Source organism: Capsicum annuum, chromosome 7 (genome assembly GCF_002878395.1).
Source record: "Capsicum annuum cultivar UCD-10X-F1 chromosome 7, UCD10Xv1.1, whole genome shotgun sequence".
Lineage (NCBI taxonomy): Eukaryota > Viridiplantae > Streptophyta > Magnoliopsida > Solanales > Solanaceae > Capsicum > Capsicum annuum.
Window position 1 is genome coordinate 127028196 of NC_061117.1, and position 72089 is coordinate 127100284.

At 33.8% G+C, this 72089-nt stretch overlaps 1 non-coding gene across 1 annotated transcript; it reads left to right on the forward strand.

Annotated features, from left to right (window-relative positions):
* Positions 1–25121: 25121 nt before the first annotated feature.
* Positions 25122–25228, forward strand: LOC124886182. The gene has a single exon (XR_007043268.1). It is a non-coding gene; the product is annotated as a small nucleolar RNA R71 (small nucleolar RNA).
* The last annotated feature ends 46861 nt before the right edge of the window (positions 25229–72089 follow it).

Here is a 72089-nt window from a genome sequence, read left to right on the forward strand (position 1 = left end):
CTTTAGTGATCAACCCGCGCTTAAGCGGTCATTTGACTGCTTTTAGCGATCAGTATCGGGAGGATACAAAAATCCTTCTTCTCATTTTTTCTTTCATTTTTGAGACTTTAAGCTTTGGGTTGAGAGATTTTTCAGTGATTTCTTCTATCTTCGAGCTTGGGTAAGCTCCAAATCACTATTTTAAATATTTTACTTTGATAATTGCCGTCTAAAACTTGTTAAATTATGATTTCAAAAAATAAAATTCTAGGACTTTAGCTCAGAAGACCTAAAATCATTTTTCTTTAATTTAAGCGCCATTTTTACTTGAATTTTATTCTATATTGTCCTTTAATCATGCGTAATATTTTTATAAAAAAAATCTGGTTTTACTTTTCTTTTCGAAAACTCATTTTCACTGTTATTTTTGAGCCCGACTCAAAAATAAGCAATATGGATATCATTGACTTTCTTTTAACACATAGATCCTATATTTATATGTTTTAGTTGATTTTGAAGCTTTTTTAGAGGGAAAATCTCTGCGTTAAAGGGTTTTAGGTTTGGATTTTATTGTCGTAAGGTAAATTATGGCTTAACTTTCTTCAGATTGGGTTGGGTAGTAATATTTATATAAAATCATGCTATGGGTATGGGTAATCAATTATGAAAATAATACTTTTAATGTGTGTGCTTGTGTTGGGGCTTATATTATAGTTGTTGGTGAATTAAGATGATAATTGCTATGTGTTGCCCGTATAGGGCTTTATCTGATATTATTGGCCTTATATATGCACTGGTTTCTTTCTTCATGATAGAAATTCCAAGTTGGGGTTAATGTGATATTAAGGATGTCTTACACGCATAATTATTCCTGTGGTACATTGATTATATCCGAAATCATGGATGGTTGACATATTGAGTAGATTATGAGCTCACGTGTGCATTAATTGAATAGATTCAAGATCTTCATACTAATTTTGTTGTGATCATTACATCTTGATATCATACATACATTCATGAGATATTGATATCATTGTAGAAATACTGATTTTGACTGAAATGAGATATTTTATAAAATGCTCTATCGTAGCCCACAAGTTGGAAAGGAGATATGAATATTGAGATAGGGATTAAGTAGTGAGATAGTACATGTGTTGTGAACCTTCCATGGTTTCTATCTGAAAGGTCTAAGGCTCGATAGGTGTATACGGAGGTTATGCGATAACCTCAGTCATATCACATCATCATTATTATCACCATTGCATCTCTTACATTATGCATCTTCATTATTATGCCTTATGTTTAATTCGATGCATGTCTATTTTGTTTCTTTTACATATATATTAATTGCTTATGTGTTATATTTAGAACTATTAATGGAAATGGTATGAGTTGCCGTTTGGGACATTTTTTTAATTGCGGTGACATGCTCACAGTATGTAGTTGTATATCTTATTTTCTACTCTGCTCAATCAACCTATGGTACCTACTGAGTACAAATGGACCATACTCATCCCTACTATGCCCTTTCAGCGCAGATGCTGATACGAGTGTGTTGTGCGGCAGCTGAGCTTATGCATTGGTTGCTGATACTTTCGAGGTAATGGTTGCTCTATGCTTTCTGAGCCGACCTCAGGCCTCCTTCTATCTAGTTGTTGTCTTTATTTCGTATTCAGAAATTGACTTGTAGTTTTTGAATACTTTCATTTTTAGTTGTATTTGGATTGTTTTTATATTGTGACACTAGATTTTGGGATGGTTAGTGGTATCTATTATTATTCAGACATCTGCTACAATTGAAAATATATGGTCTGACTTCACTCTAGAAGTCTCGCCTTGGGATTGTGTTATGATTTCTTATCACATATCGATATAGGTGATTGTTTTACTTGTCAAGGCTTAATCGTGATACGTGTCGTCATGATCTTAGTTTTTGGGTCGTAACAGTTGGGTTATGTATCTGATAGTTAGAGAGAGAAAGTGTGAAAGGGGTTTAGGTAATTAGTTTTGGGGGTTGGGATTTTAAGTAATATAAGTAACTTAAGGGGTAATTTTAAGTAACTGGAAAGGTGTTTGTAGTCTTCAAGAATAATTACTACTCCCTCTATTCACTTTTTACTTGTCTATTATTTCAAAAGTTATTTTTTTACTTTTACTTGTCAGTTTTAACATATCAAGAAAAGACTATAGTATTTTTTTCATTTCATGTTTTATCCTTAGCATTAATTACTTATTCTTCAAATTATTTTTAAGACCTAATAATAAACATCAACTAATAGGGTGAGTGTGGTAGTATAGGCATATCAATAATTATTCTTTTATAGGCGTTTAAATTCAAATATGACAAGTAACAATGAACGAACTAAAAATGAAATAGGAAAAATGATTTTATTTTAAACTTTTAAAATTATGAATAAGTTAAAATAACTATTTATAATAATCATAAAAAATAATTTGAGACTTAACAAATACAACAAATTTCTTTAAATAAATATGTTAGGCATTTACATTTCTCATTAGGTAATCAATCTGCAATGATTGTCAATAAAGCAGACTGAGTGATTCACGCGCCCTTCTACTCCCTTATCTCCAAGGAGGAGGCCCCCTTTTTTCCCCTTTCTATCACACATTGAAGCTTACCTCTTACCCTACAAACTTCTATCTATTGACCTAAATGTACATTACCAAATCAAGAAGAGGCTTGTTTGGTTGAAACTTGAAAGTTAGGGTGTGTTTGGTTTGGGCACTATATTTTTTTATTCTTTTTTTACATTTGATTGTTTTGAAATTTCAAAAAAATATTTTGTTTAAGACAAAAAAAAAAAGTTGAAACTGAAAAGAATGTATTCTTCAATAGAGATAGATTAAACAAGTTATACAAGTCTTATGAATTATCTCGTACTAAGTATCTTTTTGTCATCTTTTAACGCGCCTCCCTTCATATTCAGATGCATATATAGAGTATCTGTATTGAAATTATTTGAACACAATGTTTTTCATGCGAAATATATGTTTATGTATAAAAATTCACAAAAAAATACCAGGAAATAAGGAGAATTCCTAAAGTTTTAAATCATAAATTTGTCTCTGCTTACCCCCATTGTATCCCGTAAATATTTTTGAAATAATATTGTCTACACATTTATCAATCATCAGAAAATAAATAAGAATGCCAATTAATTTTCAAAACTACAATATTTTCCTTCAATTCAACTTCTGACACTTGAATAAATAATAATTGGACTATAATTATTTTTTTTGGTGAACTGTTTTCTTTGACTAGTAATTGATTATTCAAACGTGACACCTATTTGAAAATACTGACGAGATTGATAATGCGAAGGTTATTGCTTTGAATTTTTACATAAGTTTAGATATGTATTAATTATTTTTACAAAGTATGTACATATTGATAATATAATTTGATGTAAAAGTACTACGATTCATAATTTATATAATCAAACTCTATTTTAAATGTTAAAAGAATATGTTCTCAAATAATAATAGTGGCATTATATTTAGATGTACGAATCAAAGCGAATTAGCTCAACTAAATAGTGGTGATTTTATGTGAGAAAAAATAGTTTTTGATATGCTTTCTAAACAAAAGGTTTTGATTATAATTAAAGTTTCGATAGGTAAAATAATAGCTTAAACAAAGAAACCTAATTCAAAGAATTTAAAACCAATGTACCGGGATTATACTCCCTCTATTTCATTTTACCACGTTGGATTATTTATTAGAGGTTTATTTTAGTAAATTAATTTTATTAATTATATTTTAAAATTTTGAATTTAACTACTACTTTATGTTAGAGCTGTCAAAATAGGTTGGCCCAACCCAACCCAATCCCAACAGGCTAAAGGATTAAATGGGCTAGGACGGGCCAGCCCTTTTAACTAAAGTACCTTCAAAATAGAAGCCCAACCCAACCTTAAGTGGGTCGTGGGTTGGGACAGGTTGACTCTTCAGAAAAAATAAAAGTAACTCGAAAGATGATAAACAAAAATATTGTAAGTGCTAGACAATCACCAACTTTCATGTCTTCACTTTAATATGTCTCCCACAAGTTTTTAACATGTTATAATCAACTTACTAATACCTTTAGGAGTCGTTTGGTTGGAAAGAGTTATCCTGGGATAATTAATTTCGGAATCAGTTATCTCGACATGTATATGGAATAATTTATCTCATTACAATAATGTAAATGGTTTCATAAATAAGGTCGGTACTAACTAATATCTCACACCAAATATGTGATAAAATAATATTTTATTTTATCTTAGACTATTTATCTCTTATACCTCAGACCAAATGACCCCTTAGTTGTAATTAGCTAATGACATTTACTTTAATAAGCAGAGAAATAACGATTAGCTATAAATATCATGAAAAAATTCTAATACGGTTAAAATAATAAATACAGATATACACAAAGTATCTACACAAAAGCAGCAAAATTATAACAGCAGAAAGTCAAAATTTAAAGAACAGAATGTTACATTAAACAAAGGCAACAACTACTAAATCATCATGACTAAAAGCAACTTTTTGAAGTTCACAACTAAAAACAGCTTACTAGATATTTCAAACACACACTAAGAACTTTCAAAAAATTAGTTAATATCAATCAAAGGATGGATAAAAAAAATAAGTAGCTAGTTCGAAAAGATTGATAAAATTTTAATTCCTAATAAATAAATGACCAACTTAAAAATATTTAATAATTATTTTTAATGTTCTAGTCCACGAGTTGGCCTCTGAGGCTGACGGATTAGGCCTATGAGGTCGGTGGGGGCCAAGTGAGGCTGTACTTATAAGCCTCATTCTTAAATAGGCTGAAAAAAATTAGTCCAATCCTACTTAATTAAAGGGTTGGATTGGGTGGGTCTCATGGGCCAGCTCATTTTGACAACTCCACTTTATGAAGTTATATAATGATAAGGATAGAATTGAATGAAATAAACTTCTCTTGATTTACTAAATGAATAAATAGATAATAATAAGGGATAAATTACACAAAAACACAAACCTAAAAGACCTTATAACCCAAAATCCCTTATCTTTTAAATAATTACTTAAAATCTTGGACTTTATATTTTACTCTTGATACATATGAATAAAACCTCCACCCCAATTTTACTCCACAATCTCGGACTTTATCTTTGAAGATTTTTTTTTTCAAATATTTCATCGTCTAAAATCTCTCCCAAATTATCATCAATTGATACAACTTTCATCTCCTTTACTGCAACTTCTTCAATAATTTCATTGTATACATATGTATCAAATAAATGTATTTAATACATCTATAAATATATACCAAGAACTTGTACATTCTTTTTATAATTTTAAGGATGATGCATATTCTTTTGTTCATTTAATGATTTCACCACCCTCATTCAGGTTGGATCAATTGATACATATGGTGTTTTATTTAATTCCGTGATACATTTTATACGTGCACCATTGATACATTTTATTCTGTGAGAAACGACATGTGTAACACTAATATAATAATATGAAAAATATATATTGATGTTGTTAATCAGTTATCAAAATATATACATTATCAGTATGACATTTGTTGTTGAAATAACGGTGATACATATGACATATACTTTGTGATAGTGACTCATATTTTTAATTTCTTTATAAATGTTTAATACAGTTAACATATGTTTGACATATGTAAATTATTTATTTTGGTGTAAGATTGAATTTTTAATTGTTTGTGAGTAATTTTACGAAATGTATCATTGTGATACATCTGAAACTAGATGTATCATTTCTACGATTTGTGCCTAATTTTACTCCCCATAATAATTAAAAATTAGTTACTTTCTTATTTAACTAACCACTAAATTATAAATGTATCACAATGCATATGTATCAAGGCTAAAAATATGTATCATAAATATTAAAATCTGAGATATCTTGTAATTACACAAAATTATGGAAAAAAGTGTTAGAATCCATTAAAAAATTTTGGATTTATGTAATAACCCTTTTATTAAAAATAGATTTATTATAGGGTAACATACATAAATCTCGGATTTTTAATGGGTTCTAACACTCTTTTCCGTTATTTTAGTTAATTATATCATATTCCGAATTTTAATATTTATGATACATATTTTTTGCCTTGATACATATGTATTATGATACATTTGCCATTTAGTGGTTAGTTATATAAGAAAGTAACTAATTTTCAATTATTACGAGATTAAAATTAGGCACAAATCGTGGAAACGATAAATCTGATTCCAGATGTATCATAATGATACATCTAGTTCCAGATGTATCACAATGATACAACTGGTTTCAGATGTACCGCAATGATACATTTTGTAAAATTACTCACTAATCATTAAAAATTCAATCTCACACCAAAATAAACAATTTACATATGTCAAACATATGTTAAATATATCAAATATTTATAAATAAATTAAAAATATGAATCACTATCACAAAGTATATGTCATGTGTATCATCAGTATTTCAACAACAAATATATCATACTGATAATATATATATATATATATATATATATATATATATATATATATATATATATATATATGTTGATAACTGATTAAAAACACCAATACATATTTTTCATACTATTATATCAGTGTTACATATGTCTTTTCTCATAGAATAAAATGTATCAATGGTGCACGTATAAAATTTGTCACAAAATTAAATAAAATACCATATGTATCAATTGAGAAATATTCATACTGAATGAGGGTGGCGAAACCACTAAATGAATAAAAAACATATGCATCATCCTTAAAATTATGAAAAGAACATACAAGTTCTTGATATATATTTATAGTTGTATTAAATACATTTATTTGATACATATGTATATGTCTTGATACATATGATTGATACATATATATATGACTTGATACTTACAATTGATACATATAATCCTCCCCTATCCGTCATTTGTCTGTACCATCAATGCCACCTTGGCTACCCTCCCAACCCCCAACCCCACCCCCTTCCCTCGTCGTTCGTCCACATCACCACCGCCACTTTAGTCGTTATCGACGAAAATATAACAACTGATTGTTCAATTTACTTATTATTGATACATATAATCCACCACCACCACCCTCCGTCGTTCATCTGCACCATCACCGTCGCTTGGCTACCCCATCTCTCTGTCGTTCGTCATTACCACCACCGTCACTTTGATCGTTCTCATAAAAAATCTAACAACTGATTGTTCAATTTCTCCTCTTTTTCTCAATGGGTACTGACTTAAAATTTAAAAAAAGAATTCAAAATTGATAAAAGAAAAGTAAATAAAAAGATTTAAAAAAATAGTGAAGAAGTTGCAGTAAAGGAGATGAAAGTTGTATCAATTGATGATGATTTGAGAGAAATTTTAGGGGATGAAATATTTGAAAAAATCTTCAAAGATAAATAGATTGCTTGCTTTAATTGTGAAGTAAAAGTAGGATGGGGGTTTTATTCATGTGTATCAAGAGTAAAATATAAAATTTGAGATTTTAAGTAATTGTTTAAAATGTAAGGGATTTTGGGTAATAAGGTCTCTTATCTCTTAGGTTTGTGATTTTGTATTATTTGTTCTTTATTAACTAACATAAATTCCGAATTTTTATCGGGTTCTAACACTTTTTCCCATAATTTTTTTTAATTACATGGTATCCCGAATATTAATAGTTATGGTACATATTTTTAACCTTGATACATATGTATTGTGATACATTTGTAATTTAGTGGTTAGTTAAATGAGGAAGTAAGTAATTTTCAATTATTACGGAGAGTAAAATTAGGCATAGATCGTGGAAATGATACATCTGGTTCCATATGCATCACAATGATATATTTCGTAAAATTACTCACTAACCATTAAAAAATCAATCTCACACCAAAATAAATAATTTACATATGTCAGACATATGTTAAATGTATCAAACATTTATAAATAAATTAAAAATATGAATCACTATCACAAAATATATGTCATATGTATCACCAGTATTTCAACAATAAATGTATCATATTGATAATGTATATATTTTGATAGTTGATTAACAACACCAATACATATTTTTCATACCATCATATCAGTGTTACACATGTCGTTTCTCACAGAATAAAATGTATCAATGGTGTACGTATAAATTTTATCACGAAGTTAAATAAAATATCATATGTGTCAATTAAGAAATATCCAACCTAAATGAGGGTGGTGAAACCATTAAATGAATAAAAACATATGCGTCATCCTTAAAATTATGAAAAAAATATACAAGTTCGTGATATATATATTTATTGATGTATTAAATACATTTATTTGATACATATGATTGATACATATGTATATGTCTTGATACATATGTATATATCTTGATACTTATGATTGATACATATAATCCTCTTCCCTCTGTCATTCCTCGGCACAATCACTACCACCTTGGCTACCCTCTCCACTCCTCCGTCGTTCGTCCTCACCACCCCCATTACTTTGGTCGTTATCGTTGAAAATCTAACAACTAATTGTTTAATTTACTTATGATTGATAAATATAATCCACCACCATCACCACCCTCCGTCGTTCGTCCGCACTATCACCGCCGCTTGGCTACCATCCCTCTGCCATTTGTCCTCACCACCACCATCACTTTGATCCTTCTCGTCTAAAATTTAACAACTGATTGTTCAATTTCTCCTTTTTTTTTTAATGGGTACTGACTTAAAAGTTGAAAAAAAATATTGATAAAAGAAAAGTTGAAAAAAAGATTTAAAAAATAATGAAATTAGTGAAGAAGTTGTAGTAAAAGAAATGAAAGTTTTATCAATTGATGATAATTTGAGAGAAATTTTAGGGATGAAATATTTGAAAAAAAGAATCTTCCAAGATAAATAGATTGCATACTTTAATTGGGGAGTAAAAGTAGGGTGGAGTTTTTATTCATATGTATCAAGAGTAACATATAAAATTCGAGATTTTAAGTAATTGTTTAAAGGAAAAAAGACACTCTATAACACTTTTTAAAACAAATAGCCCAAGTTCGATATCTTTTCAAAAAGTGTCCAGTCGGGTATACTATTTCCGCTTTATAACCATTTTCTAATTTGGGTCATTTTGGCCCACGTAGTCCAGATACAGACCATATACAATAATGATACAGTCCATATACAATACTGATACAGTTTTCAACTTGGGTCATTCGGCCCTTAAAAAATATTTCAGTTTTGTTTTCGCTATAAATTTTTTAATTGAAAAAATGTTCTTTTCTTTATTGTTTATAAATAATAATTAAATATAATTATATAAAAATGATATAATTATTTTATAGAATATGTCTCTATATAAGATATATGTATAGAAATTGTATAGTTCTATCAAATATGTATATGTATAAAATATATATAAAAATATATCAAAAGTGTTTAAAATTATATAATTGTTGCATAAAATGTGTAAAAAAAAAAGTACAATTTTGTCTAAATTGTGTATCAAAACTGTACAATTTTCATATAGAATATTATATGTATCAGATATGTATAAAAACGGTATCGAACAAGCCAGCAAATTGAAATGGCTAGAAAGTGAAATTTAAATTCCATGGTCATTTTCATGGAAATAGTTTAATTTGAAGTGCCGTTTGTGTCCTTTCCCCTTGTTTAAAAGGTAAGGGATTTTGGATAAGGAAAAAAGATACTCTATAGCACTTTTCAAAATAAATAACCCAAGTTTGAAAACTTTTCAAAAAATGGCTAGTTGGATATACTATTTCCGCTTTATAGCCTTTCCTAATTTGGGTCATTTTGGCCTACGTAGTCCATATACAATCCATATACATTACTGATACAGTCTATATACAATATTGATACAGTATTCAACTTGGGCAATAAGACCCTTTTAAAAATATTTCAATTTTTTTTTTACTATAAATTTTTTAATTGATCAAATATTCTGTTTTTTATTGTTTAGAAATAATAATTAAATTATATAAAAATGATATATTTGTTAAATAGAATATATATGTATATAAGATATATGTATAGAAATTGTATAGTTCTATCAAATATGTATATGTATAAAATATATATAAAAAATATATAGAAAGTGTATGAAAATTATATAATTGTTATATAAATTGTGTATCAAAATTGTATAATTTTCGTATAGAATATTTATTTGTATAAGATATGTATAGAAACTGTATAGAAGGTGTGTAGAAACGGTATAGAATAAGCCAGTAAATTGAAAAAGGCTAGAAAGTGGAATTTAAATTTCATAGTCATTTCCATGGAAATAATTTAATTTGAAGTGTCGTTTTTGTTCTTTTCCCTTTGAATAATAAAGTCTCTTAGATTTGTGGTTTTGTGTAATTTATCCTTAATAAAATAAGATGAAGGGAGCACTTCTTAGAGCCGTTTGTCATGAATAATTTAGGAAGGAATTTTTAAGTCAAAGATTGTTATGCTATGAATAATAACTCCAAAATGTTGTTCTCCACGCATAATTAATTTATGTGACATTCGTTTTTCTTAGTTTGTTGGAAAAAGTGAATTATATTTTTTTAATATTTAATGTTTTTAAAGATTTTAAAATTCTTATCCCAGACTTAACAATACTTCTTATTATATATAAATGTCATCACATGTTTAAGAATCTATTCTAATGATCCTTGTAGTAGTATGCGTCAAATATTCTTTTCTCTCTCAAACTTAGCATTTGTCGTGTAAAATTGAACAATGGGAGCATATTCTTTTCTCTCTCAAACTTGGCATTTGAGTGTGATAGAAATGGCAAAATCACCTTTACTAGTTAGCATATTTGACAAGAGAGTGTCAGAGATTTAAATGTTATGAATTTACTTAATGGCTTCAAGTTAATATATAATAATAACTTCATCTCTATTAAAATAATTTTAAATATCGAATAAATATTTTAATTTAGATAAAGTTATTGAGTTTTAATTATACTCTAAGAGATTTTTTGATTGGAAAACAAGTTATGTTGGGATTAGTTATACTGAGATTAGTTGTTCTAGGATAAGTTATTCTGATATTATTTTTTAGTGATTGTTTGGTTTGTGGTACTAAAAACGATAGACATTACATCCTTTCTAAGAATAGATAGTTTGTTACAAAAATACTCTTCTCCTTATTTAGCTTAATATTTCATGTTAAATTACTTATTTTGTCCGTAATACTACAAAATGTTGATAATCCTTTTTTTTAAAGGATTCATCATCAAAAAATGTGAAAAAGAATTACTCTCATCTTACATTATTTAGTATCATTAATATTTGGAAAGTTGAATTGTATTTTTTTAAAAAATAAATTTTCAAACATGTTTAACTATATATAAAAAGTAATTTTTTATTTAATAATTAAGCATGTACTAAGTTAGAAAGGAAATGTTAAGATACTTTAATTACTTGTCTATGATAAATTTGTAAGAAAAAATAAAAAATTAAAGTTAGATTAATAATTACAAAATACAAAGACAATAAACCCTTGGATCATTTTTGAATTTGATTGTTTAAATAGTTAAGTTCATATAATTGTTTAAATTTACCAAAATGAACAAAAATTTGTAGAGCAATTAAAATTTAAATTAGGAATAAAATTATCAAACAAATTTAATTAACGACTATCAAAATTCCACGTTCTCTCTGATATATAGTAGTAGAGTAATATGTATATATATATATATATATATATATAGGAAAAGTGATAATTAAAGGATTTGGAGGGTAATTTTGTCATTTTATGACTTTATCCTAAGTTAAAATATGGTGGAATTATTTATACCACCCCTTAGGTGGGATAACTTATCTGGGTACTATTTATTAATCCCGAAATAAGTTCTTCCGAATTTGGCAACCAAACATAGCATCAAAAAATTTATCCGGAACTATATGTTTTAATTCCTCACACAAAACAACCCCTAAAGAAAAAATTACATGCATAGAAAACATGGGCTCATATGTAATGACTTGAAGAGTGAAATTGTGCTTTTATGTGTTTTGACTATTTTACCCTTCTCCGTAGTTGCTACAAATTAATTTTGGGATGCGGGGATGGTTGGCACGACTCCACTGCGATTGGGGGCGATTTGAGAGAGTTTGTGATTTTTAGAGTCTTCAAAAGTTCCATGGTTGACTTCAGTCAATATTTGATGTTCTGAGTGTTGGATGATGATTTGGATTGTTTCATTAGGTTTGGAATGTTGAATTTGGGTAGGCAGCAAGGTCGGTTTGATTCAAAGCCTTTAGTTTGTATTTCGACTCTCTGTTTGAAAAAATAACGAATTATGTCTTAAAGGGGTCCCAGGGGTTAATTTCTTGAAAACAGTTTTTTTTCATAAATTCGACGTCATCATTGAGTCTAAAACATTGAAATTATTCTGGTATCATATATGGTTTGTCTCTATGGAGTCCTGATCAAATTTTGAGGGTCCACTCTGAGCTTGGTAGACTTGCACCAAAATAAACAATTATTGATATCTGGTGTAGCTGTTTAAGCGATCAGTGTTCGCTTAAGCGGCAGCTGCGCTAGCCGCCAAAGCGCGCTTAAGTGGTTGCCGCTTTAGCGGTCAGGCCTCGCTTAAGCGGTAGCTGCGTTCGGCCTAGTACCACTTTAATCATGACCGCTTAAGCGGCAACCACTATATATAAACCCTTTTTCTCAACTCTTTTAATTATTTTAGGGCTTTGAGCTTCTACTTGGGCAATTTTTAGGGTTTTCCTCACCATTTGAGGTTGGGTAAGCTCCAAAACCTTAAGTCCATTTCTTTTTATCGATTTATATCATTAAAACACTCTTTAATCTTAGTTTTAACATGTGATTTTAAATTTTTTTCTGAAAATATTTAAAAATGAGTTTTCTTCAACTTGAATCTCATTTTTAATTTTTTTTTTGTGGGTTTTCAACTGAAGATTTCTTTAACCTTGGGGGTGTATTTTTAAAACAAAATTTTGATTCTACCCTTTTTATTTTTGATCTTGTTTTTTGAACCCATTTAGGACTTAGCTCAAATATGAAAAATATAAGTATCATTAGCTTTCTTTTAATGCAAAAATGCTATATTTGAATGTTGTATTTGATTCTGAGGTCGTTCGAAAGGAAAAAGCTCTGTGTTGAAGTACTTTAGGTTTAGATTTCATCATTTCGGGGTAGGTTATAGCTTAATTTCTCTTAGATTAAACTGGGTAGTTAATAAATATGTAAAGCATGCTATGGGTTGTAGAAAATAACAATGAGGTTTATATTTTGAGATTATTATTACTGATGTATGCCCGAGTAGGTGCTTATATTTTGTTGTTGTTGACTTGTGATATCTGATATTGTGCGTTGCCCTTGTGAGGGTTTTATTTGACATCATTGACCTTATCTATTCATTTAAATTACTTTATTCCACATATAATACTTGTGCGAGGGCTTGAATTATTATTATAGGCCTTATTGAGTTTTGGCTACCTTTATTAGGCTAGAAATGCCCATGTTAGGAGTTGATATGATATTTATGACGTCTTACATGCATTTTTATTTCGATGGCACCTATTAGAGTTGATAATCATGAATTGTGGACATATTGAGTTGATTTCTAGGATCACTTATATACGTAATGAATGAATTAGTTATCTTTATACTGATTTGATTATGAGCATTACATCCTCATTCCATATGTATATATATATATATATATACACATTCATTAGATGTCGGTACGGTTAAAAAATACTATTTTTGAAAGAAAATGAGATATTTTTATAAAAATCCTCACTATGAACATGAGCATGGGAGGTGGGTTGAGATTTGGAATATGAGTTATAGTATATGAGTTGTGAACCCCCATGGGTCCTATCTTAGGAGTTTTGTACTCAGTAGATGTATATAGAAAGTCATATGATGACTTTCACTATTCATCCCTTTATCATCGTGTTGCATTTCATATGCATCTTTCACGATTCTTTTACTTTTCTTGATTTATGTTTAACCTTTGTACGTTTTTCATGTATATTTGTGTTGTTCTCATTTTAGTGTTTGTATTAGAACTATTAGCGGAGATGGTTTGAGCTACCATTTGGGAACTATTCTGTTTGCAGGTGACATGCTCATAGTTTACTTTACTTATGTTATTTTATTCTTTTCTCAGTCGGCCTATGATATCTACTGAGTACAAGTGAACCATACTCACTCCTACTGCGCTCTCTCGGTGCAGATTCTAGCTCGAGCACCACACGTAGAGGTTGAGTTTGTGCTACTGAGTTAGTGACTTTCTGAGGTATTGGAACGCTTTAAAGTTCAGAGTGGATTTTTTTGGACCTTATCCTATCTTGATTTATGTCTTTATGTCATTTCTATATACAGGCCATATATTTTTAAATTTAGCTAAGCATTAGATGCTTTCTTATTTGTGACGCCAGATTTTGGGAGTTTTATATTACTTCTTCAGACTTTTGCTTTATTTATGTTATATGTTGGTCTAACTATGTTGTAGAAGTCTCGCGTTGCTTCATTTCTTATTATGTTGATATTTTCTTTCAATTTTGGGGGATGGGCTTACTTGTCAAGGTTGGGATATGAAAAGTGCCATCATGACGTTATTTTCGGGTCGTGACAAATTGATATCAAAGTCAAGCTTCACCAGTCCCATATGTGTAAGACCGGAATGTCTAGTAGTGTCTCATAGATCGATACTTAGATGCCTGTATCTATATTTGTGAGGCTATAATATATCTTTTGGAAAAACTTCTCTAATTTGATTTCTTGCTGTGTGGGTTATTCATAACTAATGTATTAACTTGTATCCCATTTTTTTCTACATCGATGGTGAGGACTAGGTACGGAGAGGTTAGAGATGCTGAGCTGACACCCGATATGGGAGCCTCAATTTAAGGATGAGGTAGAGGTAATAGTTAAACTAGAGGTAGAGGACAGGCACAGGAAGCTGCCTCGGATAGAGGACATACTAGGGAGGCCTCTTACGAGCCTAAGGTTGTGTATTCCAGGAATGATTATCAGATAAGAGATGCAAGGCCAACTTAAGTTCCATAGATTTCAGCTGACACCCCAGTGCTTCAGGGTTTTTTGGTTTGTTTTTTGAGTGATTTAAAAGGTTTTCCCTAGAGTATATCCGGTATTCCTCAGACTTTGAGTGATATTCCACTTTTAGTGTCGGCATATACATATGGTATTCGTACTTCTAAGGTACAAGCTTCATCTATAGTACCCCATGTATGGACTCTTTGCCTGTAAGACTTACTATTCCTCCAGCTGCTTTAGGTGTAGCCATGTCTTCAGAGATTAGAATAAATTTGAGAGATTTATTTGTTTGGGTCCGCCCAAGTTTAGTGGAAATATTGGAAAGGATGCCTATGAGTTTTTGATTGATTGTCAGGAGAAGTTACATAATCTTGGTTCCCTTAAGTCTCATGGAGTTTCTTATACTACTTACAGTTGACGGATGTGGCTAGGGATTGGTAGAGGTTGCTTGCCAGTTGTAGGCCATTAGGTTTCTCCTGTTGTTGCAACTCAAATGCATACGCAAGTGCACGCGATCGTACAAGTAATATAGTGACTTAGACAGTCAGATATCGTTCCCACGAGGATTAAGCAACTAGAAATTCAACCAACTTTTAGTATTATACAATGAGTTATTAAGTGTTGCAACGTATTAAGATTATTTGGAATTTAAGAATAAAAATGTAAATTAATAAATAAGAAATAAAAATTTGTGACAATCGCAAAACAAGCATGATTTTAAACAGTAATGATAAGAATTCCAGGGTTGAGACATCTCGAACAATCATACAAGACTCTATTCTTATCGCAGTCTAATTGGTTATCGGGTTGTTGATTCACAGGGGTTGTTGATTCGATCTTCGCTCCCGATCTCAAATCTTCTATCTATGGAATATTGCAACTACCACTCCCGCAGAGATGCAACCATTCATCTAGATTCATAAAGTTATCTTCTTGCAATTGAACCAAGCAAGACTTCTAGGTATATCCCTATCCTAGATGCTAATCCAAACCCCTTATTTCATAAAAGGATAAAAAACTTGCTTCTTAATTTCTTCATTATATCCTACGATTCTCCTCCCGGATTCACACAAAAATATAGATTTATTTCAATGGTGGCCACTTATCAAAATAGTAAGCTCAAGAAATTAAGAACAATCCAGATGATAATCCAAAGAGAAACTACGATAAAGAATAGCAAAGAGTAATCATGTTCTTGGCGTCAACCCCAGAACAAGGGTGTTTATCCACTCATGTTTGAATTCAACATCCAAAATAAATAATTAATCATACCAAGATGAAATGTTGAAGTAAAGAAGTTCAAAAGAATGTCTAAGAACCCTAAAAGAGAGAATTTTTTGCTTTTCCGCCGCTGCTATGCTTACCAAGAGTGGTTGAAATTTTATTCACATTTTTCTTTTATACTGGGCAAAAATTTTCCTTAGGGTGGACTCTACCATGAATCGCATACTTCATCTCGGAGCACTAGAGCGTGCATCGTACGGTGTATTCTATAGCATTAGAGCGTGCGTCTCTTGCTAAACGCATGCACGCACACAATGGAATTTAGTACTTCAAATATTTCTAAGGCATTGGACCACTGAAGTGGAGCATGCGACTCACGCAAATCGCATGCTCCCACTGGAATTTTTCTCTAAAAATTTAGTTAAGGCACACAACCCCTGAACTGGAGCATACGACGCACGCAAATCGCATTCCCCCATTGGAAATTGTCTTCACAGATTTATCTAAGGCAAAAATTCCATTCCTTTCAACTCGTGGCTCTGCTACCAAATCCAACTCTCCGAACATGCTTGTCGACTCCTTTCAGTGTCTGCAATACTCCAATTAATCAACTCACAACGTCAATTATCACGTGCTTCCTATTGTGCATCCAATTTAGCAAAAACACATCAATAATTCATCCTGCGTCACTATCATGTCCATTAGCTCATATCATGCAATTGTACACTAAACACAACAAAAATACACATTTTAGCTCATAAAACTAGGACTATTATGGATGAATATTGGTGCTCGGACATATAAATACTCCCAAGATCACTACCCCACACTTAGAATCTTCTTCATCCTCGAACAATCACAAACATAATACCTAATTAAGCTTCACATCACAACATTAAAGTTATGCTTGCGTTGGGCACTTACAACTTATAACAATGACTCATCTTAAAACATGTCAAAAATACTTTCGTGCACATGAACACAGTGTTTCAAATCACATCATCTCAATAGTGGCATCTGAATCATCGGCAAACTTAACCAAACAACTCAATCAAATAACAATAAGTAATACGAACTTTCATCCGCATACACCCTCATTACAAGAAAGTTCCCCATACCACTCACAATTTTTCAACATTTCTCATGATGGGAGTATTAATATTCAATCACTTACTCTCAACAAAGAATTTCTATATGGTAGACAATGAACTATAGGCTTGTCCTTAGTGTACTACTCCACTAATAGTCGGATGTTGAAATATAGGATCAATTGGGTCTTTCATGGTTGTAATGTAAGATAAGGGATGGGTAGGAACTATTTAGGAAATAGTGACTAATCTCCCTAAGCACTTTAATACATGTCAATCTTTAATCGAACTCACATTCCATCAACCCAATTTTCGCTTCATTACCTTCACACATCTTTCGTTTTACCCCAACTTTATTAAGCATATTAACAAAAACTTATGGTAGGAGTATTTTTATTTTACATCACGATTCAATTCTCAGCTCTTCTTCACACCCATTTACTATTACGCACCCCTATCATAGCCACCCTTAACAAAAGCTATTTGCCTTGGTTAAGGTGCACAATGTCTGAAATAGACCAGGGCCAAGATAGGTTCATTGTACCAAAAACTAGGCTACCAAAAATTGAAATTCCTTTCAAATTTTCTATAACTCCTAACCATCACAATTAAACACACAAATAACAACTTCTTTAGGGCTTCACTTTCACCTTTCTCCTACTTCAATTCCACACTCCCTACTCATTTTATCATTTATACTAAAGCGCTTAGGAGATATGGATCGAATCAAGTTCTATCAAAGAAAGGATTTAGGCTACATATAAGGCTACCAAGGAAATTAGGCTATAAGCTCAACGGGGCTAACTAGGGATACGCATAAGGGTAGGTAAATAAAGTCTTAACAATTTGGCTACAAAGAAATGCCTAAATCACTTCCTACACCTAACACCCTTTATTTCGCTTTGTAAACACACCGGGAAAGTTCTATATATGTAGAATATAAACTAGTACTCACTCTCACAGTGCATGCAAGGAATCAAGTAGAATCCTTATTGTTCCCGATCTTGTTCTTTGTCAAATTCAACATGAAGCCAATCAAATCGCATTACACCTATTGAAATTTAACATCTAAAAATAACTCATTCTTTTCTTTTTGTTCCCAAAAACCTCTGTTTAAAGTCACAAAAAAAAAAATCTGGCCCAACACAAAGCTCAAAAATCATAATCAAGTTCTTATTGATTCTCAGATTCTAAAGAATACTCCCCTTAAGACAGTTATCATCCATCTATCATAGGGGAGGACAACTAACTATGAATGAATTGCCAAGGAGGGCAAAAATAAATACGTTAAACTAAAATTACCAAAGAGGGTGAAAATAAGGCAAAAATAAATACTTTAAACTGAAACAATACATGAAAAATGCCTTTAGGGCAAATTGCATCATACTTTTAACTTATCAACTTACAAACTATTACAGACATTACATTTTGAAAAGCTAGAAAATCGTCTAAACTAATCAAAACGAAAACATAGAATAAAGATAAAATTGTCCTAAAAGCATAAAACAAAGGAAAGCAGAAGGAATGAGAAAATTCCACCACCCCACACTAAAAAAGGAAGCACTGTCCCAATGCTTTCAAAATAAGCATAGTGTGAAGTAGGGAGGGACTCCTTCATCATATGTCATCATTAGCATCATCACTCGAGTCCCAATCATCACCAGAATTATCTCCGGAGTCAAACTCATTCTCAGAATACTGCAACCATTGCTCCTCATTATAGGAACGTCATTATCACAAGGATCCATCAAATTAGTACCTATCAGTAGCATGGTCCTCGCATGATGACCAAGTGGATAGTCCAACTCCACTGCTCTAATATCTTACAAAGTAGCAGGGCACCCCTAATCTAGAACTACAGTATCTATAGCCCATACATTCGAGCAATGATCTCATCTATCCGAGTTTGACTCTCGGGAATAGTCAATTCAAACATAGACATCGCTCCCCTTTGTACGAGATACATCAATGGGCTTCGTGCTTACTGGAGGCAAATAGTCCAGGGCCTTTTATTCAATGCCTTTATTTCATAGAAATCTAGTCAATAGGCCCCCAAAACTATACCTATTCTCCGGACGAAGTCATGCCTTCTTCATACTCCAAAAAATAACATTCTCGATATTTACCTGAATATCACCCCGCATCAAAGCATAGATCAAGCTAACCCTATCACATGTCACATTGGTCATATAAGTCACCTGATATAGATATGCATAGACAATCTTAGCCCATATTCAGGCCTCACTGTTCATGTGACTGAACGGTAGTTTGAGGTGAATACTGCTTCCCATTTTTGTGTCCACCTTACAGTTGAACGAGTGCCATATAACAAATGGTGAATGTGAGCATATGGTGGTTCAACGTACATCAGATTAAGTGGCTTAGGATCCATTTCTGGCATCCCAAGGAGTGCATTTAATGTATGAGCATTAAAGGTAATGACCTGGCCGCCGATTTTTACTTTAAAATCCCTGTCGTACGGGTCCCAGTTAGTATAAAACTCACTAACTAGGCTCAAGTTACACTCAGCAGGGTTGGTCAAACAAGAACTACAGATGTAACCCTTCTATTTTGTGCACCATGCTAGAGAATTCCTTCAGTAAATTTTCCCTGTTGATGTACTGAGCTGCAATGTACTTCGTTTCATCATGAGTTGTGTACAATTTGTGTCCCGACTCCAATACCCCTCTAATACCATATATTCTTGGTACATTATATGGAATCATCTAAGGTTGAGATGTACTTGTACCTTGTTTATTTCTTTGTCGAGCTTGCTTAGAAGATCCAACCTTAGTTTTTCCTTTCTGTTGGCGATTTGACATGAGACCTCTCGTTTATTTCCTTGCTCCCGTGTTTCTTATTCCTAAAAGCTTAACCAAAAACAACAACTAACGTAAGAAAAAGTAGGTTGCCTCTCACTTAGCCCCTTAGTTTTGGTCGTGGCACGATATATTTTTTTGTATTTTTGTTATCTTTTTTCTTTCCTATAACTAAAACAAACATTAATTATGCTATTACATTACATTCGTGGGTTGCCTCCCACGCAGCGCCTTATTTCATATCATGGCACAACTCAGCTCAGCCTCACTCATCCGCAAAGGTGATAGACACATTGTGCTTATCTTCATGATTTTCCTAATAATGCTTCACACGTTGTCCATTCACCAAGAACTTCTTAGTCTTCTTTTTATTCCATAGCTCTACTACTCCATGAGGCATCATCTGCACCACCTCAAAAGGCCCAGACCATTTAGATTGTAATTTTCCCAGAAACAACTTTAACCTTGAATTGAATAGCAAAATAAGTTATCCAGGTTCAAATACTCTGTCCTGAATTTGCCTGTCACACCATCTCTTGGTTTTCTCCTTGTACAACTTGGCATTTTATAAGTGTGGAGACGAAACTCATTAAGTTCAACAAGGTGCAACAATCTCTTCTCTCTCATGGCCTTCATCATAATATTCAACTTTTTAACGGCTCAATAATCTTGATGTTCGAGCTCTATAGGAAAATGACATGCTTTCCCGTAATTCAAATGATATGGAGAGGTTCCAATGGGCATCTTATAAGCTATCTGGTATGCCCATAATGCATCATCTAGATTCTCAGCCCAATCCTTTCATTGCCCATTAATAGTCTTCTATTATATCTGCTTTATCTCTCAGTTGGACACCTCAACTTGACCACTTATTTGTGGATGATACGCAGTGGCCACCTTATGCCAAACACCATATTTAGCTAAAAGATTTTTAAACCAAGTGTTAATAAAATGTGTACCTCCATCACTGATTATAGCTCAAGGAGTGCTAAATTGGGAAAATATGTGTTTTTTCACAAATATTAATACCACTCTCACATCATTAGTCGGACAATCTGTAGCTTCTACCCATTTAGATATGTAATCAACTACCACTAAGATTGATAAGTTATCATTTGATGGTGGGAATGGTCCTATAAAATCAATCCACCAAACATCAAACACTTCAAATTCAAATATGTTGTTTAGGGGCATCTCATGACGCATTGAGATTGTTCCTAACCTCTAGCATTGATCATAACTTTTTACGAAAGCTACTACATCTCAAAATAATGTTGGTCAAAAGAAATCAAATTGCAGTACTTTTTAGGCTGTTCTTTCACCTCAATGATGTCCACCATATGGTGATGAATGACACTTTTGTAACACTTGTGTGAATTCAGCTTTCAGAACACATCTGTGTATAATTCCATCAGGACCCTTCTTGAAAAGATACGGCCTATCCCATATGTAAGCATAAGAATCATGAAGCAATTTCTTCCTTTGTTGAATTGTAACTTCAAGAGGATAAAAGTCACTCACCAATAAATTCACAATGTTTGCATACCAAGGAACTTCACACTCCTTTATAGATAATAAATTTTTATTCAAAAACTCCTCCCAAATGTAGAGAAAGTTATTACCAACATAGTAATGAGTCTCTAACCTTGACAAATGGTCTGTAACTTAATTTTCTGCTCCTTTTTTATCACGAACCTCTAAGTCAAACGCTTGCAGTAATACAATTCACCAGATCAATCTAGGCTTTATATCCTTTTTATTAAAGAGATACTTAATGGTTGCATGGTCTGCGTGAACAATAACTTTTGTGCCCACCAAGTACGCTCTAAATTTATCAAATGCATAAACCACCGCTAACATCTCCTTTCCAGTGACTGTATAATTCATTTGAGCATCATTCAAGACTTTACTAGCATAGTAAATAGAGCGAAATACCTTGTCTTTTCTTTGCCCAAAAATAGCTCCTACAGCCACATCACTAGTATTATATATCAATTCAAATGGCAACTCCCAATATAGAGAAATCAAAATAGGAGCTTCTATCAGCTTCTGTTTCATCTTCTCAAAGGCTTCTTGATAATCTGCCCTAAAATTAAACTTGGCCTCTTTTTCTAACAATTTACACATCGGGCTTGCAATCTTCAAAAAGTCCTAAATAAAATGCCTGTATAAACCTGCATGTCCCGAGAAACTTTACACTCCCTTGACTGTTACTAGATGTGGAAGCTTTTTTATCACTTTAATTTTCGCTCTATCTACTTCCAGTCCTTTACATGACACTTTATGGCTAAGGACTATTCCCTACTTTACCAAAAAGTGGCATTTTTCCCAGTTCAGCACCAAATTTATCTCTTCACATTGAGCTAGGACTCGATCAAGATTCTGCAAGCATTTATCAAAAGAATCACCGTAAATAGAGAAATCATCCATTAATACCTTAACAAATTCTTCAACCATGTCATAGAATATTGCCATTATGCATCTCTGAAATATTGTAGGTGCACTGTAGAGGCCAAAAGGCATGTATTTGAACGCATATGTGCTATATGAATAAGTAAAAATAGTCTTCTCTTGATCCTCGGGTGCAATGGTGATCTGATTATATCTCGAGTAACTATCAAGAAAACAATAATACTCCTGCCCTGCCAACCTATCCAATATCTAATCTATGAATGGGATAGGATAGTGGTCCTTTCTTATGGCTTCATTTAGTATTCGGTAATCAGTATAGATTCTCAATCTAGTCACCATGCAAGTGGGGTTTAGCTCATTTGCTTCATTAGTAACCACGGTCATCCCACCTTTCTTTGGGACACAATATATTGGGCTTACCTATTTACTGTCTGAAATTGGATAAACAATTCTATTATCGAGCTACTTGATGACCTCTTTTTGCACCATGTCTTTTAGAACTGGATTCAACCTACGTTGTTGCTGCACCTTGGTTTGAAAACTTCTTTCATATGTATCTTGTGCATGTAAAAAGCTGGATTTATTCCTGTAATGATAAATATTTGCCACCCAATCATCTTCTTGCTTCTTTACAGGACTGTTATTGCTTTCTTTACCTACATATCAGATAAACCTTCAGACAAAATAACAAGCAAGGTATCATTTTCACCAAGGTAAATATATTTCAAGTGAGGAGAAAGAACCTTAAGCTCTAATTTTGGATCTTCATAAATTGAGGCTTTGGGGGATGGCGCAATTGGCTATTCAATGGCTCAAATGAAAATTTTCTTGTTTCAATGACCACTTAATTCATAACTTGAATTAACGCCAATGGCTCCACATCTCCATAAAGATCACGACCCATCAAGGCTCACTCTAATCGATCATCTGACAATATCAGCCTCCAATCAGACTCAAGATCTATAACGGATATAAGGGACAACTCCTCTTATATAGCTGGCAATTTTAGCTCCTTATACACATCAAAAACCTTTTGTCATGCACTCTCATTTTTATCTTCCCTACTTCTACATTAATTAATAACTGTCCTGTTGCTAAGAAGGCCCATCCTAAAATAAATGGGATAATCGAATCATCTTCAAAGTCTAGAATTACAATGTCCACTGAAAAAAATTAATGATCCCACATGCATTAAAACATCTTCAATAATACCATCCGACCTAGCAAGGGACCTATCTGCCAACTGCAAAATAATAGTAGTGGGTTTGGGACTCCCAAAAACCATCTTTCGGTACCATGATGTAGGCATAAGATTTATGCTAGCTCCCAAATCATAGAATCAATGAGTACTAATGGTTTGCCCAATGGTGATCTACAATGTGAAACTTCCTAGATCCTTCAGCTTCGTGGGCAGTTTGTTTTAAATCTTGGATGCGCACTCCTCAGTAAGTGCAACTGTAGCATACTCTGTCAACCGGTTCTTATTTGCCACAGTGTCCTTTAGATATTTTGCATATTTTGGAACACTCTGCATAATATCAACAAGAGGAAGATTTACATAAACGTGCTTTAAAAGATCCAAGAACTTCTTGTAACTTGCCTCCTCTTGATGATTCCTATGTCTTTGAGGGAAGGGTAAAGGTAAAGTCTTCTTCTTCACTTGAATTTTATCACTTACAACTTTTTCTTTAACGTCTTTAGAATCATCATCATTAGTTGTAGGACTAACCTGCTTATGAACCGCCTCCTTTAACTGCAACCCAATCCTTGTTGTAACTGCATTTACCTTCTTAATATTTGCCTCTGTATCTCTAGGTAAGCCTCTTTGCGGTCTTGTATTTTGAGCTCCTACAATCTGACTGAGTTGCAACTCCAAATTTTTAGTAAGCAACTGCTGACTCTTCAACTCTACTGCAAATTGTGCTTGTTGACCAAAAATTTGCTTTATTATATCCTCCATACTACTTGATTGATTAGCAGCTTGATTATTCTGAACTAGCTGTTGATTTTGTTGAAATGGCCCCTTATACTAATTAGTGTTTTGTGCTAGATTTTCACCCCATGAGAAACTGGGATGGTTTCTCTAGTTGGTATTATATGTATTGCCAAAATTCTGTTGTCCCTGATGATTTGCATTCCCCACATAGTTGATAGAATCTAGATTAGCCATACAAGCATCTGCTACTTGCTCACTACTTCCACAAACCTCACACCAAGAATTTTCCCGTTGGACTGCATTAGCTATAGCTACTGCTTGTGGAACCCCTAACTTTATGTTATTAAGCTGAGTAATCATATGATTTTGTATTATTTTAATATGCACTTGTAATACAGTAAACTGGTTTACCTCCAATATCCCTGCAACCTTCTTAGGAAATCGAGTCATCATGCCAATCAGGATTCCCTTGTGAAATCTGACTCAACAGTGTGTATAATTCATCATAAGTCTTTTCAAGAGCCTGCTCACCTGTTGCTGAATCCAAGAGAATCTTGGTATTTGGCTCTAGTCCCTCAATAATGGTATGAACAAGAACATCATTAGACTGATGATAGTGAGGGCAATTTCTGAGCATAGCCTTAAATCTCTCCCAAGCTTGGTAGAGATTCTCTCTTTCTTTTTGTTTGAAACTCAGAATCTCACTTCTCAATTGTGCAGTCTTCCCTTATGGAAAGAATTGAATAAGTAATTTCTAAGCTAAATCTTTCCATGAAGTGATGGAGAGTGGTGGTTCAGCATGTAACCAGCTCTTCGCTTCCCCAATTAAAGAGAAAGGGAAGAGTATCAATCTGACCTAATCAGTATTCATCCCTTCAGGAATGTAAGTATCGCTTATTCCTAGGAAGGTCTGTATGTGCTGCTGCGGGTCTTCATGTGAAAGGCCAGAGAATTTCCCTACAAAATTCAACAATTGCACTATATTCTGCTTCAATACAAATCAACCACCTGGCTCGGGCTTGCAAATACTGTTAGTCATATGGTTCGTGAGTGGGATTGCTACCTCACAAATAGGTCTAGCAGCTGGTTTAACAGGAACAACAGGGATAACCAAAGCTGGGAAATTTTTGGCATTTGGATCGATAGGGCCATTTGGATCAATTTGATGAGCCATTTGAACACGTTGATTTGGATATTAAGCTCTTAGTCTTTGTTGAAATATCAGTTCTGGTTCTGCAAAAAGGCTCTACCAATTCTTTATCTCTCGCCAGTCCTGTAATCAGCTAATCCTGCAAAAATTCAGCCGCTAAGATCAAGCCGTTAACACTTAAACTTATAATCAAAAAACCAAAAATTTAGCAATTTACTAATTATACTAGTCCCCGGCAACGGAGCCAAAGACTTGTTGCTACTCAAATGCATACGCAAGTGCATGCGATTATTCAAGTAATATAGTGACTTAGACAATCAAATATCATTCCCACGAGGACTAAGCAACTAGAAATTCAACCAAATTTTAGTTTTAGACAATAAGTTATTAAGTGTTGCAAAGTATCAAGATTATATGGAATTTAACAATAAAAATGTATAATTAATAAATAAGTAATAACAATTTATGACAATAAAAAAACAAGCACAGTTGTAAATAGTAATGATGAGAATTCTAGGGTTGAGGCATCTCGAACAATCATACAAGACTCTATTCTTATCGCAGTCTAATTGGTTATCGAGTTGTTGATTTGTAAGGGTTATGCTACGATCTTAGCTCCCGATCTCAAATCTTCTATCTATGGAATATTGCAACTACCACTCACACAGAGATGCAACCATTCATATAGAATCATAAAGTTATCTTTTTGCAATTGAACCAAGCAAGGCTTCTAGGTATATCCCTATCCTAAATGGTAATTCAAACCCCTTAGTTCATAAAAGGATAAGAACCTAACTTCTTAATTTCTTCATTCTATCCTACGATTCTCCTCCCAGATTCATATAGAAATATAGATTTATTTCAATGGTGGCCACTCATCAAAATAGTAAGCTCAAGAAATTAAGAACAACCCAGATGATAAAAATACATATTTTTGCTCATAAAACTAGGACTATTGTGGATGAATATTTGTGCTCAGACATATAAATATGCCCAAGAGCACCTGATGTGACTTGGACTTAGTTTTTTTAGGTCTTCTTTGATAATTTTGTACCGTATAGCTTAAGAGATCATATGAGTGATGAGTTTGATAACTTGGAGTAGATATCCATATCTATTGCTGAGTATGAGACGCGTTCTTATACCTTATCTAGATATTCAGTTGTTAGCATCTCCATCTGGTCTGATAGGATTCAAAAGCTTGTAAACAGGTTAGATGGTTCATATCAGTTGTCTACCACCCACATAATAGTTTTAAAAGTTTCTTTCCAAATTATTATTGAGTATTCCAAGATGACTGAGTCTATTATTCAGGCTACTCTGGGAGGCACCAAGAGGTACATCATCAGGGTAAGTATAATAGACATGCCTCTTGAGGTAGAGATTTCTGTTGTAGAGATTCCCATGGTAATCATGGTAGGATATTTTAGGCTACATTATAGATATCAGGTAGTAGGCCTTCAGGTTTGGCGAATTCTAGTTGTTAGGTACCAGGTCCTGCGGATGAAGGCTCTAGGATCGATTCTTTAGGCCACAGAAGATGTTATGTATGTGATGAGTATGGCCATGTGGGTAAGGATTACCCTTGAAATATGTATGGACCCATGTAATGCCCCGAGAGTACACCCTAGGAATCACACAGTGCTGACAGTCCCAAGGAATCACAAGCTAACCCATAAGCTGGTACTTGCTATGAGTTCTAAGTAAAACTGATAATGATATAACATATGTAGAATTTAACTGAGGAATGCCATAAGGTTTTAAATCATAAATTTGATAAAATCTGTAAGGCATAACTGATAATAATGATAAAACATTTGATAATGACCACTGAAATCTGAGAAATTGACTAACCGTCTGAAAAGCCTCTACTGACTGACTGAGGAGCTGATGGGACAAACCCCCAAGTAACTCCGACTGAATGGAAATGACTAAAACTGAGAAAGTAATCTGAACTAAATAAATCATATTCTCGAAATATGAGGACTCACCACTACTATAGCAGATAGTCTAGAAAATCTATGCGTGATTCGGGAACTGAGCGTCCGAACCTATGATATGATTCATCATAGCGAAAGAAAAGAGTATGCAATTAGTACTTTAAATGTACTAGTATGCTAAATGAGGTAGCCTGATATGCTTGGTTTTGTAAACATGAACAATAACTGTCTGAATATATATATATATATATATACTGAATAGAGTGCATAAAATCTATAGATACTGAGGATACATAAAATTTGTAAATACTGAGGATGCATAAAATCTATAAGTACTAAGGATGCATGAACTCTATAATTACTGAGGATGCATGACCAAGCATAAAACATGTTCTGAATAAAATTTGTAAATACTAAAATACTAAAATTTGATTACTAAATCACTGATATCTGTATGCTATGTTCAACTATCTGAAACTGAATTACTGAACTGATTATTGGATTGAGACTGTGAGAGGTATCATCTAACCGACATGCCCCAATCTGAGCTAATCGGGGTCCAACCTATAAATCCAGTTGGAAAGGTGTTAGTACCATGCCACGGGTACTAATGTTAGCTGTGTAGATCCACTATACTGATGTACTGTTACGAAGGACTAAGGGTGTCAAGCCTAAACTGACTGGTGACCCCTACGAGGTAGTCAAGCCTAATCTGATGGGAGACTCCTTATATCCTACACTGGCTACATAGTTATGGTGTACAGGGACTGCTACTAATGACTCTGCCTATCTGATAGGGAAGCTGCCATTCCTGCACTTGCTCGGTGCTAAATCCTACTCCCAACCGAATTGACTCGAAATGCTGAACTGTTCTAAGTTTAACTGATTCTGATGACTAACTGAACTGATAATGCTCATAACATTTTCTGAAACAATTTTAAAGATACTGATATTAGGTAAACAACTAATTTTTTGGGTATTTATAACCCCCAGAACTCAATAGCTATAATAGTAAAATAGTACTTAAGCTTAGAGGACATAACATGATAGCTTTTATCAAATATTCATTCTTATTGGCATTTCATCAAACACTTGATATTCATAGTTAAACTAATCATAGGAATAGTATGAAACTTAGTGTAATAGCATGTTTTTGACATCAATAACACTTAATCATGATTTATATTAGTGAATAACAACATTAGAAAATGTGGGGTCTGATAAACAACAACAATGTCATGTAAACATGGTGTAGAATTTTAATTCATGAGAGTTCACGGTTAAAATCACAATTTAAAATCATAATAACTTGTAAAGATCACAACTTTAGATTTAAAAGAGGATACTTGGACTCCATGGGTGGAAGGAACCCATGGGTGAACACTTAACATACCTAGGTTGATGAATTTGTGAGAATTAATGATGAGTTCTTGAGATTTGATCTTGAATTTTGAAGGATAGGATTTTCTATTTGATAGAGAATGCTCTTGATTTGAGAGTAATTGAATAAAATAATGACTAAGTAGGCTTTTTGGGCATTAATTTTATGTTTTGGACTGATTAAGGTCATAGAAAAAGACCCAACTGCCCTTGAAATAATTAAACATTTTCGTCACTAAAATCCCATTTTTGGGCTTCACTGCGATGCGGTACCATCGCGGAGAGCCACTGGAATTTGGCTGAAACTATATTCCATGGACAAGTGCAAAAATGTACTTTGACACGATGCAGTGGAATCACGTTGCGTCACTGGAAATGGATGAGTACGAATTGGCACTCTGGCACTACGTGGTGCTATCGCATTGGAATACTAAAAAAAGACAATTCTATACTAGCATTTCAGTGTGACACGGTGCCAATCACGGAGCCTCACTGGAAAGCAACCTTGCAAAATGGAACATCGATGTGATGCGGCTCGTATTGAGCTACTGCTTTCCCTAAAAGTGCCATAACTTCTCCCTCTAGTATCGGAGCAAAATTGGTATTGTTGGAAAGCTAATTTAATTTTCTACAACTTGGTAGGTCGTGAGCTAGAAAATTCTGAGTAGATCAAAAGATATGCTCGTTTGAAGTTGACTAAGGCAACATTCTTATGAGAATTTCAATCGGTCAGGGTTATTTTGATTCGTCTAATAGCTGGGAGTTATTTGAGACCATAATAGATATCAAACTAACTCATATAACTATCAAAGAATAATAATATACTATGCATGAGCTTGAAACATGACTCTAGCATTGGTTTGGATTTTGGTGGTATTACAATATCTCTCTCTTGGGAATATTCATCCTCGAATGAGGCTAGTTAAGCTACACATACTGAGGAATTGAGATTACATGTTGAATATACCTGATGAAAATGTTAGTACGTGACTGAGTCTGAAACATGATTCATGACTGAACTGGTTCTGTGAATGCATTACTGACATGAGATTGATATGTAGCTGAAACTGCGCATAGAAAAGAGAAATTCTATAAAGGTTATTACCTTAAGCTGAGTCTGAGCTTGTAGATAAAAGATAAGGGTACTTGGTCTGCATATCTGTTTCTGCTTCCCAAGTGGATCCCTCAATGTACTAATTCCGTCAAAGAACTTTGACAAGGGGAACTTCATTGTTACTTAGTCTACGAATTTGTCGATCAAGAATTCAGACTGGAATTTCCTCGTAGGAAAGACTGTTCTGAACATCTATGCTTTGTAAGGGAACAACTATAGCTGGGTCACTAATACACTTCTTCAATAAGAAGATATGGAATACTGGGTGCACTGATGCTAAGTTTGTAGGCAACTCAAGCTCATAAGCCACCTTTTTGAAATGACTTAAAATTCTGAAAGGGACAACATATCGGGGACTAAGCTTTCCCTTCTTACCAAACCTCTTTACCCCTTTCATGGGAGATATCTTCAGATATATAAAATCAATAATCTCAAACTCAAGATCTTTCCTCCTCATGTCTACATATGATTTCTGTCGGCTTTGGGCTGCCTTAAGTTTCTCCCTGATCATCTGAACTTTCTCTAAAGCATTAAACACCAAGTTCGGCCCTACTAGCGCAGTTTATCCTATTTCAAACCAACCAATCGTAGATATACATCTCCTTCCATATAGAGCCTCAAACAGATCCATCTGAATAATGGAATGATAGCTATTATTATACACGAACTCAATCAAAGGGAAGTAATTATTCCAACTGCCCTTAAAGTTGACTACACACGCTCTCAACATATCCTCAAGGGTCTGAATGGTCCTTTCTGCTTGACCATCTGTCTGAGGGTTAAAGGCTGTACTGAGGTAAACTTGGGTACCAAGACCCTTTTAAAAAGATTTCCAAAAGTGAGAAGTAAACTGAGTACCTCTATCTAAGATGATAGATAACAGAACACCGTGCAACCAAACTAACTTTCTGAGATAGAGCTTGGCATAGTCCTCAGCAGAATAAGAAGTATAGGCTGGTAAAAAATGAGCTGATTTGGTCATTCTGTCCACAATGACCCAAATTGAATCATGCAGTTACGAGTACGAGGAAAACCTATCACAAAATCCATGTTCACTTCCTCCCACATCCAAGTGGGAATACTGAACTCCTTTATGGACCCATTAGGCTTCTAATGTTCAAACTTAACCTACTGACATGTGGAGTACTTAGCTATAAACTCTGCGATATCTCTCTTCATCCCACTCCACTAATAGATTTCCCACAGATTATGGTAAATATTTGTGGCCCCTGGATGAATAGAGTAACACGCACCATTCGCTTCTGCAAGAATTTATTGTCTTAACTCATCAGCACACGACATAACAGTCTACCCTGGCAATGCAATAAACCATCTCCCCCTTGGGAGAAAACCTCCACTTTTTTATCTCTAACTGACTCCTTCATCTTCACTAGACTAGGATCCCTATCTTGCTTTTCTTTCACTTTGACAACCAAAGAAGATTTGGAACTATTCTGAACCCATACGCTACCCTCAGCTGAACCAACCAAACAAACACCTAATTTGGCAAGATGATTAACTTCCAACACTAACTTTTTCTTATCACCCTCAACATGATCAACACTACCCATAGACAATTTACGTAGGGCATCTGCCACTACATTGGCCTTGCTTGGGTGGTATAAAATACTTATGTCATAATCTTTCAGCAATTCTAACCATCACAATGACAAAAATTCAAATCCTTCTACAAAAACACATATTGAAAGCTTTTGTGATCTATGAACACATCAACATGCACTCCATACAGATAATGTCTCCAAATCTTTAAGGTAAACACAATAGCTGCTAACTCAAGATCATGGCTAGGGTAATTCTTTTCATGGGACTTAAGTTGTCAAGAGGCATAGGCCACAACCTTACCCTTCTATATCAAAATATATCCCAACCCAACTCTTGTAGCATCACAGTACACAACAAACCCATCTGAACCATCTGACAATGTCAAAATCGGGGCTGTAGTGAGTCAAGTCTTGAACTCCTGAAAACTCTTATCATAAGAATTTGACCACTAAAAATTAACCTTCTTCTGAGTCAATCTAGACATGGGGGATACAATAGATGAAAATCCCTCAACAAACTATCGGTAATATCCAGCCAAATCGAAGAAACTCTTGATATCTGACAGAAAGATGGGCCTAGGCCAGTTTCTCACCGCCTTGGTATTTTGAGATTCAACTTTAATGTCATCACCAGAATAATATGGCACTGATCTTAGACAAAGTTCATACTTACTGAATTTAGCGAACAACTGATGGGCTCGAAGAGTCTGCAATACTATTCTGAGGTGGTCTGCATGATCATTTTTGTTATGGGAGTAGACAAGGATGTCATCAATAAAGACTATGATGATCATGTCCATGTACTGCTTGAACACTCGGTTTATCAAGTCTATAAAGGCTGATGGGGCATTCGTGAGACCGAAGGACATGACTAGAAACTCAAAGTGACCATACGAAGTTTTGAAACCTATTTTAGAAATGTCACATTCCCTGACTCTGAGCTGATGATAGATGGATCTGAGGTCTGTCTTAGAAAAATAACTGGAACCCTGAAGTTGGTTGAATAATTCATCAATTCTGGGATGTGGATACTTGTTTTTGATTGTGACTTTGTTCAACTGACGGTAGTCGATACATATTCTAAGAGAACCATCTTTCTTATACACGAATAGGACTGGTGTACCCCATGGGGAAATTCTAGGCCTAATAAATCACTTATCTGAGATCTTTCAACTGTTATTTCAATTCTTTAAGTTCGACTGGAGCCATTCTATATGACAGAATAGAGATAGGATGAGTATCTAGAAGAAGGTCTATTTCGAAGTCAATTTCCCTCTCGGTAAGAACTCCAGGAAGATCTTCAAGGAACACATCTAGAAATTTCCTTATTACTGAAATTGACTCAAGATTAGGAGTCTCAAAATTAGAGTCTTTGACTCAGACAAGATGATAAATACACCCCTGTGATATCATCTTTCTCGCTCTAAGGTAGGAAACAAGCTGACCCCTAAGAGCTGTAGTACTACCCTTCCATTCAAGGACTGGTTTATTTGGAAACTAAAAATAAACTATTCTATTTCTATAATCAACTGAATCATAACATGAATAAAGCTAATCCATGCTGATAATAACGTCAAAATCCATCATCTCTAACTCCACAAGATCCGCTGAAGTGACTTTCTGAGATATTGTGATTAGACAGTTCTTGTATACCTGCCTAGCGACAATAGAGATACCTAATAGGGTAGACACTAAAAAAAACTCTGCAAGGATTTTGAGACTGACTCCAAAGTTGATGGCTATACAAGGGGTTACAAAAGAAAGAGAAGCCCTAGGGTCTATAAAGCATAACATGTAAATAAACGACCTGTAACATACCACTAACTAGGTTAGGAGAATTTTACTAATCCTATTGGGACTGAAGGGCATACAATGTATTTGGATGTTGATCACTGTTAGCGCTGGAAGAGCCACCCTACTGAGTCGGGCGGTCGATTAAAACTGATGACTGATGGGACTGTCCCTATTGGCGTAAATCCATACCTTTTTTAGCAACTACCCGACACTCTCGAGTTTGATAGTCTAGTTTGCCATACCCAAAGCATATATCACTGCCATCTTTACACTCACCCTGATGGTTTTTACCATATTTCTAGAAAAGAGGATTTGTATGAGCACTATTAACACTACTCTATGACTTAGAGCCTGGCGCCCTATCCCGATTGTTATTTCTGAACTTGGGTACTGGGGCACTAGCTGAAGATGGATCTGGGACTGAAGGTTTTTTATGGAGCTGGGATTGAAGATTTTTAATAGAACTAAGGACGATTACCATCTTCTAACCTTGTTTGATTGAAACTAAAACTACCCGTTCTAACTCTCTTATTCTCCTTCTCTCTCTCTCCTTAGTTTTTTTCTCCTCAATCTATTGAGCATAGAACATCAATCTAGAAAAGTCCATCTCCTTAATTAGCATTACAGTCCTACACTCCTTGACCATACTGTTAGATACACCAGACACATACTTTCTTATCTTAGATCCGCTATCAGCTACCACATGAGAAACATACCTAGCTAACTGAGTAAACTTGAGGGAATACTCCTTTAAACTTATGTTGTCCTACCTTAAGTTAATAAACTCTAACACCTTGGCTTCCCTCAGCTCCAATGGGAAGAATCTATCTAAGAAAGTTGTAGCAAACTTTTCCCATTTTATAGGCCCTGCATCTGTGCCTCTATCTACTTTCTACTACTTAAACAATGTATGAGCCACATCTTGCAACTGATAGGTAGCTAAATCAACACTCGCAATATCAGTTACCCCTATAATATCTATTACCTTTTGCACCATGTCTAAGAACTCCTATGGATTCTCTTCAGATTTGGATCCTGAAAATAGAGAAGGATTCATTCGGGTGAAGTCCTAAATCCTAGCTACGATAGTATTGGCCACTGGGTTTGCCAAAACAATGACTATTTAAGCATTCTGAGCCACTACAGAATGGGCTAGAGGAGTGAATTCAACCTTGAACTCTACATGAGAAATATGCTCATTCAGGGGATCTTCCTGAATGGGTAGAGGGGCTGACTGGTTTAGGTTTTTTCTTTCGTTTGTAGTTTTGGAAGGCATATTCCGTAAACAAAAGAAAGAACATATTGGATAAGAGTTTAAATTGAGCTCATGCTTAGTCACACGACTTGAACACTAAAATAAGGCAAACTTTTCATAAATGCCTTGTAGCCTCTGGCCCATAAGTATGGGGCACTTCACACCCATGCACAAGACTCTACTTGTTGCAACTTTTAGACTTCCTAAGATATTTTAAAATCTTAGGCTTTGATACCAAGTTTGTAATGCCCTGAGAGTACACCTTTGGCATCATAAGATGCTTACTATCCCGAGGAACCATAAGCTAACCCGTTAGATGGTACCTATTGTGAGCACTGAGTAAAATTGATAATGATATAACATATGCAAAATTTAACTGAGGAATTCCAAAAGGTTTTAAGTCATAAATATGTAAAATCTATAAGGCATAATTGAGAATACTGATAAAACGTCTGACAATGACCACAAAAATTTAAGAAACTGACTAACTACCTGAAATAGTCTAAAAATCCTCTACAGACTGACTGAGAAGCTAATGGGACAAACCCTCCACTAACTCCGACTGAATGGAAATGACTAAAATTGATAAAGTAATTTGAACTAAATAAATCATGTCCTCAACATATGAGGACTCACCACTGCTATGGCGGATAGTTTGGAAACTCTATGCGTAATCTAGGAACTGAGCATCTGAACCTATGATAAGATACATCATAGCACAAGAAAAGAGTATGGGATCAGTACTTTGAATGTACTAGTATGCTAAATAAGGTAGGTGGATATACATGGTTTTATGAACATGACTAATAACTGTCTAAATATATATAATTATATATATATATATAATATAAAGTATTAAATAGAGTGCATGAAATCTGTAGATACTGAGGATACATGAAATTTGTAAATATTGAGGATGTATGAAATCTGTAAGTATTAAAAATGCATAAAATCTGTAAATACTGAGGATGCATGACCAAGCATATATTATGTTCTAAATAAAATTTGTAAATACTAAAATACTAAAATCTGATAACTGAACCACTAATATCTGTATGCTATGGACAAGCATCTGAAATTAAATTGCTGAACTGATTACTGGACTGAGACTGTGGTAGGTATCATCTAATCGACATGCCCCAATTTAAGCTAATCAGGGTCCAACCTATAACCTAGTTAGAAGGGTGTTAGTATTATGCCATGAGTACTAATGTTGGTTGTGTGGATCCACTATACAAATGTACTGTCCTAAAGGACTAAGAGTGTCAAGCCTAAACTAATGGGTGACCCCTGCGGAGTAGTCAAGCCTAATCTGATGGGAGACTCCTCATATACTATGCTGGCTATGTAGTTTTGGAGTACAGGGACTTCTACTAACGACTCTGCTTATCTGACGGGGAAGCCACCATCCCTGCACTCGGTGCTAAATCCTACTCCCAACTGAACTGACTCAAAATGCTGAACTGTTGTAAGTTTAACTAATTTTGATGACTGACTGAACTGATAATGCTTATAACATATTCTAGAACTATTCTAAAGATACTGAAACTAGGTAAACAACTAAGTTTTTGGATATTCATAACCCCCAGGACTCAATAGCTATAATAGTAAAATAGTATTTTAGCAAATATTTATTCTTATAGGCATTTTATCAAACATTTGATATTCATAGTTTAAACTAATCATGGTAATAGTATGAAACTTGGAGTAATAGTATGTTTTCGACATCAATAACACTTAATCAAGATTTAAATTAGTGATAACAATATTAGAACATGTGGGGTCTGATAAACAAAAATAATTTCATGTAAACATGGTATAGAATTTCAATTCATGGAGTTCACAATTAAAATCATAATTTAAAATCATAATAACTTGTAAAGATCACAACTTTAGATTTAAAAGAGAATACTTGGACCCCATGGGCGGAAGGAACCTATGGATGAACACTTAACAAACCTGGGTTGATGAATTTGTGAGAATTGATGGTGAATTCTTTAGATTTGATCTTGAATTTTAAAGGCTAGGGTTTTCTATTTGAGAGAGAATGCTCTTGATTTAACAAAAATTGAATAAAATAATGACTAAGCAGGATTTTAGGGCATTAATTTTGTGTTTTGGACTGATTAAGGTCATAGAAAAAGACCCAACTGCCCTTGAAATAATTACATATTTTCGTCATTGGAATCCCATTTTTGGGCTTCACCACGAAGTGGTAACATCGCGGTGAGCCACCAAAATTTGACTGAAACTGTATTCCACGGACAAGTGGAAAAATGTACTTTGACGCGACATAGTCGAATCGTGTTGCATCACTGGAAATTGATGAGTGTGAACTAGCACTCTAGTGTGATATAGTTCTATTACATTGCATCTTAAGAAAAAGAAAATTCTAAACTGGTTTTTCAGTGTGATACGGTGCCAGTCATGGAGCTTCACTGGAAAGCAACCATTGCGAAATGGCACATCGACGCGATGCGGTGCTGCTCGTATTGAGCTACTGCTTTCACTAAAAGTGCCATAACTTCTCACCCAAGTATAAAATTTGGGAGAAATAGGCATCGTTGGAAATATAATTCAATTTCCTACTACTTCATGGGTTGTGAGATGGAAAATTCTTTGTATAGCAAAAGATATGCTCATTTGAAGTTGACTAAGGCAATATTCTTATCAAAATTTCAATCGGTAAGGGTTATTTCAATTCGTCTAATAACTGGGAGTTATTTGAGACCCCAATATACATCAAAATAACTCATAAAACTATCAAAGAACAATAATGTACTATGCATGAGCTTGAAATATGACTCAAGCATTGTTTTGGATTTTTGGGGTATTACAACCCACTCAACAGGGTTCTTAACTTTAGCTTTTCCCTACTTTGATATCTGCAGTGAGAGGTGGACCATATAGTGGGAGGGTTGGTGCTAGTGATGCTAAACTTAAAGGTAGGAGAGCTCATGGAGGTGATCGTGGGGATACTTAGTTTGAGAGCGAACGTGGTTAGTGCTATGCTTAACCTGGGAAACTAGAGGTAGAGGCTTTTGATGTAGTTATTACAAGTATCATCCCAGTTTTCTACAGATTTTCTTTCATATTATTTGATTCTAAGTCTATATTCTCATATGTAAGTGCATATTTTGCTTGTAGATTTGATATTGCATGAGATCCCCTTGCTATGCCTCTTAATTTTTCTACCCTCATAGGAGATTCTTTAGTGGTGGATCAGGTGTACTTATCCTTATAGTTACCATTGCAGGCTATGAGAAATGGTTAAACTTGATTATAATAGATATGATTATTTTTTATGTTATTTTGGGTATGGATTGGTTAGCTTTGTATCATGCTATTTTGGATTGCTATGCTAAGTTCATTGCCTTAGCTACGCCAAGTATGCTAAGGTAATCTTGGAAGGATACACTTAATTTGGGTCCAAAGGGTGTTATATATTTTTTACGTGCTCATATCATGGTAGACAGAGGGTGTTTATCTTATTTTGCTTATGTCTACGATACTAATGTTGTATCACCACCTCCTTTGGATTCTATTCAGGTTGCCTGTAAGTTCATATATATGTTTTTTTATGGATTTGTTAGGTATGCCTCAGGATTGTGATATTGATTTCACTTTTGATATGGAGCCAGGAATCAAGCCCATTTCCATCCCTTCTATAGGATGGACCCAGTTTAGTTGAATGAATCAAAATAATAGTTCTAGGATTTATTGAGTAAAGGTTTCTTAGTCCTAGTGTATCCACGCAGCGTGCTCCTATCTTGTTCGTGAAGAAATAGGATAGTTTTATGCATATGTGTATTGATTATAGGTAGTGGAACAAAGTGACGGTAAGAACAAGTATCCTCTTCTATGCATTAATGATTTTTTTTCTAGCTTCAGGGTGCTTCAGTGTTTTCCAAGATTGATTTGAGATTTGGGTATCACCACTTGAAGATTAGAGCTTTAAATAATTTGAAGATAACTTTTTAGACTCAATATGGACATTTTAAGTTCATGGTTATGTTTTTTTGGTTGACCAATGTTTTTCCAGGATTCATGAGTTTATAAATCAGATGTTTTTGCTGTATCGTGACTCTTTTGTGATTATATTTATAGATGTCATCTTAGTTTATTTCAAGAATAAGGTCGATTATGTGAAGCATTTGAGAATTGTACTTTAGATATTGTGTGCTAAGAAGTTGTATTCCAAGTTATCCAAGTGTGAGTTTTTATTGGATTCTATCTCTTTCTTGGATCATATGGAGACCAAGAATGGTATTTTGGTTGACTCATCCAAGATAGTAGTGATTCGTGATTGGGCTAGATTATTTCTCCTATTGAGATTTGGAGTGTTATTAGTTTGGTGAGTTATTATCTGTGTTTTGTAGAGGGTTTCTTGTCTATTATAGTTCCTTTAATCAAGTTGACTCAGAAATAAAAGGTATTTCAGTAACCATATACATGTGAGAATAGCTTCTGAAAGCTCAAAGAGTTGTTGACTTTGGTTCCTATTTGACCTTGACCAGGAAGGGTATGGGTTTTATCGTGTTTTGTGATGATTCTTATGTTGGTTTATGTGTGGTGTCGATGTAGGACAATAAGGTTATTACTTATGTCTCCCATCAGTTAAAGCCTTATAAGAGAAATTACCCAACTTATGATTTAGAGTTGGCAACACTGGTGTTTGTGTTAAAGTTGTGGAGACATTACTTGTATAGAGTTCCTTGTGAGATTTTCTCAGATATTCATAGACTTCAGTACTTTTCTAATCAGTGGGATATATATATGAGACAGTGGCATTGGCTTGAGTTGCTTAAGGATTATGACCTCACTAGTTTTCATCATCTGAGCAAGGCTAATATGGTTACAGATGCCTTAAGCCTAAAATTGACTAGTATGGCGAGTTTAGCTCATCTCTTGACCTAGGAGTAGACTTTAGCCTTATAGGTTCAGTCTTAACCAAATGGTTAGACTTGATATTTCTTTACCCCAATGTATTTTAGCCTTTATTAATGCTAAATCTTTTTTGATGTGGTAGATTTAGGCTCACCAGCTTGATGATAATATTTTAATGGTGACTCGAGATAAGGTGATGAGTGATAAGGCTAAGGCGCCATCTCTTGATTTTGATGGTTTTTTGAGGATTGGAAGTTTAGTTTGTATACTGAAAGTTGGTGGATGGGTAATATTTATTTTGGAAAAGGTACATTGTTCTAAGTATTCCATCCACCTAGCGATGACTAACATGTATCATGATTTGAAGCCAAATTACTGGTTGGTTTGTATGAAGAAGGATATGGCAGACTTTGTAGCTCATTGCTTGTGTATTCAATATGTAAAAGTCAAGCATCACAAACCTAGTTGTTTCCTTTAGAGATTACCCATTCCTAAATAGAAGCGGGAGCGGATCACTATGGACTTCGTGAGTGGGTTTCATTGTACTTCTCATGTTTCTAAAAGCATTTGGGTCATTATGGATCAGTTGATCAATTAGCCCATCTAGTACATATTTAGATCTCTTTCAGTACCAAGAGGTTGGCCCGTATCTATGTTTGAGAGATAGTTCATTTTTATGGGGTACCCATGTCTCTTATCCATTATTGTAGATAGAGGCTCAGTGTTCATTCTAGCTTATGGTAGATATTTTAGGGGGAGTTGGGTACTCGGGATGACCTTATCAAATCTTTCCACCCCCAAACCGACGGTCAGTAGGAGGAGACTATTTAGGTTTTGGAGGATATTCTCCATGCATGTGTTACAAACTTTGGAGGTCAGTGGGAGCAACATTTATCCTTAGCAAAGTTTGCTTATAATAATAGATATTATTTGAGTATTGAGATGGCACTTTTTGAGGCGTTGTATGGTAGGCATTATCGATATCCTATTGGTTGGTTTGAGAGTTTAGAGGTTAGACCCCGAGGTACCGACTTGCTTCGCTAGTTTTGGCAAGATTCAAATGATTTAGGATATGCTTCGAGTAGCCTAGATTAGTCAAAAGAGTTATGCGGACCATATGCTTCGTCCATTAAAGTTTGAAATTGGTGATCGATTCTTCCTTTGTATGTCCTATGAAGGGCATGATAAGGTTTGAAAGAGAGGACGACTTAGACCTAGATATATCAGACTTATTGATATTGTTTGGATAGTTGGGGAGGTTACTTATAAGTTGGACTTACCCTTAGACTTTTCAGCCATTCATCTATTTTTTCATGTATCTATGCTTTGACGTTATATTTTGGATTAGTCTGCGTGCTTTGATTGGGACTCGATTCAATTAGATGAGAGGGTGACCTTCGTAGAGAAGCTAGTGTCCAGTTTAGCTAGGGATGTTAGACGATTGCATTCTAGAGATAATCATGTGGTTATATTTTAGTAGAGACACTGTCATGTTGAGGAGGCTACTTAGGAGGTTGGGTTCGATATGTGTAGAAGTTATCTGATATGGGTATGGTTGGCATGTTTCTCAATGTGATCGAGAGCGATTTGGGAGAGTTTGTGATTTTTATAGGCTTTAAAAGTTCTATAGTTGAATTTGTTAAATATTTGATTTTTTGAGTGTCGGATGGCGATTTTAAAAGTTTCATTAGGTTTGAAATGTCGAATATAGTTTAGTAGTCAGGTCAGTTTGGGTTTGGAGTCTTTTGTTTGCGTTTCGATCATTCAATTGAAAACTAGTCAATTATGCCTTAAGGGGTCCCGAGGGTTAATTTATTGAAAATTATCTTTTTTTTTAAATCATACGATTTGATTCTGTGGGGTCCCGATCAAATTTTGAGGGACTGTTTGGATCTTGGTGGATTTGTTCCAAAATCAGATATTGTTGATATTTAGTGAAACCTCTTAACCAGCCAAGTTTTGCTTAAGCGGTAGCCAATTTAGCATCCCAAGACTGCTTACGCGGTTGCCTCTTTAGCATCCAAGCCTCGATTAAGTTGTAGCCATTTTAGCGGCAACAACTGTACTTTTCTCATTTTTCACAATTTTTGAATGTTGAACTTTGGGTTTCGGGTACTTTCAGGGTTTACTTCACCAATTGATCTTGGATAAGCTCAAAGCCTTAATTTCATTACTTTTCACTAATTTATATCATCAAAACACTCTTTAATCTTGGATTTAACATGGGATAGCGAGAATTTTTCAGAAAAACTTTAAAATGGTCTACTTTGATTTGGACCTCATTTTAAACTCATTTTGCGTGAGTTTTCAATTGGAGATTCCTTTAACCTTGGGGAATGTATTTCTAAAATAAAATTTCAATTTTACCTCTTTCATTTTTGAACTTGTTCTTTGAACCCGTTTTAGACCCGACTTTAATATGGGCAATATGAGAATCATTAGATTTCTTTTAATGTGTAAATGCTACATTGGATGGTTGTAGTTGATTTTTAGTCCGTTCAAAAGGGGAAAGCTCCGTATTGAAGCACTTTAGAGTTGGATTTCATCGTTTTGAGGTAGGTTATGACTTAACTTCTTTCAGATTGAGCTATGTAGTTAATAAATAAGTAAAGCATACTATGGGATGGGAAAAATAACTAAGAGTTATATTTCAAGATCATTATTACTATTGCATGCCAGAGTTGGGGATTATATTTTGTTGTTGAATTGTGATATATGATATTGTGTATTGCCTGTGTGGGGACTTTATTTGACATCATTAGACTTATCTATACATTTAATTGCCTTTATTCCAGATATAATGCTCATGAGGGGGCTTGAATTGTTATTATAGACCTTATTGAGCATTGATTGTCTTTATCATGATAGAAATACCCAAGTTAGGAGTTGATATGATATTAATAATGTCTAACATGCATATTTATTGATGTGTGAGCAGATGCTAACATATTTGAGTCTTTTAACTGAGAATAATTGCAAAGTCTTAAGCAACTTTTATCGTTTTTGATCGTTTTATCTTTGATTTTGCAGTAGAAGCCAAAATGCAAGAGAACCAATAAGGATGGAAGCAAAAGATTTGAAATCTGAAGTAAATAGAAGAGAAGTGTGGCTGACGACAATCCTGATAAGTCGTCAGCACTCTGATAAGTTATCAGCTTCATCGTTAGCCTTAAACAGAGATTGGTTTTCGGCTGGAGTTCATGGTGATATTCCTGATAAGTCATCAGCCCTGTGATAAGTTATCAAAGACACCGTCAACCTTAGATAGAGAATGGACCTCAGCTGAAAATTGTGACGACATTTCCTGATAAGTCATCAAAGAGTTGATAAGTCGTCAGGTTTCATTGTCAACCTTAAGCAGGACGTGCTAAAATTGAAGAAGGAGCTGACGACATTTGTGATAAGTCGTCAGACTCCTGATAAGGTGTTACGCATGTCGTCATCTAATCCGAGAAATTGCTGAACTCTGTGATTTTGTTTCCATAATTAGGGTGAACTATTTAAAGTATAGTTTAGGGTTTTCTAAGGAGGCTAAACCTGTTTTGGGACACACGTATTTTGTTATTTTTCTCTCTAGTTTCTTGGCTTGAAAAACAATTAACTTTGAAGAGATTTTCATCAATATTTTTAGGATTTCTATTGTGATCTAATCTGAGAATCACTAGTTATTATTCATCTTGTGGTAAGTTCATCTTTCAAATTATGAAGACATCTAGTTGTTTCGCTTATTACATTATGAGTGGCTAAATCTCTTTAACCTGAATTATGGGATCTATGGGTTAAGTCTTGGTAAGATGCTATGTGTTTAAGATTCTAAAAGTAATAAGACTCCTTGATAATTCAGAGATTTTAATTATTGTCTATTGGTTGCAAACGATAGATAGCACCTGTTTTGATTTGCTTGAGATAAGAAATCAAATATAGTAGGAAATGAATTATTGACAGGGACTTGGAAATACTAAAATTCCATTTAATAATTGACGTTGTAACAACGTTGATTAACCTGAGGTGAAGTCTGGTTAGTAAATATAAATTTCCTAAGTCCGAGAGATTAGGTAATTAAATGCTTAAGTAGGTCAAGAGACATTTAGGCATAACTTCGATAAAGATAATTTGTTGTCCTACCTACTGTGAGAATCTTGAATCACTGTTAGCATCTTTCAAGTACTAAAACCCATAGTGAACATAATTCTGGTTTTCCATAAACTCTTGATTACAAACACTAAAACTAAAGTGACCAACATTTATTGGATAATCTCCAAAACTCACATTTTAGGAAACATCCAACTATCAGTTGATTAAATCGCAAACAACTTAAGTTCACACCATATTCCTTGTGGGATTCTACCCCAACCTAGTTGGATTATGTATTGACAACGATCGCTTACATTCTCATTAAAGAGGTGTAGTTTGAGCGTTATCATTTATTTTGATGGTGCCTAATTAGAGTTGATAATCATGAATAATGGACATGTTGAGTTGATTTCTGGGTTTAGTTATATAATATCTTCATGATTATTTAATTGTGACTATTACATCCTCATAACATACATATACATTCATGAGATACCGGTACCATTAAGAAACCACACCATAGCCCTAGGCTACAACTACAAGGCCAGAAATTGGTATCAAAGCTATACAAAAACTCAAAAGCGACACTCAGCACACTAGGTCACCACCTAATAGCCAAAACTTATAACTCAACCCTCTGAGGCAACTGAAAATCACTATAACATTCTATATACCATAAGCATAAAATATCTAAATGACACCAAAAACTCAAGCTACTCATCACAATAACATGTGCAGTCCTCAAAACACAAAAGCCATCAAACCACTTGAAGTCCTTATTACCTTGATAGAACAAGGAGTCTTTCTGACCTGTACACATATGCAACCCATCATAATAGAAAATAATCAACTCGTAGAGGAAGTGGACTAATCACTAGATCTCCCTAACAGATGCCTAATTCATAGATCCAAAACAATCATAACTAACTCTACATAAATCACTATGAGTCACACTTTCAGGACCATAAATTCTCAACTCGAAACCATAGCTAAACTAGAAATACATCAAAACTCCTAATGATCAAGTTCCTTAACCCTTTCTTAACTTAATTTTCCATCCAGAATTTAATTAACACAAGAACTATGGCATAGTAACACATACTCTAAAATCAAAACTCATGAGGAAAATATCTCGTTAGGCCACTTAGCTATAGAAGTCACATTTCTACAAGTAAATTTTCCTTTCAATTTGAAACTACTTTTAAAATAAAGCCAGAATCCCTCATAAGCTGAGTCTGTATTCAAGGCATGAATGCCAGAAAATCTTCCCTTATCAAACAAAAATCTTTCAAAGACGATCTCTCCAAGTTGGTTGAACCAAGTCTGACCCACCACAAGGTCTTCTTACACAATCTAGTAAGCACCACTAGTCATCCCACAAAGTCGATATCATCAATACGGCATAAACTAAACCATAAGTACCTCAAAATGACCCTTCCACAACAACCAACTCACATACATACATTGTTAATAACACTTGCAAACAATTCAACACAAGCCTTCCAGCTGTAACTTTCTTTACCCACTCGCTATACCAATAATAAAAAAACTTTCTATATCCCAACTAATTCACAACTCTATAGAGAACCTCTAGATCACCCTTTATACCTTGAATATGACAAACACCATTAATTTACTACTAGTCCACAACATATTAAGGAGATCAAACCCAAATAATCCAAAATCCATAAAACTTAAGAAATCAAGCCTAATATCTCTATGCACTCTAAGTGAGTCATGACATAGGATCGGTACAAATGGTACACCATTAAGGAATCTTTTATGGAATAGCAATATCAGTAGACCAGCAAACAACCCTGAATCATATTAAGAATCAATACTGAATGAACAAACACATAAGAGGGTGTAAACCCATAATCAAATGCTACTAATATAAATTAAAGGAAGATTGAAATCATACATGTTGCTACTATACTAGAAGATCCTGCATCATTTCCATCTTGTGGAACCTGATATTGAAACTTGTCATCTCTCAAAGAAACTAATAAAGTATCTATTTGTCTAAGTTGTGGGAAATCCCTCCTATAGTGATTGAGACCTTCAAACTGAAAGTAAACCAAAATGTTGGAGCCTCTCTATGCATAACCATAAAGATCCTGACCTCCATCATGCATATCACTACGATCATCAAATCCCCAGGCCCCCTGGACCTTAAGCCTCTCATATCTCCATACAAACTCCTCTAAAAACACTCAAACAAATTGATCTAATAAAAGAAGAGGTGACCCAATTGGTCTATGCTCTACAAAGTCCTCTACTACTGTCTAACTAGCCCAAAGAATAGGAAATAAGTGAAGTCTAATCCGTTAGAATCCACAAAATACAACTTGTGCAACCTATCACAGAAACCAAACAAGAACATATAAATATCCAACCTAGGATCTCCATCAAAATGAGAAGGATCTGTCTTCATGAACCCTAGATATCTAATTTGCCCTTCCATGGCATAAAGGGTAAAGTCATTGGATATGGAGCAATCCCCCATAATATCTCATCAACATTAGGAGAACCACTAGTAGTCACATGCGCATCTAGAGTCTAAAGCCCTGAAGTATCATGATGAGCCAAAATAGGAGCCACCCTCTAAAGAAAACACTCAAACCAAAAACCCTTCAATCATAGGCATGGCCATAGGTGGCATCTGCACTGGCCTCAATCCCTCTAAAACTCTAGAACTGCCACCACTTGCAACCCTAGAACCTAAGGAGAAAACTCTAACCTAACCTTTATCTAGTTTGGAAATCCTGATCTGACCTCTGTTCTAACCTTGCTCCTTTCACACACAAAAGGCACGAACTGTAAATATCTAACTATGGAAGAACGCATGCTCACCGTCTGTGAAAGAGTGAATAAGAAGTTTTTTAGTTATACAAATCTCTGAATGCCCAAAACAAAGTGAAGGAATAAAAATAACTTAATTTTATGTAGCCTCTCGAAGATAGATAATGAACACTCTACACCAATCCACAAAACTCTACTAGACTCGAATTAAACTAATGAGACCAAATAACCTGGCTCTAATACCAATTTGTCACAACCCAAATGGGTACATGATGGCACTTATCAAACCTACCATACAATTAAGCCTAACCCATCCCAAAGAATATAGTTTAAGAAAGAGGAAACAGAAGTAGAAGAATGCATAATCCTAATTATATATATAGATACACATCCCGAGTCTAGTTTTCATCCATACAATTCTCTACTACAAATTCAACTACTAATAATAATCATCTAAAATTTCTTAGATGTGAATAAAACATAAGATATAAGTACAAAGATCTAAGATATTTTAAAGTTTATCAGCTACTACCTCAATCTCCGCAATGTCAACTCTGTTGGAATGTCATATACCATTTACCAATCAAACCAATACTTGTAGGGGGTGCAGAAAAACAATAAAAAGAAAACAAAAGCAAAGGTGAGTATGAAACCACATGTACTCAACAAGCATCATCGATAATCGACCTTAATCTAAAACGATGGCAAGAACTATCACCCCAGCTACCCAAGGTATACCAAACATTCTATAACTCACCAATCATAGTACATTATCCTACTAGTGTAACCCAACACAATGATTAACAAGTACATTAAATATAGGGTAAGTATACTGATCTAGGTGAGTTAATACAATTCCTTTATATTCAACAACAAAGGAAATTATTTATAAAGAATTCTCACAAATACAATAAACACACTTCATCATTTATCATTAACCAAATACTATGGGATAGAAATAGTAAAAGTATATATATAAGGGTATATCTCATACCCAAAGGTGTTAACTATCTATCTCTCCTACTACGCCACGACCATACACAAGTCTCATAATATATCAATCTCCCCAATCAGTATAAGATAATATAAGATAATGTAATTAAATCAAATGAATGCTCAAACACTATATCAAAAACAAGGTTCTATGACGACAATACAATATAAAACTAAAAACAACACAGTATTAACCCAAACCAAAGAATGTAATGCAATGCAATAGTGGTGAATGGTGAAAGTCATTGCATGACTTTCTATATACACCTACCAAGCTCACAATTATCAGGTAGGATCCATGGGTGATTCGCAACCCATATACTTATATAAACTCAATCCCATGTTTCAAACTAACCTTATCGGAACATCCCTCGATATCAACATTTTATATGGTGTCTTAGTTTATTACAAAAATCAAAATGCCTAAGTGGTACCAATGTCTCATAAATATACATGTGTGATATGAGGTTTTAATGATCACAACCAATCAGTATGAAGATGCAAAATCCATTCAATATATGTATAAATAAGCTCAAAATTGACTTAATATATCAAAAATCCATGAAATCAATTTCCACTCAGCACCACCAAAATAATAGTTATGTCATCATTAATATTATCATTTCCAACCCATCACTCGAGTAGCATTATAATGATTATGTAATTAAATTCTCAGATAAGTCCTACAATGTCAATTCAAGAGCCTACTTGAGCGACATAATGATAGATAAGGCATTCTAATATAGATATCATGCCAATGATGACAAGTCAAGCCCTCACTCAGATGACATAATATTAAATAAGATATTCAATGCACAAACATGACAATAACATTAATTAAAAACCCCACCCAAGAATAAAATTAATATATCCTCCCATACCAACAAGCAATATGCATATAAGACTGATGTTGGGTGTATTTATGCACTCTAGTGTAGCTATTCTAGCCTATTTAGCCTTATTTTGAGGATAATTTGTGTGCTTTATGTATTGATGATGATATAAATAAGCATATAATTGTTCAAGTAGGTGTTTAGAATGTTTAAAAGTGTTTTCAATCAAGTGTGGGTTTAAATCAATCATTTAGAGTCTAGATGAGAAAACTAGTTTTACTAGCTTGAGCTAGGTGTTTTTCTAGTCTCTCGCATTGGATTCTAATGTGTTGAATAAGTTCCTAGTGGTTTTATTGTGTAATTTTTTATGGAACAATTTGTTTTTAATGTTTAAAGTGTAATCAAATCAAGTCAAGAGTCAAAATAAAATGTTAAAGATTAAGCAAGCAAGCCTAGTCTTAGCTCATGTTTCTTACTCGTCGTTGTGAATATTTTGTTGTATTGAGATCTAATCCATGGTATTTGATGATGTAGGATGCTTGTGGAGTTGATTATGGTGATATAAAAATATTTAACAAGCTGGAAATTAAAGGGAAAACAACACCAAAATCTTGGAAGGGAAACAAGCTGGAAATTAAAGGAAAAACAACACCAAAATCTTGGAAGGGAAGGCAAAGTAACATCACAAGGCATGGGACAAAAAGTTGGACGTTGAACACTTAGAAAATATTTTTAGGGTAACTTCCAGCAGCTGCAGGAAATTAGCATACAAATCAGGCTCCATATCAGGCTTCTTTTCCTTAGAAAAGTTGGTGAAGTATAATTCCAGTAGCACCATGCGAATAGCCCGCGACGTATGGTCCATCCAGGTGGAGAATAGCATGCTCCGCATGCTCCATACCCATGCTCATGGAATGATCTATTTCAGTGCTCCCATGAATTAGAAGCTCTCTCTAATCCCATGTTCTCATGCACGCAATATCCTTGTCCTATACGGCTAGGGATTGGTCCACTATAAATATATTACGTTGAACACTTTAATTGTCATCTTGGATCTTGGTATCTTGAAACATCTTGGAGATTAAAGAGGAGGCTGCTACTACGTACTTTAGGTTTTACATTCTTTTATTTAGCTTTCTATTAGATTATATCATGTATTCATCACTGTTGATTATGGTTATGACTCTTAGTGGCTAAAAACTCCCTTTTCAGGGTTAAAGCCAAGAACATGACTACTATTGTTTTGGATTAATTTTGTTTAATTTGCTTATCATGTTTGGTTGTTTGTTTATTATTGTTTTAATTATTTTGAGGATTGATCACCCTTAGAATACATATATTGTCACCCTTGTGATCTCGAGAGAGGAAATGGGATGATAGAACGTGGGGATAAACAAAGTAGGGTTCTTATACTTTTATAAAAAAAGGAATTCGAATTACCGTCTAGGATAGGAATGTACCTAGAAGCATTACTTGATTCACACATAGGATGATTGCTTTAAGAACCTAATTAGATTTTTACATCCCCGCTCAACGATGTAGTTGTAATGTCCAAATTAGGTAAATAGTTAGAGGTCGAAAAACCATGACTATGCGATTGACCCTACAAATCAACAACCAATATAAGAGAGTTAATGAATGAAGTTCAATAACATAGTATGATTGTTCTAAGTGCTTTAACCCTAGTCTTTACTCTATTGAATATATCAAGACCTTTATTTTATGCACTGTTTACTTTACGTTTAGTTTACAAATATTCAAAATTCTCTCTTCGTTACTCTTGCATCAATTGAATCTGATATGTGAACTAAAATCAAATAGTTGGTGGAACAAGTCCCTATGGGATCAATATTTGGCTTTCTTGAAGGCCACTATATTACTTGGTAGACCACATACACTTGCATATACGCTTGGGCACTGTCAAAGAATCCAATTGGGCATACGATCATAAATAATTACTTAAGTCCAAGAATATATTCACATAATCCCTACATGAGCAACAAGAAATAAACAACAATCCCAAAATCCAACTATCTCGAAACTACCCAAACCTTGTTGGGTCCATACATTAAGACTTCTCAACTATTACAAGTCTATTCATACTTTATGCAGCCTCTAAAACCTCAATTATTCAATCAATAGTAAAGATAATGACATAATTACCCCCTATAAAGAGCTAAACCACAATCATCATAATAAGGTTCACTTACAAGATTCAAGCTCTAAAATAGGCATTCAATATCAATTATTCGAGAATCACTAGGTTATCTATCAATAGTCTACTCAAAGGATATTTACAGGTAATAATAGTAACTAATCAAGACAATAATCTGACTACAATCCATCAAAGACTCTGGTACCCGCCATTTCACCTAAGTGGGACCCTCCATCTTAAAAAAATACAATATACAAACAAATAAGCATACAACATATAAATACTTTGAAAAAAAGTCAAGATAAATCTCAGCTTTGCTTAAATGAAAGATTCACAAGCCCAAATACAGCCTAAAACATCAATTGAGAGCCCAACTCTATCAAATCAATACCAAACACATCCAATCTAGTCAAACATGGCATCTATAAGTCAAAAGAAAGCTAATGATACCCATGTTGACCCTACTTAAGACAGACCCAAAATGGATTCGAAAAATGAGTTCAAAAATAAAAGGGGTAAAATCAAAATTTTATTTTAGAAATACCTTCTCCAAGATTAAAGGAATCTATATTGAAAACCCATGTGAAAAAGAGTTTAAAATGAGGTCCTAACTGAAGAAAAACTATTTTAAGTTTCTTAAAAAAATCCTCAAAATCTCACATTAAAACTAGGATTAGAAAGTGTTTTGATGATATAAATCAATGAAAAGTAATGGAATTAAGGTTTTGGAGCTTTCCTAAACTCAAATGGTGAAGAAAATTCTAAAAATTGCCCAAACGCAAAGCTTAAAGGTCTAAAATGGTGAAATATTATGGAAATAGGGTTTATATACAGGTTGGCCACTTTAGCAATAAAATAATTGCTAAAGCGATCGAGTACCACTTAAGTGGTCACCGCTAAAGCGACCCTTGGGTGCTTAAGAAGATTCTGCTTTAGCAACCCATTGAGGTGTAAGCAACTTTTGTTTTAGCGACCTATTGCTCACTTAAGTGAATGCACCAGCTGATGCCTTGCACTAACAACTTAGCTAAAAGGCTAAGTTTATGATCAGACCTTCTAGATTCATTTGGAATCCCATGAGTACACCACTAGGCTAATTTTGACGTTTCATAATCAATAGCGCTTGAATTTTTGAAAAAGAATTTTTCACAATATTAACCCCGGGGACCTATTTTACTATTTTTCAAGCGAAGGGGAGAAATGAAATATAAAGGTCTCGAAACTGAACCAACCTGCTACTAACCCAAATTTAACATTTCAGATCTTCCAGTGCAGTCCAAGTTTTCATCTTGGATTTGGATCAAGAAATGTTGGTCGAAGTCAACTATTGGCTCTTAAAGTCTAAAAATAACCTCAAACTCACCCAAAATCTTTCTGAACGCCTTGGGAGCCATGCCAACCATCCCCACACACCAAAATAAATATATAGCAACTACATAAAAGGTTAGAGTGGTTGTCAAAACACAAAAAATTCTAACTTTCATTACGAGGGTCATTGCAACCTACTACTTCATTACAACCTACTATTTCTGGGTCTAGATATGATGATTTAGATGATAAGATGGGTGAAGAACTTGGTCTTGAATGTTCTAGAAGTAATGATTTTCGTTTATATCTTTCTTAGAATCAAGATAATGTTCGAGATGCAATTGTACAACTTCACATTTAAGCATGATGGAAGGCCCATGTCAAACAACATTCAAGGCTTTCAAAGATGGTTCGAGATATGCTAGTAAGTCAAGCATCTTTAGTTTCTTTGGTGCAATATTTTAACTCTGAGAGATTTATTATTGGAGACCATCAATATTCATTAGAAAAGGATGGTTTGGAGGTTTAGGTATTATTTATAGATTGGATCAATACTAAACGAAGAAATATTGGACCCCCAAAATTACTGTCCCAAATCAAACAAGAAATAGATGAAGTAATTGAGGAATATTGAAGATGGAATAGACGCAATGGATGAACAAGGACAAAGATCAACTCCCAAAAATTGTTTCACGGAGAAATAGATAAGTTACAACTAAAATATTTTGAGTATTAAAGATACTAGTACGATAATAGAGATCTAATTCAAATAGAATCTTTCATAGAAGGGGGCTAGATTTGGTATTATTTTAGTATTTGTAATACACGTACAATGTATAAAATTTGAATAAATTTATAGGCTATTCACCTTAATTTTCTTTTAACATTTGTCTTTTATTTAATGAAATTAATTTTATGAAGATATTAGTTAAAATTTAATTTATATTTCTTACTTATTTGACTTACTTCCTAAATTTATTACTATTTCATATCTTACAAACCTTTAATAAGTTATTAACTTAATAAGTTTTGTACAAACTTTAATAAGTTCTTAATATCTTTGTACAAACTTTTATAATGTCATGACCCGATTTCATGAGTCATGATGGCACCTACTTTATGTAAGCCAAATCGTAGCCCGAAATGGCAAGTAATGGGCTAGAAATAAGGCATATAAATATGTTCTAGATAAGATACGTAAATATGATAACATAAATAAGAGAGGAAAAGTAAATGAGTGTCCACGTCCTAATAATGTTGGTACAAGAGCCTCTAAGCAAAACAATATGAGTACCAGTAGTATCAATATACAAGTAGTCTCGAATGGAAAGACTATCCAAAAATAGTAGAGGGAGAGAGAATCAGCTCTGTTTATAAAAGCTCACTCTATATTCAAACCTTGACAAGAATTATAATGGACATCAGCTACGTCAGGTAGAACTCGAATATGCATCAAAAAAAGATGCAGAAGTATAGTATGAGTACTAAAGCAATAGATACTCATTACCTATCATCGGCCGACTAAGATAATCATAATAAAAGCATAATAAGATGCGAGAATGTAAGCTAAAGTTAGAATAGAAGGACAAATCGAGAATAATTATCCAAATGTAATGCCCTGAGTCTGTACCTTGGATGCCACATAGTGCTTATGACCCTGAAGGAACACAAGCTAACCCATGGCTGGTACCTGCTGAGCACTGTATAATAATACTGAAATAATGCAAAAATTAGGCTGAAATGCCATAAGGTTCATATTCTAAATACTGATGATTATAAAAATTGAATAATAACATCTGCAAAACTGAATAGTATCTGATCTATTCTAGTCTGAAAAGCGTCTAACTGGAATGTTTGAAAGTGGAGTTGATAGGACAAGCCCCTAACTAACTTCAACTACTGAAATACTGAAGCTAATGAAAATACTAAAATAAAAGAATATCCTCAATATAAGAGGACTCACTACTGAATCTACTGCTACTATCTAAATCTGTCTATACGCAGTCAGGAACCTGAGCATCCAAACCTATGATATAATACATCAAAGCTCAAAGAGAAAGTATGCGTCAGTATGTGGAATATATTAGTATGCTAGAAGAGGTAAGGCTGAATGCAGGGGTTCATATGCATGAACAGTAACTGACTGAATGATATAGAGTAACTAATTAAGAATACATGGATAACTGAAACTACTGTAAAATACTGAGTATGCAATACTATGCATGTATATATATACTATATCTGAGATTTTACTGAAGCTGAGTACTGATTTTTGATAATGAGAAACTGATATCTGAGATCACTAATAACTGAATTACTGATACTGAGTGACTATGTCTGATAGTCATGATTCTATAAAACTGAACTGAGTTCTATACTGAGACTGAAACTGAAACTATGGGAGGTAATCATCTAACCAACATACCCTAAACAAGATAACTAGGGTCTAACCTATAACCCCAGTTGGAAGGGTGTCAGTACTGTGCCATGGGTAAATACAAGCTGAAGAGTCACCCTCATCTAATAGGTGCCCTGGATGAGAATGGTAGTACCTCAACTGGTAGGTAAAACACCTTATCAACCCTCAACTGGCAAGTTGATATCTCAACCTACGCTGGCTACATAGTTTTGGAATTCAAGGAATGCTTCTAAGAATGACACCCTCTACTAACAGGTGATCCCCCATCCTTGGGTTCACTCGGTGCTGAATCCTACTCCCAACTGAAGACACTGATTACCGTACTGAGCTGAACTAGACTGATACTGAGTTTCACTGAGTTCTATAACTGACTGATTATTACTGATCGTGATATTATTGAGACTGTTCTATAACTACTATAGCTCTAGGTAAACAGCTAAATTTTTGGGCGTTGAATACCCCCAGGACTCGATAGCATTTAAAATAAAGCATGGCATAATTATGAAAGCATAATGATATTTGCTTATGAATAATGCATTCGTTTAGACACTTTGCCAAACACTTGATATACATGAACTTGTACATGAATGGGACCACATAATAGCGATTTCCCTATTCAATTCATATAGGCATTTTATCAAACACTTAGGGAGCAGGATTATTTCACATAAAATTTGTCAACACTTGAACATCATGGATACAATACTAACTTGTAAATTCAAGGGTTTATCAAGATAGTCATATATTCATCACATATGCTATTCAATTTCATGGAACTTTCAATTAAATCATGGATTAAAACCCAATTAATATCATGAACATGAATACAGTCAATTTCAAGCATAAAAATCATAAATATATAAATTTTTATGTTTAATAGGGTTCTTGGACTCCATGGGTGAAAGAAAACCCAGGATGAACACCTAACATACCTGAGAAGATTAATTCTTGAAGGTTCTTGAAGAATTTCTTGAGAATTGTTCTTGATTTCTTGAAACTAGGGTTTTGTATTTTGAGAGAAAGCTCTTGATTTTGGGGAAACTTTAATAAAATAATGACTAATTAGGTTATTTAGGGCATAAATCTCGTGTTTAGTCTGATTAGGAGTTTTGGAAATTGACCAAACGGTCCTTGAAATAAAATCACGAAAACTAAAAATCCTAATTTTTCACTCCGACGTGATGTGGCACAATCGCACCGGCTCACTGGAAAATAAACAACTGGGAACTGGACTGGTGGCGTGATGCGATGCCATCGTGGTGCCTCACTGAATACAAATTTGGTCCTTGGCACGACGTGATGAAATCGTGGAGCTTCACTTGAAAATGACAATCCTAAAAATAACCCTTGGCTCAATGCGCCGCTATTACGATGGACCACTGGAAACTGACAATTATAGTTTGGACACTCACCGCGATATGGTGATATACACTTTGGCACTCTATTTTACTAAAAATGCTATAACTTCTCACCCCGAGTATTGGATTTGGGCGAATTTTATATCATTGGAAAGCTGACTGAATTTCCTACACAATGGTAACCTCTAAACTGAAAAATTCTAAGTATTTTTAAAATTTTATATAGGAATATTCATATTCTGATAGTTAAACTAAGCTAGAGAAATACGGGGTATTACACCAAATTACTAAGAGTAAAGATAGTAAAAAAAAATGAAACTAATTATAGCCTAATTAGGTCTCCATAAGTCCAGAAGGCATAATCAAGAGGAAAGTAATCCAACCGAGCCCCTATAAGCCCGATGGATGCAATTAAGAGAGAGAAGCATCGACAATGATAATCGTAACATAATCAAACATCAAAATTATATCCATGAATCCTCTCTTACCATAAGTACTGGACTCGTACTAGTTTCTTAACATAATAAGTAATCTATCAGTACCATACTTGAACTGGAAGTAGTATCATAGATGCCATACTTGAACTTAAAATAGTATCATAAATCTTAGACCTAAATCGAAAATAGTATCATTAATGCTAGACCCGAACAGAAAATAAGGGGCCAGAACTGAGTAACCATTATCGTACTTGAACAGATCTTTAAAGTAAATTCAAAGTCCAAGTATAGTCAAGAGTCATAAGATTTCACAGATCACCCTAAGGCTCAAGAATATATATATAGGATGACAAAAGAGGCCTCTTAGCTCTACAGGGAACTAGTTATAACTTATCCTACAGAGGGTTGGTGGGGCCTGCTTCTAACCCCAAAAGCCCCATGCTAAGACTAATTTCTACCCAAATGTAGACTAAGTTCTAAAATTCCCACTACAAGGCTTCAATTAATCCTAACCAAGTTCTAAGCTCAATATTTAATCCAAGGAATAGATGAATAGGCCAAATTTGCCTAAATACGATTCACTCACCAGCTAGATATTCTAAAATCAACTAGATATGCAACTAAGTCATAATGTCCAACCAAAAACTAGTATAATATCATACTAATACCATAAAGCTTAATCTATAAGAAAAGTAAGCCTAGCATACTTGGACACCGATGAATACCTGATAAAGTCTACTAAATTTGAGATTTTCCCTTCTAAGAAGTCACTGCATGATGTCATGTTACCAAAATAAGGATTTACACATTTATATAAGAATAATGATACCCATATTGCATATAAATTCTTCAGGTCCAAAATTGGGTCAAAAAATTTCATGTGGGGCTCGCTTGTTAAATCACAACTTTGATATTATCGTCCCTCTAGGTTCAAGAATTATTTACCCTAAAAAATGAGTAAATTTAGAGCTCAATAAAACAAAAATCAAACTACGAAGGAACTAGAAATTTAAGGTTAAATCGGAGTATTAGTCAAGGAATTAGATAGAAACTTACAAAAATTAAGATAAGAAAATGTCCCCAACTCACTCTCAACTCACCTTGAACCCAAATGATCGCCTTCTCTCTCTCTCTAAATCTTTGGGGCTTTTTGCCACTTGGAAATAATAAGGGAAAAAGGGTTAAGGGTAAAATAAATGCCAAGAGTTTTCTGCTTAGGTGGCCATTTGACTGCTTAAGTAATCGCTACTTAAATAGCATATGGTCGCTTAAGTGACACATGCCCTAGACTGACCTTTGCTAAAGCGAATAATATGTCGCTTAAGAAACGTTGTTAAAGCATTCAGGTATCCACAAAAGTGGATAGGCAAGGACCTATCTTGGCCATGAAAGCGGTCACTTAGATGCTTAAGATTCCATCACTTAGCAACCAAAGGTCCACTTAAGTGGTTGCACCTGTAACTTATTTTTTTTTCAAGTTTCCAATGTACCCTCAAGATTCGTTTGGAATCTCATGAACACAAATGAACTCTATTATTCTATCAAATTTTATATTCTATACCCAATGACACCATTTAAATTTCCAACTGAGGTCATTTCGATGAAATATGGGTCCCACACTCAATGGCTATTTTAACCAAAATTTACCCAATAGTCCAAAATGAGTCTGAAAGCCCTAAGACCCAAACCAAAGGTCTTCCTATCCTAAAATCAATGTTCTAAATATGATAAAAATGTTGAAATTAGCATACGAGGTCGTTTACCTAAAGTTTAGACATGATAGTCAATCCTTAATAGTAAAAACTTTAAAATAGGAAATTAGCTCTAAAAAATAAATGAACTGTTCAGTAACCGAACTGTCAACTCCAGCAGGTGTGTGGAAATGAAATTGATGATTTGAGGGGTCATTACATACAAAAACTTTAAGAATATAAACAAGTTTTGTATGTTTTACAACTTTTTATAAGCTTTGCCTAGAAAATAAACTTTAATAGTTTAAATTTATAAAGTTTTTATAACTTTAAATAGTTCTGTGAAAACACTTATAAGTTTTTTAAATTTATAAGTTTGTAAGACTTTAAGAATATAAAGAGGTTTTTACAAGTTTTAAAATGTTTTTTAAAGTCTAAAAAATATATTTTAAAAATCGTATTTTAATAAAATAAAATTTAAACAAACAAAAAAAATTGACACAAATTTTGGTTCGGTTCAGCCTAGTTCCATATTAGTTGCTATCGGACTGGGTTGGAATTCATTAAAGAAATGTTAGAACTAGATCAATAGTATCGGTTTAAGTCCAATTAGTGTTCCAAAGGGATCCTAAAATTGACTAGGTCAACCCAAACCTATTCAACTGCCACCTTTACACCCTATCCCTCCCTCTCTCTTGCCACTCTCCCCCTCTTCTCTCTTTCTGCCCTCCCTCATTCTTTTTCTAATCCACATAAATTATTATTAATTGTATATTATGATTCAATTGTATATCTGTATATGTATCATTAGATATTTGTATTTGGTTTCAATTCAAATATGTAACAATCGTTATCTGTTTCAGTTGTATAAGTTTCAATTGTATATGTTTTAATTAATATTCATATATGTTTCACTTGTATTCATAATACATATCGTAATATATAAAGGCATATGAATTGTCAATTACGGGAAGAGTTGACTAACTGTATGTCGGCATATATACATTTTGCAAAATTTATATCTATTTATCTATATCTGCAGAATGTATATTGAATCTGTATATATATATATATATATATTGCAAAATTATATTGAATAAGTTTATGAAACCAGTTGTATGAGTCATATATAAAATATAAATATAAACAAACATACAACTATTCCTGGAAGTATTAGAAAAAAAAAAGAAAGAGAAAAAGAACAAAAGAGATAGAGGGAACGAGCTAGATAGAGTGGGGAGGGAGGCGAGCAAAATTATAAGAGAAAGAGAGGAGTGGCGAGAGAGAGGACTACATCTAATCTATTTGTGAAATAGCTATATATTGTAATTATGCAGAGTTTAACCATGACTTGGTAATTATGGACTACATCTTATTTATTTATGATGTTTTATCTACTTTAAATTTGACCCTGTATGTTCAAGTTTTAATATTTTTTTAGACAACTTCTTGCTCGAATTTATCAAGAATTCTTACTAGTATATGATAATGTCATTGAATTTCTTATTATTAAAAAAATATTTTACTTACTCAATTATAGTCAAGCCTCTCAATAATGACCCCTTATCATAGTGACATTTCACTATAGTGGCCTAATTTTCTCTGGAATTAATTTTTCATGTTATATTTTACTTTTCTACAACATCATTCTACCTATAATAACAATGAAATTCATCATAGCAGTACACTCTTTATAAAATCACTCCTCCATTACAATATACTCAAATATTGTGTAATATATTATCAATATTTTCTAAGATATATATTATCAATGTGACAATTTAGAACTTATTGAAGATGTTGACAAAGAATCATCACATATAGCCAAAATTGCACCTCATAACATCAATCAAGCAATAGATGCAGTCACTTATGTGAATAGGAGACAACAGATGCAGTAGATGAATATGAAAGTATTGAAGAGCCTCAACTACTGTTACTTGGGGTGAGATAGAAAAGTAAACTATTAAGATCTTAAACAACCTTCAAATGAAAGTTATTAAATACCCTTTTGTTGAAAATTTGGACAAAAATTTTATTCAATTCAAGTGATATATTGTCCCTAGGAAACTAGAATTTACAAAACAACCTACAAGTATAGAATTATTATGTCAACCTTGAAATATTAAGATTTTTCATTAATTCAAATGCATATATTCCTTAGATTTTAATTCTTCATTAGTATAATATACGATCTTTTTAGTAATGTATTGGTCTTTTCAATAATAGAAATGAAAATCAATTGAGATTATAAATTTAACAAGTAATTTATTATTATTTATAACATAAAAGTACAAAAAATAATTTTTCATGTGTTTGTTTATAACATCTAAATGATATCTAAAATTCAAATGCCACTATACATCATCACCTCACTATAGCAGCTATGAAACTTTCAGACAACCCTGTCACTACAGAGAATTTGATTGTAGACACTTTAATTTTAATTGAAATAAGAGGAAATTGGAGAATCTCAAGTGGAAAAGTTGCTAATATTATATGTTTTTAGTCATTATTTGCCTCACATTTAGTATTTTTATTTTTCTAGCATTAATTTTATGAATTTTACCTAACATTATATTTTGATGGGTGGGATTAAAATGGTGTGAAGATGAAAGGATTTGGAGTCAAAACAAATTAAAGGCAGAAGATTATAGAAGAAATCAAGCAGACAGCTTAATGGATGAAATTGAATATAATTATATAGAAACTAAAGTTTCAATGTAAGAAAAAGTAAGGAGTACGTACCTCCAATGACCGACGCAACAGCGTCGTAAGCTAATCCCTGTTTTTTATTTTCTCAGTATATTTTATTTTGGACTCAGTTATTTTTTAAGGTCTTTTTCCTACACCAATAAATATTCCATTAAATTATTTTTTTACTGAACTTTTGACTTAAGGAGGGTTAGGATCCGCGTAAAGGCCGGAGAAAATTGATTTCATCTTTTTGTCTCCTTATTTTATATTAATTTTTTGAATGATCTATTGTAATTGCTTCACGTCTATGTAAAATTAAACTTCTCGTTCTAGAATTATGGTAGCTAAGAAAATAATTGTTTGGTGAATCTTGAGTTGATTTATTTGATTAGCATAATAGTTTTTCTTGTATTCTTGCTTTTACTATTTTAAAGATCCATGAACTTTAAAATAATTATTTGAGCCTGAAGTGAACTGACCAAGGGAACGGAGGGTTAGTACAAAGAATATAGAAAGTAAGATCTCTTATTTAATAAAATAAGAAATTGATTAGTAGCTAGGATAGGAATATACCTAGATCACGTTACTTGGTTACCAAATGAGAAGACAAATAAATGTGTTTGAATTAGCTTCTCACATCATCCCTTAATGATGTAGTTGTGAGAATAGTTTGAATAGATGACTAGTGAATGACCATTCTCGAATCATAAAACTAATCTCATAAATCAACAACTACATAACCGAATAAGTTGATAAAATTGATACTAAACATGATTATTAGCAAAATCATAATCCTAGATCGATTCATCGATTGATTGTATAAGAATTTGTCTTTTCTTGGTAAACTATTCATTATTTATTTTATATTTATTTTTAGTTTAGTTAATTTATAAATTTATCTTGAAAGCCACCCGCTTGAATAAATAACTAGCTTTTGTATAATTTAATATAATAGTTAATCGATAAGTCCCAATGCAATATTCAGACTTAAAAATTCTATATTACTTGTATGACCGCGTATACTTGCGTGTGCATTTACAGCAATAAGGGTGGCCATGAAAATTGTGATTATTTAAAAAAAGAATTTTTTGTTTTTAAAGTGAAAAATAAGAGTTGAGATTGGAAATGAATACCAATTGAAGTTGTTATGAGTTTTCATGAGTAATTTCGAATAAAAAAGTGAAAAAGAATATTTGATATTTTTTAAAATTCTGAGAATGAAAACAATTGAATTTTTACATTATATGGCCAAGCATGTTTTATAAAATTCAACCCCAATTAAAAAATTTAAAAAAACATCATGAACAAATGCCCCATTAGTACCTCATAGGAGTGTGTAGAAACCGATTCAACCTATAAATCAAATCATAAAAATATTATTGGTTGGTTGGTATGGGTTATTGGCTTAGAGATTTTTTACAATTTTATAATTTTTAATTGGGATATCGATACGGTTTTTGATTTTAAGATTTTAGTTAACGGTTAAATCGATAATTCAATAAGATTATATTAAATATATTTTTATTCATAATTATATAATCGTGGCATTAGATTTAAATACTTACTTTATTGTCTTTGTATTTTATAATTATTGTCGTTTTCTTTCAATTTGTGTAGATTTTATGCATGAAGATAGTGAACAAAAAATGAAAATAAGAGAAAGTAAAGAAAATAAGGGGGTATTTTTTTATAACCGCGGTGACTAGGCTAGCTTGCACGTACCTTAATTAATTACATGTAATACCTTCCACCTCCTACCAGCAATAAGTACCAGGTAACTTCGTCTACCAAGTATTATACAAATAGGAAAAAATTGCGTAGTATTTGTCTCGATTGGGAATTGAACCTGAGACCGCATTGTACTCAACCCCACTTCATTGAACCACTACGCCACACCCTTGGATGCATTAGGAAAGTATTTTCTTATTGGATAAACCAAAAATTAGACTGATAAAGAAGAAAAACTGATTAATGAAAAATTGATAATGAATATCTTATAGGTTTGGCTATCATTTTAACATGTTTACATATAAAAAACTAATAAACTGAACTGATAATATGCAATACCAAAATAAATCGACCGATGTGCACCCCTAGTTTGTTGGCTACCTAAATTTTTTGTGAGGTTTTAATTTCCTACTTGATAATGCCTTCCCTATTTTTCTTTCCCTACCACAAGTTGCAAAAAAAAAGTTAGAAGAAACTATGTTGTAGGTCATCTAAACTTCCACCTTATTGGTGAGAAGGAGTTTGATTCTCTATATTCTAATTTCCTCCCATTCTTCCTTACTTTTCCCCTAATTTTGAAGAAATAAAATGTAGGGTATTATGATCACAACACAATCTCTTAGTTTATGATGGCACCAACCATATCACATCAGTAGGTAAGCCAACCCATAGTTCAGAATAGCTAGTAACAGAATAATAAGAAAAGGTAGAAGCAAAGTGTAATGACCTAAATTTTTGAGTTTCCATTTCTATGTGTTTTGAATATTTTGTCCTTCCCCTAGTTGCTACATATTGATTTTGGGGTTTAGAAACACTTGACATGATTTTCAATGCAATCGGGAATGATTTGTGCGAGTTTGTGATTTTTAGAGGCTTAAGAAGCCATATAATTGACTTTGATCAACATTTATTTTCTGAGTGTCGGATGGAAATTTAGATTGTTCCAGAAGATTCAGTATATTGAATTTGGTTTAGTAGCATGATTGGTTTGGGTTTGAGACCTTTATATTACATTTTGACCATTTATTTAAAAAATAGCAAAAAAGGGGTTCTAGGAGTTAATTCATTGAAAATATTTTTATTTTGAAAATCCTGTGTCGCTATTGAGTTAAAAATATTGAAAATAGCTTAGTAGCATAGTTTGTTAGCATTCATGAGATTTTAAACGAATCTCAAAGGGTCGACCAACAACTTTGCAATTTAGCAAAGTTGTTGGTGCAACCGCTTTAGTGGTAGGTGCTTAAGTAGCAAAGCACCACCTTAGTGGTCCATAATTGACTAGTAGTCTACCGTTAAAGCATTTTGCTCTTTAGCAGAAGGGGACCACTTTAGCGAGCCTAGCCGTTTCGGCCAGTGCTTTAATGGTCACACATCACTAAAGTGATGACTGCTTAAGCGGCTAAAGTTGTATCAGTATATATACTCTATTCATGTTTTTCCTCTATTTTAGGACCTTTGAGCTTCAACTTGGGCGATTCTTGAGGGTTTCTTCCGTATTTGATCTTGGATAAGCTCTAAAACCTTATTCTCATTATTTTCCATTGATTATATCATCAAAAATACCTTTAAAACGTAATTTCAAATTAGAAACTTGGGAGTTATACTGGTAAAGTTAAAAAATAATTTTCTTTGATTTAGACCTTATTTTTAACCTATTTTTGCATAGTTTTTCTCTTGTAAACTCTTATAACCTTATGAAAAGTATTTTTAAAACAAAATTCTGATTTTACCCCCTTTATTTTTTAACTCATTTTTCAAACCCAGTTTGGACCCCACCTAAACATGGGTATCGATAGCATTTTTTTACATGTAGATGCTATATATATTCTATATTTAAATGTTGTAGTTGATTTTTAGAGGATTGTTAGACCATTTGTGAAGGAAATTCTTTGTGTTGAAGCACTTTGGACTAACTTTTGTCGTTTTGATGTAAGTTATGGCTTAAATTTTTTCAGACTGAGTTAGGTAGTCAGCAAATAAGTAAACCATGCTATGGGTTGAGAAAAATAACTATGAAGTTTATATTTCAAAAATATTATTATTTTTGTGTGCCTGTGTGGGGACTTATATTGTTGACTTATGATATCTGATATTGTGTGTTGCTCGTGTGGGGGCTTATTTGACATCATTGACTTTATCTGTGCATTTAAATGCCTCTATTCTAAATAAAATGCCCATATGGAGGATTATTTTTTTAATATAGGCCTTATTCGGGCATTGATTGTCTTTATCATGATAAAAATACCCGATTAAGGACTAATATGATATTAATAATGTCTTACATGCATATTTATTTTGATGGTGTCTAATTGGAGTTGATGATCATAAATTATGGATATATGAAATTAATTTATGTGATCACTTATATATGGGTGTTGGATGTATTGGATATTATCATATTGAGTAGATTATGAGCATTACATCCACATTGCATACATATACATTTAAGAAATACTGGTACCATCGAGAAACACTATTTTTGAAAGAAAATGAGACACTTTTATGAAAATCTTCTCTGTGAATATGAGTCAGAGAGGTGAGTTGAGATTGAGATATGATTAATAGTATATGGGTTGGGAAACCCCCATGGGTCCTCAATGAGAGCTGATAGCTCGATGATTATATACAGAAAGTCATGTGATGGCTTTCCATATTCATCCTATCTAGATTGCATTTCGTTACATTTGCATACACATCTTTCATTTTTTTTTACTTTTCTTAACTTTTGCTTAGTTTCAGTTATTCTTCATGTATGTTTGTATTATTTTTCATTTTTGTTTATATATTAGAACTGTTAGTGAAGATAGTGTGAGCTACTATTTGGCTTTTTTATGCTTACAGGTTATGTGCTCATAATATATTTTACTTATCTTATTTTCTACTTTGCTTAGTCGGCCTATGATACCTACTTAGTACAAGTGGACTGTATTTATCCCTTGTAACCTTTCAGTGCAAATCTTAATATGAGCACTATAGAGGTAGATGAGTTCATACATGACATAGTTGGTGACTCAGGGTACTGGCATACTCTAGGTGTTCGGAGTCATTTCTGGGCCTCAGATTATTTTTTGTTAAGTCCTAAGTTATTTCATAGGCAGAGGTTACATTTCAAACTCAGTTATATTATTAGATGTTCGGTACTTATGATACCAGATTTTGGTATTAGATATGTGTATTTCTTTCAGACTTTCACTTTGACTTATTTTTAGGGCCTACTTTATTCTAGAAGTCTCGTCACGTTTTTTTTTATTTCTATTTTAAAATTTTCATAACTCTTAGGATTTGGGATTACTTTTCAAAGTTAGGCCGAGATATGTTCCATCATGACTAGGGATTTTGGGTTGTGACAAATTAGTTGTAATACCCCGTACTATTCTTAGCTTAGTTCAGCTTCTAGTTGCATGCATAAGGGGCTTAAGGCCTGAAAATATCACTAAGTGTTGGGAACTTAGTCATTTTTAAGGCTTCTAAACTTTAAGGATTTTTAATTTGGTCTTCCCAACCCTGGGATGTTGGTTTTTGAGTTAATTCATGTTCAGGGGTGTAAGGAACATGTCTCAGAGAAGTTTTGGATTTTTCGAATGAGGTTTGGGCCATGTTTGAATCATGAAACTAAAGAATTATTGGGGTAGGCCCACGACGCAATGTTATTCCCATCGTCATACTGACCACATCGCGGTAAGCTTGTTCCTTCCATTTTTAAATTTAAATTGATGAGGGGCAATTGGGTTTTTTTTCCTCAACCCAAATTGTCCATAACACGAATTGGTATATTATTTAGGGCATTATTTTCCATTCTTCTCCAAATCCCTCTCAAGAAAACCCTCCCCCTTTCCTAAGAACACAAATTTAATTCCTTTCTCCACAAGAAATCAAGAATTCAAGTTCCCCAAGGTCAAGAACCTTCAAGAAAGCATCAAGATTGGTGTTTATCTTTCAAGTTAAAGGTTTAAGGTATGTGGAATGTTCATTCATGGGTTTTCTTTCACCCATGGAACCCCAAAACTCTCTTTTTTATTAGAGATTGAATTTTTCTACCCCAAAACTCTCTTTTTTATTAAAGATTGAATTTTTCTATCATTATTGTATTTTGTATTTCTTAAGATGGGTTTAATTCATGTTTCCATGTAGGTCTGGGCATATTTTGGTTCAAATTAAAAAAATCAAAAAACCAAACCTAAAATTTAATTTTGGTTTGGTTTTTTAGTTTTTTGGATTGGTTTCGCTTTCAAATTTTAGAAATTCGGTTAAACAGTTTGGTTTTTGGATTTTCAAAAAAATAATTTGGATACACCGAAAAACAAAAATTATATAAATAATATATTATAATTTATATATATATATTATTTAAATATACTAAAAATATAATATAATCTAATATAATATATAAATATATAAATTATAATCATTTTGTAACCCTAAATTCTAATATATTTCTTTGCTTTAGACCCTAACATTAACGTGAAGGTTGAGGTGGCGCTCAGTCATCCTCAGTTCGTCAGTTCATTTTAAATTTTAACATTGCCAACGGCAATCGTTTGCTCAGATCACACTGCCATCGGCAGTCGCTGCCGAGTGCGGCCACTGCTATCATGCCAATGGTGACAACTCAGCGAGGTCGATATTTATAGTTATTTTATGCATGTTGAATTAATTATATTTGGGAATGAAAAATAGGTTTGAAAAAAAGATTATTTTTCTAGAAAAATCACCAATTTAAAATGCTCACTACTTTGATCTTTAAAACCGAAATAAAAATCCAAAATAACCGAACCGAATTTGTAAAAACCAAACCAAACCAAAATAATTTTGGTTTGGTTATGATTTTCTTTTTCCTTAATTCGAAATTCAAAAAACTGAACCAATATTCAATAATCAAATCAAACAAACCGAATGCCCACCCCTATTTTCATGGTAATTTAAATGCAATTCTGTCCATGTAAGATCCCATGCATGATTTTGAATTCCTCATGCTATGAATTTGAGTTTTTCATGCTTTATTCAAGTAAATTTTATGATGAATCCTAAATTTATGATTCTTAGCCAGCATTCCCATGTTAAATTCATGATCCCCACATATTTGATGAAATATCTATGCTTATGGGTTTTGAACCATGATCCTTTACTACAGTTTTAAGCTTGTTATTACATTCAGTGATTATTCAATGATGGTGAGTTATGAACACCCTAAACCTATGTGTTTGACATGATTTTTAGATTTTCAAGTATGATTTAGTTAAACCATGATTATTCCTATTTATTCCGTTATTATGATCATAATGAGCACTATCAGTTATGAAATAATGTTTAGTTAAACTCAGTCCAGTTTTAGTTCCAGTGTTTTTTCAGTTGGGACTAGGATTTAGCACCGAGCGAATATAGGGGTGGCAGCTTTCCCATTAGTTAGGCAGAGTTGTTAGTAGCAGTCCCTGCATTCCAGAACTACGTAGCAAGCATAGGATATGAGGAGTCACCTGTCAGTTTAGGTTGACTTTCTTTTAGGGGTCACCGGTTAGTTTAGGCTTGACACCCTGGTCTTTGGGACACCAAATTAGTGGTTCCACACAGCCCGTATTAGTATCGCTAGCACGGTACTAACACCCTTCCAAATGGGGTTACAGGTTGGACCTTGACTAACTCAGATTGGGGCATGTAGGTTAGATGATACCTCCCACAGTCTCAGTACAGTATTTAGTGTATATTCAGTTCAGGTTTGCTTGATCTAAACATGCAGATTTATAGTTATTCAGTTATACAGATATTAGTCTGTCAGATTACAGATTATTTCAGAAATATGTATAATCTTGGTCTTCCATTCTCAAATACTATAGTTTTCATGCATTCATGCACAGTTACCCCATGCATTTCAGCCTGTCCTTATCTTATACACCAGTACATTCAAAGTACTGACAGCATAATTATCTTTGCACTATGATGTCTTATATCATAGGTTCGAATGCTCAGTTTCCCAACCATAGTTAGATAGCTCAGCTTAATCCAAGAGCAGTCGTGGTGAGTCGTCATCCATCGAGGACAAATTATGACTATTTAGTTATCTCAGTATTTCTTATTTTCAGTCAGCCGAAGTTAGTTAAAGGTCTGTCCCATCAACTCCTTCGTCAGTTTAGAGGCTTTCAGACATTTAGTTAGACAGTTATCAGTTTTATCAGTATTATCAGATGTTTCAGACTTGTGATTCATTCGTATTTTCAGTATTTAGACTTTATGGCATTATCAGTTGTTTTCTTCACATGTCCATTGTTATTATTTTATTTAATACTCTCAGCAGGTACCAGCACATGCGTTAGCTTGTGGTCACTTGTGACCATAAGCACCATTGTTGTGACTAGGGGGTAGGCTTGGGTCATGACATTAGTATTAGAGAAGCCAAGTTAATTGGACTCATAAGTGTAATAGTTGGATGTTTACTAAAGTATCGCAAATCAATACATAGATGTCCATATCTATCTTTGAGAGGCTATAAGATATCTTTAGTACAAACCTCTTTATTTTTATTCCTAGTCATGCGAGTTATTCTTACCCAATGTTCTATGTTATGTTTCACTCTTGTCTGTACAGATGGTAAGGACTAGATCTTAAGAGGCTGGGAATTTTGATCCAGCACCCGAGGATAGAACCTAGACTAGAGAAAGAGGCAAAGGTTGTGGACAACACAAAGGTAGAGGACGGGCACAAGGAGCTGCCCCAACTAGAAGACGTGCTAGCGGGGCCTCTTTCGAGCCTAAGATTTTGTATTCCAAAGATGATTATTAGACAGAGAATGAGGCACAATATCAGGTCCTATAGGGTTTATTTGATACCCTAGTACTTCAGTGTTTCTTAGTTCATCACTTGAGTCATTTGGAGGGTATTCCCTTTAGTGTAACTGGTATTCCTCTGTAATTAAGTGATGTTCTAATGCTAGTGCTGAATTTACATATGATATTCCTACTTCTAGGGTATAGACATCATTTATGGTACCCTCATATGTAGTTTCTTTATCTGTCAGACTACCATTCCTCTAGTTGTTTTGGATACATTTATGTCTTCTAATAACGAAAAGAGTTTTCAAGAGGTTTATTTACATGGGCCTGCCCAAGTTTGGTGGAGCTATTGGTGAGGATGCCTATGAGTTTGAGATTGATTTCTACGAGAAGTTACATAATATTAGATCCATTGAGTCTCATGGAGTTCCTTATACTACCTATTAGTTGACGGATGTGGCCAGGGATTGGTAGAGGTCGTATGCTAGTTGTAGACCTTTGGGTTTGCTTGTTATGACTTGGCCTCAGTTGTTTGAAGCCTTTCTAGAAAGATTTTTACCATATTACTTGAGAGATCAAATATGTGATGAATCTGATAACTTGTTGCAAGGCTCTATGACTAATGTTGAGTATGAGACTTGTTTTCACAAATTATCCAAATATTCAGCCGCTAGCATCTCCATCGAGTCTGAGAGGAATTAGAATTTTATGAAGGGTTAGATGGTACTTATCAATTTGATACAACCTAGATAGTGGTTTTAGAGGTTTTTTTCTGGAGTATTATTGAGTATTCCAAGATGATCGAGTCTATTATCCAGGATACTTAGAAAGGCACCAAGAAGGGGTGTCATCAAGGTAAGTTTAGTGGATATGTGACATGACTCAAACTAGGGCCTAGTCGTATCGGGTGACTTAAGCCCAACCAGGACCATAGACCACCCCCAATACCCAACCATAACCTCCTTACACCTTAAGTTAGATGAATTCCAAACACACACACATATATATAAAACATAAAAAAATGGAACAATTATAAATCAAAGACAGTCAATCGATATCAGCCATAATATCAATACCAATACAAAGGCTAACACAAATGTTGACACCACTCATATCAACCCATAGTAGTCTCACAAAGCCTCTATCTAAAGTAAAATAGTATCTGATCGGGACATGCCCCCGGCCATATCCAAAACCAAAGTCTAAGAAATAACTAAAGTATGATGACAAGACCAGAACATAAAATGAAGCCTTCTGGAGTTTGAAAGCTCACCACTTTGATCCAACTCTAAGCTATCCCCGAATATGATCACTAAGCAGGAGGAGGATTATGGCCGGTTCCTGCATTGTGTGGGATATAGCACCCGAAGATGGGTTAGCGGGTGAACGCTAGCATACATTTAGGATAAGGATAAAATAATGCCAATATTTAAAACCAAGTAAATAACCATATGCATTTACATCTATACATATATATATAATCCATATCAAAAAAAGGAATCGAGTTTAGCATTCATTTAAAACCATTAACTTGGGGTGTGTAGCTTAACCATCCTAGAACTACCCATGGGCTATATAGGTCTAGTGTTACCCCTTAAATGGGCCTCAATGCGTGTAGCTGCTCATACCAGAGATAGCATAAGGTAAGGGGATTCCCGTGTACCCTTTACCCTCCATGATACATATATACAAGTATAACTTAGGGGATTCCCGTATACCCCACAAGTACATGGTCGCCATGAGAAATCCTCATGTTGGCAAACATGAGTTTCCAGTGTCCGTCCATTAGACTCACACCTTTATGATTAGCTTTCACAACCTGTCATTATTGCCAATTAAAACCATTAGCACACAACCAAACTACCAATTCCATATATTATTAACCAAGGCTATAAAAGTGGTATCGTTATACTAACTATAGCTTGCAAGAAATATCCTAGCCAATCACCTAGGGAATTCCTATATACCCTATAAGTACCATTATCAGATTCACTTAGGGGATTTTCGTGTACCCCATAAGGTTTTTAGATTAAATCCATGTCCACCAACGCCTTTCCATTTAGACATTAAAACCATTTAACCAATTTAGGTTCCATTACCATATTATACCATGCAAAGTTTTCAATGAAAGTCCAATTATGTAATAAAAACATTCTCATTGGCTTTTTTAACAAACATGTTGAGGGCATATAGTTTCCAAAACCAAAAACAAGTACCAATTGACCATTCCCATACAACCACATGTTCAAACCACCATTACAATATGAAAACCATAAGTAAAAACATAGGAATATAAATCAACCATTAATAACAAAAACCCCAAACATACAATTCAAAACCCAAAACCACATCATAATTTCTCCATGAAAACCATCCATAAAATAAGTCTTTAATTGAACTAACAATGAAAGAGGAGTTCATGCCTTAGATTATGAAGAAGCCAAAAAGATATCACCCCTTTAAAGCCTTAATTAACCAGCTTGAAGGAAACCCTAGCCTTTGCTTAACCCAAGATCTTGAAAGAGATTTAAGAGAGTTTTAGAGTGTTTAAGATTAGAATAATAGGGTAAATAAAGTCCAATAGGGTTTTAGGTCGTGGGGTTAAATGGGCTAAGAGGGAATATCCAAAATACCCCCAACTTAAACTGTAAAAATTCCCGCAAGAGGATATGACACACTACCCAAACCATACCCTATCATATAAGTGGTACCCACCACTCATATCCTAGATAGAAGGTTGGACCCAACACTGTCCAGCATACAACCACCAAGGCCCACTCATACCCAAGTATACGATAAATGCCCTTAACCCATATCCATAACAAAATTAAGAGGGGTTGGATACCATCCAACATATGAGTTGGACTATAACACTCATACTCTATACTCACGACTCATGGTGAACCACTCATACATAGATCCAAGTTAAGTTACCAAATTTCAGATTAAGTGAAGGACCAACCAACTACCCTATCACCAACTATACGACCCGTACCCAATAAATTGTAACCACATCAAAAACTCACCCACCAACTACTGGCCAATATTCTAGATAGCTCACCTAACCCATACCCTCACCATACGACTCATATGGTAAGTCGTATGATTAGTAGAAGACTAAAAGATTTTAGGAAATTCTAAGAATCAAAACCTAGTATGTTTCAATATGTCTCATAAGGTAGAGATTTATCTAGTAGAGGTTCCTGTGGTTATCTTGGTAGACCGATTTAGGCTG